Source organism: Astyanax mexicanus, chromosome 9 (assembly GCF_023375975.1).
Source record: "Astyanax mexicanus isolate ESR-SI-001 chromosome 9, AstMex3_surface, whole genome shotgun sequence".
Classification (NCBI taxonomy): domain Eukaryota; kingdom Metazoa; phylum Chordata; class Actinopteri; order Characiformes; family Acestrorhamphidae; genus Astyanax; species Astyanax mexicanus.
Genome location: NC_064416.1, coordinates 44,956,543 through 45,027,833, shown reverse-complemented (window position 1 = coordinate 45,027,833; position 71,291 = coordinate 44,956,543). Strand labels below are relative to the sequence as shown.

Below are 71,291 nucleotides of genomic sequence, written 5' to 3'. Positions count from 1 at the left end.
CATGAGCTATGCTTAATATGTGTCTTCTATAAGCAAGGGGGACGATAACCTGGTAGTATGTGTGGAGCTCGGGGTTTTTGTGCGCGCTCCATTTACGCATCAAAAGTCCGTTGTCAAGATAACACACAGTCCTGTCTGAATCACTATTATCCTCAACAGCCTTCTCAAAATATTTTCTTAAAGACGGATCGTCTTTCTGAGCCTTCATAAGTGACTCCCGACTAAGGCCACAATCCAGTAACTCACTTAGCTCAACTTTCTGTTTCGCAGGGAAACCCTCAGCTAAGAGTGCATCAGCGACCTCATCCTTTACATCACGAGCTAAAAAAGTATCAGACAGCTCAACATCTCCAAACTTGCGCGCCTGGGCGCGAGTAACCACACAAGCAGGGAAAACATTAGGTTCTTCTCTCTCGCACTCATCAGAACTACATAAAACGGGCGAATCTAAAATCTCTAAAATTGGAAACACTTTCCCACCAGCGAGATCATTGCCCAGAATTACGGTAATGCCATCCACGGGTAACGCATCACATACAGCAAACCTGAACAGTCCAGAAAGCAGAACAGAAGACAGACACACAGTGTGCAACGGCAGTTTCACATACTCATTGCCCACGCCTTTACAGACAGCATATGATCCACAAAAAGAATCCATTCCAAACAGCAAAGTTTTTGCTAAAATAAGGGACTGCGCAGCACCAGTATCTCTCAAGATGTTAACCGGGACCGCAGGTTCACCTGCCTTTAAGCTAACTTCACCACGTGAAATGAATGGGCTATAACACGAGTCCAGTAAAGAGTTAACATACTCACTCACCAGTACAGAGCTACGATCCACAAGCGCTACAGGCTTAGCTGGTCCATCAACACGCTTACTCCCCATCTTTTTCTTAAGGGCAAGGCAGTTACCAGCTATGTGACCTATTTTGTGGCAATAATAACATTCTCTGTCGACATGAGAGCGCGGCGGAGAACCAGCACCGCAAACAACTTTAGCTCCCCCACCAGAAACGTTTACAGCCTGCGGAGCGACAGGTTTAAAAGTCTGCTTATGGGTCAGAACAAACTCATCTGCAAAAACGGAAGCCTGAGATACAGTTGGCACCGTACGTTCATTTAAGTACACTACTACTCGTTCTGGTAGACAATTTTTAAACTCCTCTAGGAGGATTAACTCACGCAGAGAATTAAAACTGTCAACCTTACAAGCGCTGCACCACTTATCAAAAAGGACCGACTTTTCTCTGATAAACTCTACGTGCGTTTGAGATGCTTGTTTACGGAGGCTCCTAAAGTGCTGTCTATAAGCCTCGGGGACTAATTCATAAGCACGCATAATAGCAGCCTTAACTACATCATATTGAAGACTTTCTTCAAGAGAAAGAGCTGAACAAACCTCCTGAGCCTTCCCAGCTAACTTACACTGGAGTAAGAGAGTCCAAACCTCTTTTGGCCATCCCAACATAACAGCGAGCCTCTCAAAAACGCCAAAATAGGTGTCTACTTCTGATTCTCTGAAAGGAGGAACCAGGGCCACATATTTACTGATATCAAACAACGGAGAAGATGACACAGTGGGGGTGGAGCTTAAGCTAGACTGCACAGTGGGGGTGGAGCCTACGGTGGACGGGACTGGGTTAGACGGGGCAGCAACGCTCGCAGCGCTTACTTGAGCGAGCGCGAGTGGCTGACTGAGCTGGACTGAGGCGAGTTCCCTCGTCTTCAAATCCAGTTCGCGGAGCCGTATCTCACGCTCATTCTCCAACTCCAACTTACGAACGGCCAACCGAAACTCGTGGTCAAGCTGACGCGCCTCAGTTCTCTCCTTCACCTCCAACTGGAGACGAGCTAGGCGAAAGTCAAAAGGACCCTCCGCCTCGGAGGGCGGGGATTCAGGGTCATAGGGAGGAAGAACAGCCCTTACCTCACCTTCTGCCGCCGCTGACGGAGTTACCGGTTCATCTGGCCCGTCCGAGCTGTCCAGACCTCCCAAGTGCGGGAGGCCCTCGTCAACCACTGCGCTAACCTCCACAGAAGAGGACGCCTCACCAGTAGTGTCTGCCACGGGCTGTACAGAAACCAAACCCACATCAATTAAATATTGTGTCACTAAATTCCGAATGTCTTTCTTAAACATTGCTCTGGTAACAGTAAGTTTAAAGTGGCCAGCTATTTGAAGCAACTTGCAACCTTTTTGCAAGACTCTAAAACAGCTAAACTAGGGGACTCAAGGAAAGCCTGCACATCAAAGGAACCCATCTTACAAAAAAAAAGTACCAAAAATCAACAAATGTCCAAAAAAAACTACCTCTTACACAAAATCACCCTACTTCCAGCCACATTTAATACAGTATTCAATACAAGAGATGAAATATGTAAAAAAAAAAAATTAATCAATAAAGAATTAATTAATTAATAGCCAATCAATTAATTAATCCCGGACGAGCCCCCAATTGTTACGTTCCCAATTAAAAGTGTTGTGGTCTAGGGTGAATCAGGAAGTAAACAAAAATAAAAATTGATTGAATAAAGGGACTGGAAGCAGAGATTTAGTAGAAAAGAGAAAACCAGGGATTTTACTGGATGTTTTACACAATTACAAAAGTGTACAATTACACAAATAGCAAATGAAAGATACAAAAAAAACAAGCGTATAACAAAAAAGATATTAATAATAATAATAATCAATAAGCCGTTTCTTCAAACTAAAATGCCTAAGGTGGACTGTGGACGGTGCCAAAGGAAAGAAAATAATATAAGTGCTAAACTACCTAACCCAAAAACTAAACTAAACCAAAAATACAATAGTGGCACCCGCCCCTTACCTGGTGTGTCTAGACATTGTGTTACCTACGTGATGAATAATGTGAAGGGCCCAACTTATCTGTCCACCAAAGTGTAACAGAGTGGAGGGTGAGGGAGGGAGAACACTAAAACAAACACCTCACTCTCACAGAAACAAACTACCTACTCCACTTTCAGCCAAACATTCACTACTCACAACCATTCACAGGAAACACAGAAACAGACAGAAACAGCTTAAATAATCACAGCTCTCGCAAACACAGGTCTTTCCTCTCAGCTCTCATCTCCCGACTGACGCGACTGAGCTGCGTTATATTTGAAAAGGCCCGCCCCATCCGGTCAGAACATGCAGGTCATTGGCGGGTGAAGATCCATTGGGCGGCCAGACGACGCTCCTCCTACTGGGTCCTCCCACCAGACCTAATCAGCCAATCAGAGACAGGGAAAGAGCGAGAGACAGACAGAGAGAGAGAAACGGGGAGAAAGAGAAAAACACTTTCTACGTGCATATGCACGTAACAGTAAGGAAGTACACTATTAATACTCTTTAAGAATCACTGATATATCCTGTATGTTTTGTATAATCTTCCTTTTCTTAACCTGTTCTTTCTTTTGATCAGTTCAGTCCTGATCAGTTCAGTTCATTTCATCTCTCTTCAGCTGAACAATCTCTTCTGCCCCTCTAAATATCAAATTACACCATAATACCTGAGAACAAACTCTAACAAACCTGTTAGAGGTGCTTTCACACCTGCCTCGTTTGGTCCGGTCTTTCGGACTTTAGGGCGTTTTCACACCAGCAGTGTTTGGTCCGGTTAAAACGAACTCTGGTCCGTTTGTAATTTTAGTGCGGTTCGATTGAGCAGGTGTGAAAACAGTAATCGCACTCGGGTGCGGATCAAAAGAACCGGACCGAGAGCAGCTAGAGGAGGTGGTCTCGGTCCGGTACCAAACGAACTCTGGAGCGGTTCGCTTTGGTGAGAACGTGATCCGGTCTCGATCCGACCCAGCTATTAAACATAGTCCATTTATTTTTTCCTAAACGGCTGATAAGACGCAGTCTAAACTGATATATTAGCCAGATAACGCTAATTACCACAGCTAGTGTCCATGCGCGCACCGTCTGCGCTGCATTCACTGCTCACAGCCGTGTGACTCTGTTTACTATACATCTGTGCTGCACGTAGGAACACTGTGTTTAAAAGCGCAACGTTTCAGCGTTCAGTGTAAAAACACATATATGCGCTGGAACACAGAATCTTCTCGCTATATTTACTTTTTTTGTATATGTATATTTACTTCCACGTCATACCACGCTCTGACCAATCACAGGACACAGGCTGCTCGCGTGTTTATTGATTCGCATTTTGGTGCGTTTACATTTATGCCTGTGTGGAAACCAGACTAAACAGAGGGAGAAAACGCTCCAAGTAAACGAACTCATCAACTAATTCGGACCAGAGAAACGAACTACAGGTGTGAAAACGCCGTAGCAGGTGTGAAAGGGGCCAGTTTTTGGTCCTACCAAGAGAGGTGGTCTCGGTCAGGATCTTCTGAACCATGGTCCGGTTCTCCTGCAGTGTGAAAGCGCTTTTCTGGATGGTTCCAACTTTCGGACCAATTACAGGAAGCTGAGCAGACGTATAGAGACTGAGACTAGGTACAAGTTTTTCACCGTGATCTGAGTCTTCGCGACAACCACTACTTTTTTTGGAAATGTCGAATATGCTGGAGTTAAGTTATTTGGTTTGTGATCCATCTCGGATCGGGCGTTCAGCCCTGAGTGGAGCATTCGCAAAAGCATCTCGATCAATATCGTCCAGGGTGCCGATCCTCGTAGTGAAAGGAGGATCCGGAGCAGAAAAACGATTGACTTATATGAAGGCACTTCTTGCCTCAATTCTATTAGACACTCTGCCTGAAGAGACTCGAGCGGGACTGTTTCTCTCTGCCTTGTTCTCGGAAACTGGTGACTCTCAGCCACTCCTGGAGACCTTCACAAAAAACCATAACCTAGCCCATACGCAGATGCAAGCGAAAATTGAGCACGGCATTGCTGTCGGAACGTGTGCCACTTCCCAGAAGCTGATCGACCACTTGGACAAGGACATCGTCGTAGGCAATAACACAATCTTTGAAAATGGAGTTGAGCTTGGAGCGGCGGAAGGTTTGCCTTCCGAAGCTCTAAGGACCGTAATCTCACACATAATCATGATCGCATCTAAATGTATCACTTCTCCGGCGGTATGCATAGATAATGCGAGGAAACGCATGGAAGCTATGTGTATAGCCAATCCAGTCGAGGAGGAGTGGTTTGTTCAAGATGAAACTGCTGAGTTTATCTCGAAAACCATAAAGCAAAACATAATCATCAGACGTGTTATTGTCGAACTGGTGGAGGCAGCTATGGTTCAAGAACACAACACCAACGCATTGTTCGCTGCAGTGTCCCACGCAGGAAACCATCCACGCGGAGCCGGTCCGACGGGATCCGTCATGGTATGTAATTTCGTCGTTGCTGCGAAGGCCCCCATCCTCGTCAAGCCGGCCTACCGATCAGAGGTAGAAACGCTGCGCGGGCTCCTGAATGTGTATAGCAAATTAGGACCGGTAGCCCCTTACATAAAATTCCTTGGCCATCCCAAAGCAGGGCTCTTCTCGCCTGCCGCTTTCCCCGAGTTACATGCGTTCGCGCTCGGTTATGCGACAGCTGCCCATGCAACCATGGCAGGATACGCCCTGGATGAATCCATTATTGCTAGGCCTTCATACCACACAGGGAGGGCCTTCGCAAACAGAGGAGGAGGTGCACCTACCCAAGCATTACTGGAGGAATTTGGAATCGCTCCTGAGGAGGTCAGGTTTTATGACGAGACAGTGGCAAACCATCACCGAGAACGAGAGCAAGAGGCAGCTCGACCTATGGCTTGAATCTAGAAAAAAGGAGACAGAGATGTTAGAACAGTTCTTTCAGATCGAAGATTCATCAGCCTGGCCCTGCGATGGGAACCTCCCCCAGTATCACACCCGCAAAGATCCAAGGCCCACACCCACTACGAGCCACCGCATCGGCCACCTGCACTCCGCACGCCCATGCAAACACCAACCGGACAGGAAACCAACGACCCGGACACCAGCCCCACGGACGGACGCAACATCCACGGACGACAACGAACCAGATGACTTGCATGCTCCACATTACAAAAAACCTAAGATCAATGGAAATGGACGTTCCACTCGAACTTACCTGTATAGACTGTGGAGAAGCTGGAGATATGGCTGCAGAATTGTCTGTTATACTGTGTGAGTACGACAACGCAAATTCACCGCACTCCACCCCCTCCAAATCACCCCAAAAGCCGATTAACACAAAACCGAAGAAAAAGCCCAGCACCCCCAGTATTTCGGCTTCTTTTGATCACCAAATTACGTCTCAAGAGAGTCTCGATTACGATTGTTACACTCCTGGAATTACCCTTGCAACGTCGGGCATCAGGGCACCCTATTCCCACCCCGAATCCCAGACTCCTCAGCGATCTTCCTTCGCTTTCCCCATTACTGCGTTGTCCCCCGGGTCAATCCGGCAGGACGTGGCGATCGGCGAGACTGCGCAAACTGACTCAACCGATGAGAATGAGCACGACAGTCTCAATCCCCCACCCTCTTACTCCACAATCGGAAAAGGAAAAAAGAAAAAACACTCCAAATCCCCTAATCCCGCAGTTGCCCCTTCCACTCCCGCTCCACAGCGCCCAGGCCCTCCTCCTCCAGCGAGCGAGTCCTCAGACACTCAACCGCCTCAGCACCGAGAAGAGATCGGTGAATCATGGAGAGCGTCAACAGCTAGATTGACAGAATTCTTTACGACTGATCCCGAATGGTTAGAACTACTTGAACAACACACCGTCACATTGGTAAGAACTCTGGACTCTGAAAAATTAGGTAACTTCTTTGACGTTGGGCGGGTTGATAGGAGCCAATTTTTAACAACTAGTGCTCCCGTATTGGCCGCTGCCTCCTTGATCTGCCAAATGTCTACTACTCAACATCGTCAGCGTGAGGCGGAAATCAAGGAGCTCAAGACGAAAGTCGTGAATATGCAGCGGGACCTCAAAGGGCTAGCTGTTGTCGTGACCAACCTCTCCGCTAATTTAACCACACTCTCTAGTACCATTGCCAGCTATCACTCTGAGATAAAGGCTCAGGCTGTGATGGGCACCCGACCACGGAGGGCAGAAACCACGACTCATTTCATCAAACCGAGTGTAAAGCCACAAGTCTCTGGCGTTCACGGGGCAAAAGTAGAGGAGGAAGCTGAACTTCTTGAGCGGGCCAAACCTTCCAGCTACGGCCTCAACCCCCGAGGACTTGGGAGCCTGAAGCTCAGGATCAAAAAGGCGATAGTACAGCTTAACATTGAGCCTCAGGAGAAAGACCACCTCCTCTCTCTGATGCGCGGTGCCACTGACGAAAAACAGCTCCTTGATCTGGAACGCCATGTTGTGTCAATCGAATCACAAGGATGAGAAAATAATTTTTATGTTATTCCAGTTCTTTTATTCGTTTTAATTAATACCCCGTTGTTTAAATAGGGAAGATATTATTGTTAAATGTTCGTTGAACGAATTTTTCGTTTTGTTCCTTGCTTCAGCTAACGGTTGAAAATAAGATCTTTTTTGGTTTTTCTAGTAACTAGACGACATTGCCTTCCTCCCAAAACCATTCCTATCTGGCAAAACAGCTAGACCCACCACAATCCAGCATCTAACTGTAAACATACAGCTCCCAAACCCTCCACCACGCCCAAACCAACCCGACATCCCCAGGCAATACCCACCAACCAGCCGTTACACGGAGTCAGAACCTTTTTCCCAGGGATTCCCACTCAGGAACCCAGAGAATTGACCCGCCTCATTTTTTTATACAAATTGATTGATCTGAGAGTACTGTAAGAGCAACTCCTCTTTTTTCTCCAGTCTCTACTTCATTCGGAAGAGCATAGTTATTGTGAGTTAACAAAAAAAAAAAAAAAAAAAAAAGGTCCAACCGTAAAAAAAACAGAAGGGATACTCAAGATTTAAGGCTCAGGTACGAAGTTCCTTTGGGCTGAGGCTCGCCATCGCGTCTTCTACTCAACTGGGCTCTCGTGACCAGGCGGCAGATTCTTATCAGCAGTGTATCCCAATCAAAACTGGCCTGTTCATATAAAACAGGGCTTTTAGTACTTAATCTTTTACATTTTCTTAACTATTTACATTACCCTAAGGTTCACATTACTATAATTACAAATATAACATTCACAGATTCTGGATAAATACAATCTCATATTACACCAGTACAACGTTACATCACAGTGGTAAACTCTCATCTAAACAGCAATTTAATACACTCAAAATAATCAGAACTAACTTAACCCACTGTTATCTTATTAGCTAAGCAATTATACCTTTAGTTACTAATATAATTTTAGTTAATACACCAGTTTTTAAAACAAAACTCACCAAATCCGATCCGGAATCGTTTAGTTTCAGACTATCTGGCAACCAGCGGCGAAAACTCGGTTCCGCGCATGAGATGACTCCAAAAGTCCAATCCACTCGGCAGATTGGCAAGGCTAAACTAGCGTATTAGTTTCCCAGCTTTAACAAAAGCGGCTAATAGCTCCTGATCTGCGATATTCACTTGTTAGATCCAAAATTCTAAACGGCTCGCTCCGTCTCCTGGCTCAACCGCTGCGCCGCGATCCGGCTGGCTCAGCTTCCAACTCGTAAGTGCGAGCGATCTTTGTCACGTAGCTCTGGACTAATCTGCTTACTAACTTGTGATTGGTTGTATTTTTCCGCAGTGGGTGGCTCTGGACTAACTTATTTGATAACTTTTTAATTGGTCATATTTTTCCGCAGTGGGTGGTTAACTTGCTTTTTACTGGTGAGTTTGTGGCGTAGTGGGCGGTTCTTTGTACCGTCGCTGCCTTTCTAATAATACCATTATTTTATATTATATATATATTTTCTTTTTACGTTTCCTTATTTTTATTAGGTTATTTTCAGAGATAAGTACTTTTTTCTTTTTTTTTGAAATATCTAATTTTATTATTTCTATAATAATTCATTATCTTATGTTTAACTTATTAAATTCTTATAATCAGTGGTAATTATTAGGAATACTTTAACCTGGGTTACACGTTCCTTAACAACGGCAGCTGAAGAAGAAAAATAACCAACTTCTACTGACTGCAGCCTGCGGGAAGGTGGAGTGGGACGTCCAGCGCGTCCAGTCATACCCACTTTGTCCACGCCATGCCTCGTCAGTCTCACAAGCTTGTAGTGTAACACAGTATTTAAGCCGGACGACGAGGCACATTATATTTAAAGTCCGCTAACTGCCCTGTACATTGTTTACTTCCGTTCTGAGGCGGAGCTAAGACATGATGCTGACAAAGTGGGCGGGACTGGACGGCATGACGCTAACAAAGTGGGCGGAACCGGACTGCATGACGCTGACAAAGTGGGCGGGGCTTGACGCACTGGACGTCCAACTCCGCCTTCCTACAGGCTGCAGTCAGTACCCGAGAAGGGTAATGCTGCAGGCCGTACCCCCCAGTGGTCGTGGCTAAAGGGCGGAGCATGTGTCAATCATTTTCAACTGCAGCCAATCAGATACTACACTTTCGTTGTCAATCACTTTTTATAAAGCCAATCGTCAGACAGACCAAGCTGTCCATCATTTTTACTGCAGCCAATCACCTTAACAGATCTGTCAAAAGAAGGAGGAAACTGCGGTGCTACCGGTTAAACATAGCGCGATTTAAACTTCTGAACAGCGGTGAAGCTGAATGTGTATGTATTTTATAAAATACTATATTAACAGTTTAAACACATTTTTGTGCTATTGTAGTTAGTCCTGCCTATATGCTGCTCTTAAACAGAAGTAACTGAATGAAAACGTTAGAAAAGCCCTGACTTTAGATAGTTTTAATTCAAAGATTAAAATACTCGTTTTTCTGGAATGGCACTTTCATGTTTTTTTCCCCTTTATTGCAGTAATTGCATTAAATCGTGTATATGTATGTATATAAAAAAACACGAAAGTGCTATTCCAGAAAAAACTCGTATTTTAATCTTTGATTTAAAAATATCTAAAGTCAGGGCTTTTCTAACGTTTTCATTCAGTTACTTCTGTTTAAGAGCAGCATATAGGCAGGACTAACTACAGTAGCACATAAATGTGTTTAAACTGTTAATATAGTATTTTGTAATATACTTATACATTCAGCTTCACCGCTGTTCAGAAGTTTAAATCGCGCTACGTTTAACCGGTAGCAATGCAGTTTCCGCCTTCTTTTGACAGATCTGTTAAGGTGATTGGCTGCAGTAAAAAATGATTGACACATGCTCCGCCCTTTAGCTCCGGCCTGCAGCATTACCCTTCTCGTTAGTACTCTCTCAAAATAACTGGAAAAGCAGTAAAATGAGCCGTGGATACAGTTGCTTCAGGACGAGCCGTTCGTTTGGCTAATTTGAATTAACATAGAGTACTGTGCCTGAAGCTGCTGCTGGTATTAAAACTACAATAACAGCAGCACTACTATGGAGAAGAAATGAATCTGTTCATTCATTTTATCCTTATCCTGGAAAGGCTTCCCGCCGAATGAACCACCCGCTGAATTGTCACATGTCAATATCAGACGCATGTCCTTCTAAAACCAATCATCGTCAAGTTAAGGAAAACGCATTGATACGTAAGTGATGATGAAAGGATGTAGGAGTATCACACAAAGGTCTTTGGTGCGCAGTGTGAAAACTAAAATAAGCGGACCAAATATATACAATGTAGCAAACACATGAACCTTGGCTCGGACCACGGTCCGGACTTTCAGGTGTGAAAGCATCCAAACATAACTTAATTTTGCAACATTCAAAACTCATCTATTAAAATTAACCACTTTCGCAACATTCTCTTTCTACTTTTCTCAAACTTGTTTAAACATTGTCACCCTAAGTTGCTGTATAGTTGCTCAAAAATTCCCTCTATTTACTCAGGACATGCGGTCTTACTGTGAACTACAAATGAACAGAAGTCACATTAGATCGTGTTTCTCAACCCTGTTCCTGCATATTCTACTGAATATTAACACTGTTCTGTATATTCTACTGCATATTCCCACTGTTCTGTATATTCTACAGTTTTCTCTGCTTTAAAGTCACCTTAATAAAGTAAGTGGTGGTATGATGTGTCTAATATACTGCTGATATATATATATATAACTCTAGCTCCAGTAAATATAGATAACCAATATTTCTAATGAAGTATTTGTACTTAATTACTTTACACCTCTAATAACATTGAAGAACCACCACAGAGCTAGTTTACTACCAAGTAACTAAATAATTCATAGTAGTTACTAAATATTTTACATTACATACTAAATAATTTATAGCTGATTCTAAATAATGATAATGAATATTAGATAATTTATAGTACATTAAGGCATGTACTGAATATTTTATAGTAGTTACAGAGCCATTGCTGAATAATTCATAGTTTGTCTTTGTTAAAAGAAAATGCAGCAATTCAAAAGAAATACAAACATCAGAAAATACAAAATGAATTTATTGGTATTTTTAAAGAACATGGGATTATCAGAGATGCATGCGTAACATAATAACATCAATAATACATACAGACCAATAAAAATAACAGGTTTGGTCAAACTATTATGTGATATAATGCACTTAAAGAGACATTTTACAAGTTTTAAAGACAGAAAGAGAGGAATCATTACTGTAACAGTTATTCAGCTGCCAGATACTGACACAAACACACAGTCAGATCACCTGATAACCACCCTGAGTGCAGTAAAAGCTTAAATCTGAGTATCTTAAGTCTAACTATATGATATAAAAGGAGGAAAGGTTCAGGTTCTGTACTAAAAGCACAGAAAACCATGAAGTGACAAAATAAGAAGCAAAATTGACTTTGGGTAAAATCCCACATACAGAACTTTCTTTATATATATATATATATATATATATATATATATATATATATATATATATATATATATATATATATATATATATATATATATATTGCTAATGTCACACAAACACCTTAAAATCTCCAATAAAAGGCATCTTTAAATGAGAGAACCCTTCTTAACTGGTGAATTTAAGAGTTTAATTCTAAAATTCTTTTGCATCATTTGTATTGGTCAATTAGTCGAGAAATACATCATATATAAATGTACTATATATACAGTACATGGATAGAAGCAAATTTAATACATTTAAGCATCAGATACAAATCAGAATGTCTTTTGAAAATTATACACTGACATACCAAAAGTCACGAGATGTCCCATGATTTTTGCCACATTTCATGGAAGCCACAGCGGATTCTATTCTAGTTGGTCATGATCATTATCACTGCACTGCACTGTCCACTGTGGGTGGTAATGTGACACCATGGATTGAGGAATGTTAAATACCCACAAAACTATGGAAATGGAATATCCCATCCATCGAGCACCCACTATCAGACCTAACTTCAAGACGATATTGAACTAAGTGATAAATGATTTGACCGATATTTCAAACAGATATTTGCTAATGTAATGTATTTATTGTATGCCAAAAAAGGACCAATTGACACTGGTCATGCTAATACAGAGGCTCAATGCTGGCCAAGCTTCTTTAAAATCCACTGTAGGTTAAAAAAATGGGGTATATAAACACAGACAAGGAACACCTGGGAAGGATAATGAGGGGGCGGGGTTACAAATGAGACACAGGTGGAAACATGGATGACATGAAACTAATCAGAGCCATGTGCTTAAAGAGAACATAGCTAGCAATATAAGCAGACAAGGGAAGACTAGCAAGAGCAGAGGACAAGAATAGAAAAAAAACACAAAAAGAAGGAGAAACATGACAAACATGGGCTAAGGTTAGGGCTGGGCGATATATCGAGATTTTTTAAAAATATCAATATATTTTCATATGCGATATAAGATGAGCCCTGCCTCCCTTCCTCACTAAACACACTACCCCTCCCCCACCGCAGTCAGCAGCAGTCAGGCAGCGAGAGCAGGGAGAGAGAGAGAGAGCAGGCGACAGAGAAACCTAATGTTTCTCCTAATATTTAATATATCGAGATTTTCCAGGTTTGGATTCAGCGAGTCAGATGAGCAGCAGAATAAGGTATTTTGTAGAGCGGGGGTCAGTAATAGGCGGAGCTGGTCCACTATTGAGAACTAGTTCATTTCTACAGGGTTTATTTTTAACTTAACTAGCCGTTGACGGAGGTTTTGCAGTGCAGGAAACTCAAAGACCAATCGCCTGCCTTCTAAATAAAGTGGCGCACAGAGGAGAGACATGAAGCTCATTCAGACGCCGTTCTCTATAAAAACACACACAGTGATGGCGGAACCCAACTTTTCAGTAAAACAGCAGCACGTCTCGTGTTCTGAAGCATCACCACTGAACTAAACACTGATCTTTAGAGCAGACACACCCACTCTAACCTGAACTGACCAATCGGCTCCTTCACATGGGTATGAGAATAGACCTGAATCGGTTTCAGCCCAGATTTACAGAAAACTCAAACTGCACTTTTTATTTACTTTTTCTTCAGATGCGCTTTTTCCAAAAGCACAATGTAATTTTTCATATATCCCTTGTTTTTAAGCTACTTTTAGTGGAAAAAAAGATTTCATTTGAGGAATTGTTTAATATCTATACATTTATAATTAGTATAAGTTGAAATGACTTTCAGTTGTTGATTATATAAAATGCTGCTAGAACTGCTAGGCTACTCTAATATACAGGATACGGCACTAAAATATTAAAGTACCAATATAAAATTTGTAACATGTAGCTTTGTCTCAAAAGTATCTTTTTGATATTACCTTATGGAATGAAAAAAATATCGAGATATATATTGTATATTGCAATTCAGAAAAGAAATATTGAGATATAGTTTTTGATCCATATCGCCCAGCCCTAGCTAAGGTTGTAACAATTTTAAGCTAATATTTATTTATTTTCTTAGTTTTAATAGATCTATTGTTTTATTTAACTTGTTCAGTTAAAAAGAGGATTTGAAGCTCTGACCAGTCTGTGAAAGAACCAATTAGCTAAACAAATTTTAATAAAAGAAAATGTCATAAATGTCATATTTGTTTTTAAAGTTATACCAGGTTGTCTAGTCTCACTTTAAGGCTCTTAATATAAATATGTATATCTATATCAGCATATAGCATGTCAGTGTAAACAGCATTCAGTCAGATGGGTCTAAATTAGGGCTGGGCGATATATCGAGAATATATCGAGATATAAGAAAATGCACTATTATTTATATTGATATAGACTATGTTGCGTTTCCAATTGGCTCCTATAGTCTGCCTCTTATTTCATATATATCCCTGCACAGCTTCACCTCGCCCAGACTCGTTCCCTCACTCGCTCCTTAAGACTTTTTCAGCTCAGATTTATAGAAAATAAAAAAGTAAAACACAAACTGCCCTTTTTATTTTTAAAACCCCAGGCCTGGATTTTTGTCAATTTTCGACCTGACATTACACCACTAAATCTTGAGGATTTCTACTTAAGCATTACATAAAAAGCTTTCAGGTTTCATAAGGAATGTTACTAAAAATCATAATTGTAATTGTAATAGAAATATGTAGAAAAATAGTCAAGTAAAATCTGAAATGTCAAAATATAAAGAATAGAATCATAAATTTGACTTTTTCCTGAACTTAATTTTGAAATCAATACAAATCCTGCATACAAATCAAACAGTTTATGTCCTCCAACCCTTTAGTTTCTTTATGTTTGGCTATTTTTTACGTCTGTTTTTTAAACATGCAGTATTTGGGTTGATTCCTGTTACTGATCTGGGTTAGAGTTATTAAGTGGAGTAGAGAGAAAACAGGCAGCTTCTCCAAGTGTCCTGTAGGAGATTTCAAACCCTCAGAAGGTAAAATAATTTATTTTACTGCAGAAAAAAGGGTTTTGTATCACCTACACCAGTAGCCCATATACAAGACAAGGCATGTTACTAGCTTAATAAGCTGAATAATAAAATATCCTGTATAAAATGTGGAATACATAGTTTTTTCTCAGAAGTGTCTTTTTGTTATAACCTTAAAAATATTGAGATATATATCGTATATATTAAGATATTATTTTTTATCCATATCGCCCAGCCCTAGCCTAAATACTCAGCTGGATCTGAAGCTAAAAAACAAATGATCTGATATACCTGGAGCAGTAACTCACCTGTCAGATTGAACACACAGTACCATTGGGTTCATTTCCTGTTGAGGCTACAGTACATTTTAGATCAGTCAGATGTTCTGAAGGTTTAAGACGTATATAAATTGTGTGTTCTCTTTAATCTGAGAGCTAAAGATGATTTAGAGTCTGATGCTGCCTGTAACGATACTGTCATAGATGGTTTTAGTCAGAGGAACGTAGTTTTGTTCAGATTCACTCAGGAAGAAAAGAGGCTCTGAGATTCCAGCCGGGTCAAATCCCTCCTTCACCAGCTTCATCTTCACCTGCTTAAACGTACCAGTCAACTCCACTGCACTCTGTACAGATCACAAACACACACACATTACTGATGTTCAATAACTGATAACACAACTCGGTTAAATTTCAATTTCTCTATCAAAAAAGTGACTTGAGTAGAAGTTGAAGTGTTCTTTAAGCTCCACATCTAAGTAAAAGTACATTTTTTGTACGTATTGTACTTAAGTATTGCTACTTTTACTTAAAAAAAGTAAAAGTAGTAAGATCTCTTTATATCTCTTGATTCACTCAGTGATGAGCAGCTTAATCAAACCCAAGGACAGTGCAGATCATCTCCTATTCTGGTTTTAGTGATAATGTAGGTTTAGTGTGATTCCTAACATTTTTATAACTGTAACGAATAACGATGCAGCACATAAACAATGTATCAGAGTAAAATGATTAGATCCATCCAAAATATGTACTGAAGTAAAATGTAGAAGAAAAAATTATTCAGTAAATACGTACAGATGATCACCATGACTTTTTAAACTGCCACAAAAAAAAAGTAATTGGAAGGTTGAACACGCTTGGAGGAGAACACTAACTCCCAGTTGTGTTAACTCACTTGCTCACTCTGGCTAGCACTGTGGTAAGCGATTACAGAAGCAAATTACAGAACAGTTGATCTCAAAGCAGGTAAACTCAAGAAGAAAGGAGAAACCAGAAAAGCATTTATTTTTTATTTTTTTTATTATGGTTAATTATAGTATAAAAAATCTAACAAGCCAGATGTTTCATGCTTGGGCTGCCTATTGCCGACCCCTGCTCTAGAGTGTCTAGAGCAATATTCATGTCTCTCCACAGAAGCTCAACCGGATTTAGGTCAGGACTTTGACTGGATCATTCTAACACATGAATATTCTCTGATTTAAATCACTCCACTGTAGCTCTGGCTGTATGTTTAGGGTCATTGTCTTGCTGGAAGGTCTCAAGTCTTTTGCAGCCTTCAACAGGCTTTCTTCCAGAATTGAACTGCATTTATGTCCATAAATCTTCCCATGAACTCTGACCAGGTTCCCTGATGTCCTTGCTGAAGAAAAGCATCAGCAAGGCATGATGCTCCCACCACCATGTTTCACAGTGGGGATGTGGTGTGTTCAGGGTGAGGAGCAGTGTTACTTTTCTGCCACACATAGCTAAAGGCTTTGCATTTAGGCCAAAAGTTTTATTTGAACACAGTATTTCAGGTTAAATGTTGGTCATGAACTCAGATGACAAACATTTTACGTCAGGATAACGTCTAATACTGTTACCTGTGCCTGAAGAGTGTGGACAGACACTCACACCTGAGCTGTGGATTTCTTGATCACTGTAATTTTAGCTGTATGTATTTTACCTGTATACAGAGTGTGTTTACCTGTAATCGTAGAAAGCGTGGCTGAGCGTAGCTTGGAAGGTGTTTTCTGACATGGTTAAACATCTTTGTGCAATCAAACTCTGCCTCTTTCACCGCCACCGCTGCCATTCCAATTCTTCCCTCATGACCTACATACACACACACACACACACACACAGTCATATACATGTACACATGTCTGTATAAACACACAGTGTGTGAGGTGGTTTCTTTCGTACCTGGAACTTGAACTCCGTAAACATTTCCCTCTTTAATGAAATCCACCTGGGTGATGATGTCAGAGACTTCAGTCGTGGCAACGTTCTCTCCTTTCCACCTGAGCACAAACCACAACACCTAAACACCTGCAGTCTTGTGTAAAATATGATAAAGAGTATGCACTTTTGTTAAATATCCCACCTCCATTTACCCAAGGCATTCCTAAATTTAGAGCTTTTAGTTGATTCTCCCAATTGGCTTACAGTGCAGTTACAATTCTGAGGATCCTGCCATTCAAAACGAGGCATAGAGTACTTTAAAAGAGTTTATTAAATACACTTGCTCCATTCCTGCTTTATTTTTTTTAAAGTTAAATTTAATGTTTTTTAAGACCTTTTTAAGACCTCAATAAATATCCTTTAAGATCCAAAATGTAGTGATAACTGCTTAATCAGAAAATAATTTATTGTATTGAAAATTAAAACTTAACTTTTCCCATTTGTTATCAATTTTCTTTATCAATTTTGTTCCATTGTGATGCAGAACATGTTAGCAGGTTAGCTAGCTAGTTTTATCACCGCTAATATAGCTAACTTTCCGCTAACATTAGTATGTTAGCTAGCTCTCCGCTAATGTTAACTCCGCTAACCTTAGTTCTCTCCCCAGTAACGGTAGCTAGCTGTACGCTAATGTTAGCTAGCTGTACGCTAATGTTAGCTAGCTGCCTGTTAACCTTAGTTCTCTCCCCAGTAACGTTAGCTAGCTGTACGCTAATGTTAGCTAGCTGCCTGTTAACCTTAGTTCTCTCCCCAGTAACGTTAGCTAGCTGTACGCTAATGTTAGCTAGCTGCCTGTTAACCTTAGTTCTCTCCCCAGTAACGTTAGCTAGCTGTACGCTAATGTTAGCTAGCTGCCTGTTAACCTTAGTTCTCTCCCCAGTAACGTTAGCTAGCTGTACACTAATGTTAGCTAGCTCTCCGCTAACCTTAGTTCTCTCCCCAGGAATAATTCATACCATAGGTTTAAGCAGCTTCTTGCTTTAAGCTATTTAAATTTGACCAGATAGTGGACAATACAGCTATGGAAGGAATATTTGATAAAATATGTAAAATTCTGTGTTTAACAGTTTTATGTTTATATATCTGCTGAAAAAAGAGGTTTAAAATAACACACCTGTCTCCTGTACATAACAGTCTGGAAACTCTCCTTAAATTAATTTACAGTCATTTACAGGTTTTTTTTTTGTTGTTGTTTGCAGTCCAACCTCTGATCCTAAGCCCTTAGTTTTATGCTGCACGGACATTAATATTATGAAGTTTAGCAGATGTTTTTTAGTCCCTATACCTCAAAACTATATGTTTTCTTTGTCAATATTATGTTGGCAAAGGATGTTTGGAAGATGCTAGATTTTAATTACAACTGCAAACCATCAAAACATTAGAGACATTTGTCCTTACATCAGTAAGGACTTCACTTCAGCATGAACATAGCAGACGTATGTAGTCTAGTATGAAGATGATCCGTGCAGAGACTCAAGAGAACTCCAGATAAACTCCAGTCCAACTAAACTTCTTTAAAATATTTACTATATTCTACTAAAATACATTCATTTACAATCAGCATATATGCAGCTCAAACAGGGAACAGCCTAGTGCAAAATCCCAGATTATATTATCAACATTAACATTTTAATAATTTAACATTAGAGTTATTATGACTTTTAGAAAAATGTGCACTATAGGAATCTGTGGTGTGGCCTAAGCTTTTGTTCTTAATGCCATTTTACATTACTTTTACTTTCAAAGTATTTTAAACACTAGTATATATACTTCTACTTACAGAGTAATGAATGCATATACTTTTTTACACCTTTGACTAGAACTAAAAAAACGTTTTGAGAATTAAATCAAGACAAATTCATTTTTTGACAGCTAAAGAAACACACAGTAGAGAAAAAATATTTCTATATACAGATATTCCAGCTCAAAACGAATGCATTCATTGAACAGTGAGACATTTGGCTATTATTCGCTAATGTTAGCTGTTTTCAAAAAATAATCTATTCTGTCTGATCTAAAAATACACTGAAATAATGCTACATTTCTATCATTACAAACCAGTATAATAATAAACTGTGGTTACATCTGTACTATCTTGAAGAATTTGAACAAGACTGTTACTGAGTGTGAGCAGTAGGGGGAAGCAACCACACGGGACAAAAATCATAAAAGGGAAATGTTTTGAAGATGAGTCTCATTCTGACACACCTGCATCTACAATACACACAAAACCCTGTCTGTACTAAACAATACCACCAAAAACACACCCTGTTTTAAAAATATATATAATTATAAAAATGATAAATTAATAAATATTTTAAATGTGTTAACAGTTAAACTCCATTCTTGTTTAAATATCCCACGCTTTAAGCATTCCAAGCGGTACTGTTCAATCCATAATTCAAATATAGATTCTGCAAAACTACCAATACATGGCCGTCTACCCAAACTAACAGACAGCAGCAGCCAAGAGGCCCATGGTCACTCTGGAGGAGATGCAGAAATCCACAACTCATGTGGGAGAATCTGTCAACAGGACAACTGTAACATACCTCAAAAGACGTACAGCTGTCATTGCAGTGAAATGTGGCTTTACTAAGTATTGATATACAGGGGTTGGACAATGAAACTGAAACACCTGTCATTTTAGTGTGGGAGGTTTCATGGCTAAATTGGAGCAGCCTGAAGTCAATCTTCATTAATTGCACATTGCACCAGTAAGAGCAGAGTGTGAAGGTTCAATTAGCAGGGTAAGAGCACTGTTCTGCTCTAAATATTGCAATGCACACTATAACATTATGAGTGACATACCAGAGTTCAAAAGAGGACAAATTGTTGGAGCACGTCTTGCTGAAGCATCTGTGACCAAGGTAGCAAGTCTTTGTGATGCATCAAGAGCCACGGTATCCAGGGTATTGTCAGCATACCACCAAGAAGAACCAATCACATCCAACAGGATTAACTGTGGACGCTGTAAGAGGAAGCTGTCTGAAAGGGATGTTCGGGTGCTAACCCGGATTGTATCCAAAAAAAACATAAAACCACAGCTGATCAAATCACGCAGAATTCAATGTGCACCTCAACTCTCCTGTTTCCACCAGAACTGTCCGTCACCACAATCAATTATTGTGATCTAAAACCAGGTGTTTCAGTTTCATTATCCAACCGCTGTAGACACTTTTGCACATTGAATTCCATGGATCGTTTTTGTTCCACTTCACAATTATGAGCTACTCATAATTTGTCTGTCACAAAAAATCTCAATAAAATACATTTAGGTTTGTGGTTGTGAGGTGACAAAATGTGAAAAAGTTGAAGGCAGAAACAGGTTTAGATGTAAAGGATCAAACAGCAGAAGTGGGGACACCATGGGAAGGAGTGAAAGGGGTTTATGTGACAGAGACGCACCTGAAAGTGTCTCCAATTCGATCCTGGAAGTAGATGAAGTCATCTTGGTCCATTCTCATCAGGTCTCCACTGTTAAAATAAACATCTCCCTTCTCAAAAACGTCCCTCAGCCTCTTCTTCTCCGTCTGCTCCGGATTCCCAGCATAGCCTCTGAATGGAGCCAGCTTCGTTATCTTCACCACCAGGAGACCAGTTTCACCTACACACACACACACACACACACACACACACACACACACACAGACAGAGGTCATGATATAAATGTACTACTACTACTAATTGTTCTGGCTCATTTTAAGCGACAAAAGTAAGGAACAGGGTTGTCACACAGTAAGCTTGCATTTATTTACAGTAAGCTTCCACTAAGGCAGGGTGCAGCAGCATTAGCATGATCATTATCATTAGCAGCTAACAGCTAGCCGTGGTTAGCGGCTAATGCCACCCGACAGCGCTACACTGAGGAACCCTGAGTGTTCAGGTAAGCCAGGGTGATATGAGCTAGCAGTTCGTCCCACGTAGCTTGTTATAACACGGTAAACGTTCAAGCTACAGTCTAGTTCCAATTCACTCACCTCAAAACGGTGATGACGGCTAATGCTAATACTGCTACAGCCTCAATGCTGGAGAACTAAACTAAAACTCCTGTATAACTCTGTACTTTAGCGATGTGGCTTTACTGCTCCTTAATACCTGACTGGTAGAATTGATATTTAAGGGGCATCGGATTATAAAGTACACTGAGGATTTTTTAGGAAAATTAAAGGGTTTTAAGTGCGCCTTAAAGTGCACCGTAATTAATTAATCTAAATTAATCACCTTAATCACTTTTTGCAAAGAAAGTATTTTAAACTGTTTTTTTTTAAAACAATTTTAGAAGAGGAGCAAATGAATAAACAACAAAGAAATAATCTACCAAACATAAATTCCCTTACTTTCTGTGCTTTGTTGGATAAATCCTGTTTTTTTCTGTCTTTATGCACAGTACCAGTCAAAAGTTTGGACACAATGTGTTTTACTATTTTTTTATGTTTTTTTTTTTATTGTAGATTTAATATTAAAGACTATACTAAAGCTATACAGAAACACACGCATAATTATTCTATAAAACAAAAAAATGTGTTAGACCAGAAAAAAGTTTTACACTTTAGATTCTTCTATGTAGCACATTTAGCTTGAGGACAGATCTGAATATTGTTTGATATTGTTGCCAAATACTGAGATAATGAGACACTGTTAGCTCTTAAAACCACTACTTTACAACTGATCAACTGGAGTAATTGAAGATTACAAACAGCTTAAAAAATAAAAAAAGGGGCGCCGAGTGGTCCAGCGGTCTAAGGCGCTGCCACTATGAGCGGGAGGTCGCAGGTTCGAACCCCAGCTCATGCAGCTTTGCCATGAGATAGCGCTAGATGGCGCTCTCTCCCCACATCACTCCTATGGTGATGTCTGCAGCACAGGGCGTCTGTGAGCTGATGTACCGGAGCCGAACCGCTGTGCTTTCCTCCAAGCGCGCTGGCTACTCGGCAATGCTGCATCAGCAGCAGCTCGAAAAGAAGCGGTGGCTGACTTCACATGTATCAGAGGAAGCATGTGTTAGTCTTCACCCTCCTGGTGTGTTGGGGCATTACTAGTGATAGGGGGAGTCCTAATGAGTGGGTTGGGTAATTGGCCGTGTAAATTGGGGAGAAAATGGGAAAAAATTAAAAAAAAAGGAAAAAATAAAATTAAATAAAATAAAAAAATAAAAAAGAAGACGAAATGTTTTTGCACAACAGTAAAGGTTTGCTTGTAAAGGTTTGAGAAGATGTGACTCACCTGTCCGGACTCTGATGCACCTGCCGCTGGCGTCTCGGACGGGTTCGTCTCTCTGCGTGTCGTATTTAATCAAAGCGAACGGAAACAGCTTCTGCAAATCAACATTACACTCTCAGTCACACTCTCTTACACACACACACACACCAATCACCTACTACTTACTTTACAGTGATCTGTAGTGTGTGTACTATTACCAAATACTGTTACTTCACAATAATACTTACTCGAGTAGAAGTAAGAGTGATCATTTTAATTATTACTTGAGTAAAAGTAGGAAAGTTTTCAGTAAAACAGCACTCTAGTACTGAGTTCTGCATCCTCAATCCCATTTAATCATCATTATCATTATTTATGCGTATAAATAAAGCAAAATAAATGTGAGTTAAAATAAAAATTGCTTACAAATGCAACGGGAGGAACGGAGATAAATATAACATAGTAAAAGTATATTTTTTAACATATATCCATAACATAAAACATATTTTAACAATATACATATATATATATATATATATATATATATATATATATATGTGTGTGTGTGTGTGTGTGTGTGTGTGTGTTTCTTTGTTTTCTGTTGTGCTTTTTGTTTGACTCCATTGTGTTAGACCCTGTTTGGAGTGGAGTTAAATGCCTCCTCTGATACATGTGAAGTCAGACGCCGCTTCTTTTCGAGCTGCTGCTGATGTAGCATTACAGAGTAGCATCACAGCGCACTCGGAGGAAAGCACAGCAACTCGGTTCTGATACATCAGCTCACAGACGCCCTGTACTGTGGACATCATCCTTTAGTGATGTGGGGAGATAGCGCCATCTACCCACCTGGAGGGAGCAAGGCCAATTGTGCTCCCTCTGAGCGCCGGCAGCTTGATGGTAAAGCTGCATGAGCGGGGGTTCAAACCTGCGACCTCCCGCTCATAGTGGCAGCACTCAAGACCGCTGTTGTTTGCTTCTTTTACTTCTTTGTTTGTTAGTCTTTAATAGTCCTTTATTTGTTTGTTTTATTGTCTTTGTTTTTTTGTTTCAGTGTTTGTTCTTTTTTTGTCTTGAAAAATTAAAATCGACTTGCATTTTTTTTGCATCCTGGCTCAGAATCGTTACATAAGTAAATGCAACAGAGTAAATGTAGCACATTACTATCCATCTCTGAGTGTTTGTGAGTGGGTGTGTGTGTGTCTGTGTGTGTGCTTCATCCAGAGAACAGAAAGAGAATTCTAAACTAGAATGAGAGATACCTATATATCTAAACTACAGCAAAACTGATATATACTGTACAATTGCTTGCACATTTTGCCACCTTACAACCACAAACTTAAATGTATTTTACTGTATTTTTATTAAGTGTCAAACTGTGAACTTAGAAATAAAGATGCTGACAGTTTTGATCATTATAGTAAAGTGTCTCACCCTTAACAGGAAGTTCGCTCGTCCAATAGCTCCGATCTTTCCAGTGTAATTAATGAAGCCCATGTTTCCCTCAGTGGAGGCGTAAAACTCCCTCACATCAATCTTCCCAAACCTGGAGAGGAATTCTTTCCACACGTCCGCTCTCAGTCCGTTCCCAATGGCCATACGCACTTTGTGCTCTTTATCATCCTCTGCCTGCAGATAAACAAACAAGCAAACTAAAGAAAAACAGCTTCCCGATGCTTATTGCATCTTACACCCCGCCAACAGTCTATTTTACTGCCTTCTGCCTGCATCGTTTAAATAGCACCGGCGCTTGTGAATATATTTACATTGATGGGCGTGGTGGTCAGGAAGTGAGGTGTGTTCCGGTATATTTCTGGCATATTACTACCTTGGCAACAGAAAACACAGGTGCACCACTGACTGATTACAACCCTGACAACAGTCAACGGCCAGACGTTCATTTCTGTCTTGGCAATGCAGGCGCGCCACGCCTACACCACCGCTCGTTACAATCAAATGGACACTCAGCACCACAAACCCAACTTTTACACCAACAATATACAGAATACTAATAAAATACCATTAATGTTCCTGTAAATTATCTGCTCACACACTTTCACAGCATGAAAGAGCAGGTCAGTTTCCACTGCTGAGAAGCACAGAAGAGTTGCACCATTAAAATATCAATCCGCCAAAGTCAGAACACACTTGACTTTTAAAAGAAAGAGCAAGTGACACACTGATTGGTTTATTTATTTATATGGTTATACCCAAAAAACACCCATGATTAATTAAGAGAATTAGTTTAGTTTAGTTTGTGCATTTGGAGGCAGGGAAGGCATACTTTTCCCGTCATTACAATAGCAAAGATACACTGACATGCCCAAAATCAAGCTGTACAGTGCTCCTTGACTGCTCCTTTATAAATCGTTAAAATAGGGCAATTATTGCCAAATGTTTTTTGTATTTTTTTTCTCCCCAATTTACACAGCCAATTACACAACCCACTTATTAGGAGTCCCCCTATCACTAGTGATGCCCCACCCCCACCAGGAGGGTGAACACTAGCACTTGTGGTGGTGGCTCTTTTTAAACTGTTGCTGATGAAGCATTGCTGAGTAGCATCACAGGGCTAACGCTTTGAGGAAAGCGCAGCGACTTGGTTCTGATACATCAGCTCACAGATGCAGCCTTGTGCTGATCGACATCACCCTTTAGAGTGATGTGGGAAGAGAGCGCCATCTACCCACCCAGAGAGAGCAAGGCCAATTGTGCTCTTTCAGGGCTCTGGTAGCAGATGGCAAGCTACATGAACAGGATTCAAACCAGCAATCTCCTGATCATAGTGGCAGTACTTCTAGAGCAAATAAGCAATACCTTTTTGGAACAATACTTTTGGTATGAGTTGGGGGCGAGGTACAGTGGTGACCTCACTATCACTCATTTCACAAATTCTCAGAGCAATGCAGTTAAGTATTTTCTGGACAGTAGAGACAGTTATTCCAACAAAAGCAGGATAAACTCTTTGATTCACACCTTATTTGAGAAGTAGTAGTATTTGAGCAGGTGTCCCAATAATTTTCTTTATATTTTGTATATACTGTTATACATAAATATAGATTTTTAGAAAATCCAGACAAATGGAGCAAAACTTTATGGTTGTGTTAACTTCTTTATTTATTTTTGGTTGTAATGATGCCTGACATACTATTATTTAAAACATGTACTTTTATTGTGTTTTCTTTTTGTCATATTTTAGAGAAATTGCAAAACTAAAAGAAAGCACTATATACAGGCTAATATCTTAATCTTATACAGTGGTGTGAAAAAGTATTTGCCCCTTAAAGATTTCTTTAGTTTTTCCCATTTTTCATACTTTTTTTCATTATTTTTTTATATTATCAAACAAACTTAAATATTAGAAAAAGATAACCTGAGTAAAATTAATTACAAAAAAGTAATTGCACCCCCATAAATTAACTAAGATTAATCACACTTTTGAGAAAGCTGAGTTTAATTTCACTACTAACCACAACCAGACCTGATCACTGCCAGACCTGTAGAATCAAGAAATCAAGAAATGCCTCAATCTAAAAAAAATCACCAAAAAATAAAACAGTCATTGATCATCTATCAGTCTGGATAAAAGGTTACAAAGCCATTTCGAAAGCTTTGAGACTCAAGAAAACCACAGTAAGAGCTATTATTCACTAATGGAGAAAACATGAAACACTGGTGAACCTTCCCAGGAGTGACCGGCCGACTGAAAATACTCCAAAAGGGCATGAACAACTCAAAACAACAAAAAAAAACAACTGGCCTCACATTGGCCAATAATGATGATCTTCAGGACTTTGGGTAAATATTCTTTAGAGTGATGAGACAAAAGTGGAACTATTTGGAAGGTTTCCCTAAAGTCAAACATGGTGGTGGTATTGTGATGATCTGGGGCTGCTTTGCTTCTTTAGGACCTCAAAAACATGATGTAATTGATGGAACCATGAATTTTAGTTTGGCTAGATTTCTTTTTCTGTTCATTCAAAAATGGCTTTTTATATTTACTCAGGTTATCTTTGTCTGATATTAAAATGTGTTTCTTAAAGAAATCTGTAGGGGGGCCATTACCATAAAATCATTATATTGCTCAATCAATACTCTACTTTAGATAATATATCAGGATTTAATTAACATATGTGGTGAGACCCTATACTGTAGATTATATCTTTTGATTTATTATTCAATATAAAAACAAGCAGTATTATTATTAGTACAGAATAGGAAGGTCAAATATCTGTGTATCCACATTTACACAAGTACACACATGCATGCACACGCACACACACACACACACACACACACACACAACCAGGGTGGGATATTTTACAGTACAACTTCAGTCCAAAACCTCGAAGGAAACACGAACTAGCCCTGCAGAACGGACTGAGGCGATTGGGTTTCATGCCGTGTGTGTGTGTGGAGTTTCTAAGTAAAGGCCGACTCTATTCCCAGATCGCGGCTCATGCGCTCCTTCACTTCTGCCCAACGCTGTGATCACATGAGTCCTTAAGGCCAGAGACCACATGCTACCCCGAGATTCAGTTTCAGCCCCAAAAGACAGCCAGCCGCACCCAGTAACCAACCGTCCCGCATTCCACAACCCATCCTATACACCCCTCACCGACAAAACCCCCCAACATGACCCCTCTGCCTTCTACAGGAGATAAATAACCACCCCTTTCATACAGACACCAAGTTAGCAGAGCAGTGGAAGCACAGCTTCATTAATCTCATTTAGGAAATTCTCTTAAATCCAGCTCTTTAGAGTATTTCGATGTTGTGTCACTGGATCTGAAATTAAATTTTAAGCTACTAGGCTATTGATTACATATACATATACAACCAAAACTATACAAACATTACCAAATCCTATATACTTTGGGAGTAGAGGAGGGTGGGACAGAGGAAAACGTACAGTATTTTTTTTAGCATTTTAACGTCTGTCACCAGCCAGCTGCATGCTGGGGTCAAACTTTCACTGAAAGAGAAACAGCTGCTCACATTCCACTGTGAACTGCAATGCTACACCCACATATTCACACACACACAAGCAGAGACACACACATATACATTCACAGACACACACACACACACACACACACAGAGGCACTCATTCACAGACATGTTTGCCCTTAAAGAGTGAACAAAGCCTGTTTAAAGCACAGAAACCTCACTGTGCAACTGCTATTCAGTAGTCTGTAGTCTATGATTGAAAACGCATCACATATAAAGTATAAAGTGTGGTCAGTTTAGCTTAGACTAAAGAGCCACTAAACCCTAAACTATATATTTGTTTCTAATAGCAATGGAATAAAATGTGTAAATCCAAAGTTATAAAACATACCAGTCCTGTTTAAAATCTTTAGAAACATTTTCTAACCTTTGAAAATGAATTTTATTGTGGTAGTTTCTGCCTGAGACACTGCTCAGCCCAATCAGCTCTCCCTCCTGCCCCGTCTCTAAACCCATACATCACCCAGTGCCCCTTCCAAACTACTCCTCCGATTTTTTTCATTCATTTTTTTTAGCATTTTTCAGATTTGAGCTGAGGGTGAAGTCAGCTAAAATCCAGGAGGTAGGACCAGTATGATCAAGGTTGAACAAACTGATTTCCAACATTACTAATATGACCAGCTTCACCATGCATTACTTAAATCAAATATAACATACACTATTGCTGGGCAAAGAGCTAGTTAACTATCTAGCTTACCAGCATGGTTTTGCTTTTATATGTAGCTATTGATTTACATTGAAGCATTTAAAGCTTAAAACTGAGATTTAGTTTGTTAACCTGGCTTTTATTATTTAGATTTTCATTATATACTCTATAATATATTATATTATAACCACAGTTAGTTGCGAATGTGATTGGCTGAGAGGCGTTCTATGAGCGCCGTTATCAGCCGGTAACGCACTGTAACCGAAGCTTTCTATGTATTACTCCACCACATACAGGTATCCTAGCAACGATACAGCGTTTACAAACCAAACAGCGCAGCTACAAACAGAGCAGTAACTATTTTGACGCGTGTGTTTATAACCAAACAGATCGTATTTTTTTGTCCTCTTAACTCAAAATCTTTAAATAACCAGTAATAACGGACCTGTGGTATAATCTCAATAATACACTTGAGGTTTGTGTTATAATGTGTAATATTGAAACTGCAGTGCCAGTATTACATGTTATAGCATAAACCTCTCATGTAATATTGCTTAATTCGTCAGGATTGGCTGTGATACACTGCAGAATAGGTTTACTAGATAAACAAAAGATAATAAAAATGAAAATATGGTTAACTTACTGTTTTTGATTAACTAGTTTTAGTAAGCTGTCTAGTTTTGATTAGCAGTTTATTAGTAAATTAGTTTTAGCTTTGGGTAGTTTATTTTTGGTAAAACGTTGAAGTTAGCCTAATTGATTTTTAGTGGGTGAGTTTCAGTTGCACATGTTTGTTTCAGCTGTATATGTGTGTTAAGTCTATTAGTAGAATAAACAGAATGCCTCAGCAGTAATCCTCCTTCTTTTCGGACTGTTTTCAGGAATCTGAGACAGAGCCAGAATTTCTGAAAAGCCTCTTTAAGATCAGCCTCTCAAGCGAATGAGACAAACACCTCCTTTAACTTGAGCCCTCCAGTGAACTCAGTTCACACTGCTGCACTGAAGAGATCAGAGGACTGTACATGTTGGGGTGACGTGCTTAGCCCAGTGATATTTCGGGACCCCGGGTGTGTATCTGATCGCCCACATGTGCTAGGCTGAGTGTGTGTGTGTGTCTTACCTTGGGTGTGTTACAGAGGTAGCGCATGACTTCTCCGATGTACTGGATCACTGTCACGTTGTGCTTCCTGCAGTCCTTCCAGAACTGAGACACTGAGAACTTCCTCTTCAGAATTATTGTGGAACCTTAAAATATTATTAGAGAATAATTTATTATTAAACAGAAGAAGAGAGTGATATAAATGTGTAGGAGCGTCATTCTACACAGTGTAGTGTGTGTGCTAGTGTAAGATAGTACTGGCAGTATATATATATATAAAAGTAGTGATGTGTGTTGTAGGCTAGTATTGTGTAGTGTAGATTAGGATATTAGAATCTGCAGGTCAGTGTGTATAACTGACATCAGTTATCCTCACTTTATGCACATCAACTGGTGTTCACTGTCTATTGTGTTCAACTGCACTACCTCCATTCTCAATTACACACACACACTAAAGACTGTACTTATACACTGTACATTCTATGTTTTATTTTATTGTATTTATATGTATCGTTATATTTTATCCTTTTGTAACTTTGTGTCCTTTACATACCTGCTGCTGGATGTCTAGAACTTCCCTTCTGGGATCAATAAAGTATCTATCTATCTTTATCTATCTATATCTATCTATCTACATATCTATCTATATATCTATCTATCTATCTTATAGTGTATAATAGTGTAGTGCACGACTGTGTAGCGCTGGGTTGTGTAGGGTACCACAGTGTAGGGTAGAATACAGTTGTGTATTGCAATGTAGTGCAGTGTAGTGTAGTAATGAATGTAGTATTGTGAAGCGTAGTGCATGGAAGTGTAGTGTAAAATAGTGTATTGTGTAGTACAGGGAGGGAAGTGTTGTGTAGTGTATTATAATATAGTTAAGCACTGTGAATTGTAGTAAAAGTGCAGGATAGTTGTCTCTTTAGGAAGCTGTACATCTCCCTGACACACACGTCTATGAACTTTAACCTAGCTGGAAAGTAACAGTTTAAGAGATTACACTTCTATAGGCTTACACATACACACACTCACACACACACACATATATATATACACACGCTGCTTCATTTTCCTCCAAACTGTTGAAGCAGCATCACTGTGCTAAAGTCTCTCTGGCGCTCACTTTCTGTCAATAAAAACATAAACACACACACACAGCTGATGGCACGTTTCCTCAGGTAGGTTAGAATATACAGCTATATTATATTTAGTTTATTTCATCCAATAAAGCTCCCCAGTTAAACTTAGTAACTCAGCACATTACAATATTCTTATTTAAAAAGCATCAAAACTACCCTGAAATAAAAAAATAATAATACTTATTATATTATTATACGCAGATCAACACAAATCCTAGATCATTTGATTAATTGAAATAACATATTGTCAAGAGTCTATTAAATAGTGGGATCCATTATGGATCATTACAGACACTTTAATTAAAATGTACCTGGGGTTGATCTCCCAAAAGCATTTTAGCACAAAGATGACATCATCACACTCAGTGTGATGATGGTCTTAATGCTAAGATGCTTTTGTAAAACTGAGTCCTATTAAAACTGGGTGTTTTAACACACACAAACAAACAAACAAACACACACACACAGACGAACACCTGTGTCAAAACAGCTGATGAAGCTGATAAGGAAGCCGGCGGTGTGGTACAGCGGTAGGCACGCGTAGATGACATCATCACCCGTCACACCAATGGACGGCAGCACAGCCAGGGAAGCCAACAGGCGCATCTGACTGATCACTGCTGCTTTAGGTAGACCTTAAAACACATCGACAAACACACGAGTATTTTATGTCCTGCTTTGTTTAATACATGCTTAACATTTAATAACAACATACTGCAGAAAAAAATAGATATGTGAACATTTGAGGCAAATTAAGGGCCCTATTTTAGGCAAACTATAGGCAAATTAGGTGTGTGTACTGCAGAATGATTTAGGGGTAAGTCAGTGTGTCTTTGCTATCGCAATGACGGGAAAAGTATGCCTTGCATAGCTTAAAATGCACAAAAGGCGTGGAATTAACCTATCAGCATGTCACTCGCCATTTCCTTTAAGAATCAGGTGCACTTTGACTTTGGTGGATTCGCAGCAGAGGAACTTTTTATTGAGTATTCTGTTTATTGTTGATACAAAAGGTGGGTTTTGCTCTGCTGCATGTCCATGTGTGTGTAAAGAGCAATGGTGTAGGCAGTGGGGAGTGCATCTGAGTTGCCAAAATAGCAATGAACGTCTGACGGTTGACTGTTGTCAGGGTTCTAATCAGTCAGTGGTGCACCTGTGTTTTCCATTGCCAAGATATATAGCAATATGCCAACTAAGCTTTTCTATATATTTACATTGTACTAAAATACATGAATTTACAATGAGCATATTTGCAGCTTAACATTTTAATATAACATTATAGTTATTATGGCTTTTAGAAATATGTGTGTGGGGGGGGGGTTGTTGCACTGTTCTCCAGCCTCTGTTTCATATTTATAAATGTGTGTGCCTGTGTGTACCAGTAGTTCCAGATGTGTAAATGTAAACTCCAGGGTCGCTGAGTGTGACGTTAGCTCGTAGTGAGCGAGGGATGGGCGAGTCGGACGCGTTCTCCATTTTGTCAGTAAGACTCTGCATGTGTGGGGACACACACTCCGGGGCCATGACGAACACACACACTCCATCCTCACGCAAGGGCTCGAGGATCTCCTGGACCACTCCCTGCAGCTCTAAACAAACAAACAAACATGAACAACAAGCATAAACACAAAACACTACAGCATGTCTCTGAATGTATATGATCACCCTGATAAAGAAGGTCCATGCTACAAACTAGGCCTGTCACAATAAATTCTCGCAATAAATTTATTGCGCTAAACAATTTTATAAAACATATATCTCTTAAACTTTACACACTGTAAACACAGACCCGCCATCCCCTCCGCAGACCCGCCCATCCCTTCGCAGACCCGCCAACCCCTCCGCAGACCCGTCCGTCCCCTCCGCAGACCCGCCGTCCCCTCCGCAGACCCGCCGCCCCCTTCGCAGACCCGCCGCCCCCTCCGCAGACACATCAAACCCCTCCGCAAACCGCCAGGCCCTCCGCAGACCCGCCAACCCCTCCAAAAAGCCGCCAACCCCTCCAAAAAGCTGCCAACCCCTCCACAGACCAGCCAACCTCTCCTCTGACCCACCAACCCCTCCGCAGACCCAGCAACCCCCTACACACCCAGCTCATTTGGGTTGCCAGGCTGGGAACACTGAACCTACACAAACAGGTGCAAGACAAGTTCAATAATGCTAGAATTAAAGTTACTACCTTACAGATATCAGTAACATACTGCTGGAATTAAAATTCCTGTCCCTAATAAGATAACAAAGCAGTTGAAGAAAAGTAGCAGCTCAGTGTCTGTGTTGTGTTCAAAACTCTGATGTTTAAGTAAAATTCTCCTGTTTTTAATTAGTTTGACTCCCTTTAACCAACTGACCTTTATTATCACTGCGGTTATAATCTGTATTATTGTCTTCTAATCGTTGCCACAGAATAAGTTGAGTACACTTGCTTGGGTGTAAGTGACTGTTTATCCTGCTAAGCATTTCTCACATAACGCCACAATGCTAGAGGCGCTGCGGAGCGCTATGCAGAACAGCACAGCCAAAGAAGCATACTAGCAGAGCTAGCTAGCTAATGCTATTCAGTTAGCATAACAGCAGCTCAGCTCTGTGGAATCAAACACTCCGTCCTGGAGAGAAATAAGAACAGTACTTCATCAGAGGAGCTCCTGCTACTGCACATTGCAATATAATTAACTGTAGCCTTGTTTAAACATATTATTATTGTAGCTTGAAGGATCATTTTAATGCACACCGAATTGAATGTATTTGTTAACTAAAGAAAGAAAGGAATCATGTCTGATTAAACTTGTGTCTTACTTGTGCAATAGAGCTTTTGAGAAATCTCTTTTGAATACTTACATTTTGAGAATTTTAGGTTTGGTTATGGTGTTTATGGAACTATTTAAAATATTTAGTTGTGTAAAGGAAGCTGTTAAAGTTAAAGATAGACTCTTGTTAAAGTTGTTGGCAAATCTCTTTTTAAAGTCTAATGTTGACCTGATTACACACTGGGGCTTTTGTGGACAAGCAGGTCAAAGTATGTTGGAGTGTGTAACAGGCTAAGCCAACACTACACTCTGTTCAGAGCTAACAGAAGATACAAGTGTTTGTTGTGTATTGGTTCTGCCATGTGCTGCTGTGTTTATTTACTGTGCAATGACACTATGTTCATCCAAACTACATGGCTAGTCAGCATTAGCAAGGCTAGCACAGATGCTACTACTAGCTGCCTGGCTCTGTGTGTTTCGTGGTGATGCATTGGTACTGCATTGTGGTACTATTTTTTTATGTTGATTATTATGGCTTACAGCTAATAAAAACCCAAAAGTCAGTATCTCTATGAAAAATTTTAATATTGTAGAATCATAGGGCGTTTTCTTACAGCCTGCGCAAGGCGTGTTTAGTTGCTCATTGCTAGCTTACACCCCACAAACAGTCTTTTTCCCATGTTGCACCTGCGTCATTCATAGAGACAGAGTTTACAAAAATATCTAGAAGTAAACTGAATATCTGGAAGCTGGGAGTTGTGTTCAGGTAAACTTCTGACATACTGCTATCTTGGCACCAGGAAACACAGGTGTGCCGCTGACTGATTAAAACAAAGACAACAGTCAACAGTCAGTTGTCCACTACTATCCTAGCAACGCAAGTGCATCACACGCACCACCCCCATGCATTAGACACACAATGACACACCACAGTGTGCAAACCCAACTTTTACACCAACAATAATCAAAATACGAAATACAAAATAAAATAACATTGCTGTTCCCGTAAATTACCTGATCACGCACCTTCACAGCGTGAATAAGCAGGTTAGTTCATTTTCTCTGATGAGAAACGCAAAAGCGATACACTGTTAAAAAAATAGCAATCCACCAAAGTCAGAGCGCACCTGGCTCTTAAAGGAATGGCCAATGATACACTGATTGGTATCATCATATTTCACGTTACACCCAAAACACACCCATGATTGTGTGTTTTGAACTGCGAAAGGGTACTTTTCCTGCCGTTACGATAGCGTGGTGCACAGATGATGGCTCCTCTATAGATATCTAAAATTGGCCTCATGGTGACACACCTAATCAGCTAATCAATACAACACACCTGCAAAGGTTTCCTAAGCCTTTAAATGGTCCCTCAGTTCAGCAGGCTGCACAATCTGCTGACTTGACAATTGTCCAAAAAACAGAAGGCACCCAAGAATGCAGACGAGCTAAAAATGCTAGAAATTGTTTGTCTTATTTAATATCAAAATCGTCTAAAACACTGACACTCGGGTTTTCACTAGCTGTAAGCCACAATCAACATTAAAAGAAATAAACAATTATAACAGATCTTAAATAGATCACTCTGTGTTACGAATCTACATAATATATGAAGTTTTTAACTGAATTACTGAAATTTAAAAACTCAAATAAATAAATAAATAAATAAATATTATACTGCTATATGTTATCAAAGCTATGAAGAAAAACATGGTAAAAAAAAAAGAATGTTTTATATTTTAGATTATTTAAAGTAGCACCTGTTGTTTAGATGACAGTTTTGCACATCTTGGCTGAATTTTCTCAGTCAGTTTTATGAGGTAGAGTCACCTGGAATTCAGGCTTTCAGTTAACAGCTGTGCTGAACTCATCAAGAGTTAATTACTTGAATGTCTTGTCACTTAATGTGTTTGAGAGCATCAGTTGTAAAGTAGTGAAGAGGTAGAGTTACAGGTATACAGTGAATAGCTCTATTTTAGTAATGTTCTAATCCATATTATGGCAAGAACTACTCAATTGAATAATACAAAATATATCAAAAATATATCGGGTCAGTGAACCCGAAACATTTAAAAAAAGAACTTAGTTCTCAAGAGCAGTCAACGTAAAGACCATCATAAACGTTATGATGAAACTGGCTCTCATCAGGACCATTATAGGAAAGGAAAAGCAAGAGTTTCCTCTGTTGCAAAGGATACTGCAAGTTAACAGCTTCCCAGGTAAGAGCACCTAAATGTTTGTTTTACATGTTTAAGTTACAACATGATTCCTTATGTGTTCCTTCATAGTCTGGATCACTTCAGTATTCATTTACAATGTAGAAAAAAATATAAAAACATTAAATAAGAAGGTGTGTCCAAATGTAACTAACCATGAGAATAAATCACAGTTAAACTGGAAATGGTCTGGTGTGTTTATATCAGTTAAAACCAGGAGTACTCCGCAGAATTGGAAAGATTATTTTGGATTTGAAATGTAATTTCATACAGAGAACATCCTGCTAATGTTTGTCATAGGACATTGAGCAGAAGACCAAAAAAAGAGAACCTCAGCAAATATAAAGGCGATGTTACTCGTTAGCTCTTTGGTTGTTTGATTTGTGTTGCTAAAACACTTCCCTGCATATATGACCCTATATTGACTCATATGTTGGTTAATGTCAACTAACCAACTTGCCATTAGTGCAACAGTGTGTCATGACCAGATCATGATTGGCTATTTCTGTCAGTGACTGTCCTCAGAACGTCTCCACTGAACTGACATTTCAGAGCACAGAGGACGTCCTCCTAATATTTTGCCCGTAACATCACACACAGGACCAAATTACATACCAAAATGTCAGGAGGCCATTCTGGCCCATTTGACCCTTTCGGATGTAGTGTAGCATGGTGTGTTGAAAACCTGCTGAAGCTTTACCTGATCTATGGAAGTGAGTTCAGTATAATTACTGCATGACTTATAATAAATGTGTCAGTCGATTAAAAACGATCAACGATCTCTGCCTTTTACAATAAATAGTGCCATGATCTCCCCCTTAACTAGGCCTGTCGCGATAACTATGTTATCAACTTATCGTGCAATAATTTTTTTTATCGCGATACTTTTGCGGACATCGATAATTATGCAGCAGTGAGAGTGAGCAATGACGGTGCCGCTAGACACTCACACAACAAACAACGCCACAATCTCCACAACCAACAACAAAAAGCACCATGATCTCCACCCCAACAACAAACAACGCCACAATCTCCTGCCCAACAACAAATAGTGCCACGATCTCCACCCCAACAACAAACAACGCCACAATCTCCTGCCCAACAACAAACAACGCCACAATCTCCACAACTAACAACAAAAAGCACCATGATCTCCACCCCAACAACAAACAACGCCACAATCTCCTGCCCAACAACAAATAGTGCCACGATCTCCACCCCAACAACAAACAGCGCCACAATCTCCACCCTCAACAACAAGAAGCACCATGATCTCCACCCAAACAAATAGTGCTACAATCTCCACCCCAACAAAAAATAGTGCCACAATCTCCGCCCTCAACAACAAAAAGCACCATGATCTCCACCCAAACAAATAGTGCTACAATCTCCACCCCAACAACAAATAGTGCCACGGTCTCCACCCTCAATAACAAACAGTGCCACAATCTCTGCTCCAACAACAAATATTGCCACAATCTCTGCCCTCAATAACAAATAGCGCCATGATTTCCCACTGAACAATAAATAGTGCCACAATCTCCACCCTCAACAACAAAAAGCACCATGATCTCCACCCAAACAAATAGTGCTACAATCTCCACCCCAACAACAAATAGTGCCACAATCTCCACCCTCAACAACAAACAGTGCCACGGTCTCCACCCTCAATAACAAACAGTGCCACAATCTCCGCTCCAACAACAAATATTGCCACAATCTCTGCCCTCAATAACAAATAGCGCCATGATTTCCCACTGAACAATAAATAGTGCCACAATCTCCACCCTCAACAACAAAAAGCACCATGATCTCCACCCAAACAAATAGTGCTACAATCTCCACCCCAACAACAAATAGTGCCACAATCTCCACCCTCAACAACAAACAGTGCCACGGTCTCCACCCTCAATAACAAACAGTGCCACAATCTCCGCTCCAACAACAAATATTGCCACAATCTCCGCCCTCAATAACAAATAGCGCCATGATTTCCCACTGAACAATAAATAGTAGTGATGGGTCTGACGACTCTGAAACCTCGACACATGCGCCGAGCTGTCAAGGCGAAACCCCGTGTCGGTGCGCGTATCAAGTTAAGGAAAACCACGTGACCGATACACTTCCTGTATCGTTTGGTAGCGATGGGTCTGACGACACTGAAACTTCAGCGCATGCACCGAGCAAACAAGGCGAGCCCCTGTGTCGGACCGCGTATCATTTTAAGGAAAACCACGTGACCGATGCATTTCCTCGCGCAGTTGCTTGCAATGACTTTCTTAGTCCAGCAGATGTCGCCATTAAGTGATACAGCAACACAGTTTCAACACAGTGTCGATACAGTTTGGGAAATGTGCCATACACCCAATGAGGCTTCATCTGCCCATCACTAATAAATAGTGCCACAATCTCCCCCTTTAACAGCGAAGAGTGCACACTCCCATAAAAGAGCATCAGCAGGGTGGGAGATCTGTAAACTTAAAGGCCCTGAAACGGCCCTGGTCACCGTGCGTGCGCCGGTTTCTCACCTGCACTTGTGATCAGCACCTTGGCGCTGCTGCACCGGAAGCAGTGCAGGAGGGACCCGGACCGGATGTTGTCATTGAGCAGCGCCACCGTGCACCCCAGCTTGGCGAGCGCGAGCCACGCGCAGATGAAGTCCGGCTCGTTGCGCAGGAACAGCGCCGCCGTGTGGCCCGCGCGCAGGCTGGAGTGCGCCAGCAGCGCGTGCGCTATGCGGTTGCTGCGCCGGTGGGCGGCGCTGTAGCTGACGGTCTCGCGCTCGAACACGAGGAAGGTTTTGGCGGGCTGGCGCGCGGCCTGCTCCTCGAACCGATCCACGGCCAGGAACGGGGGGCGGAGCCTCGCGCGCCACGAGAGGCGCAGGAGCACCAGCACGATGTTCTTCAGGCACAGCGCGTCCGCCCACCAGCAGGGGAAGACCCCCCGGAACACCAGCGCGAGCACCCCCAGCGCGAGGAGCCCCAGCGCGGCCAGGGCGCAGCAAGGCGCGAGCATCTCCGCGCGAGCTCGGGACAAAAACAGAGCTCGCGACAAAAACAGAGCTCGCGGACCTGAACAGAACTGTGTGTTTTTCTCCTCTCTCCACACACACACACACACACACACACACACTGTGTGGAAGGCGGAGCGAGTTGAGAGTTCTGAGCTGTTTTCCCCAAAATCCTGCTGCCCTAAACTCCCCCAGTCCAGAACTGCCCAAGTCACGAGACCTGCTGTGTTTTTGCTCACTGTTTAACAAAGCTGATAAAAGTATTGAGATTTATTATTCTGTAGGTAGAAGTATAAATACTAAAGTTTAACATACTTCTATAGAAGTTGAAGTTTCTAAAACTACTTAAAGTATAACTAATGTAAGGGAGAAAATGTTATTAAGGACAAAAGCTAAGTCCACACCACATATAGTGTCATATAGTGCACTAGCCCCCCCTAATAACATCTCAGTGTTTAGATTATCTTGCCTATAGAGAGAGTAGGCTAAGCTATTCAGTTTTAGAAGATGCTTTCAGAATACACAGCCCTGACCATCAAAATCCTTCATAAGTGTAAAATGTTTATTGGTTGCTGCTGTAACTCTCCATGATTAGTTACTGTAGCTGTTTATCTGTCAGTTTGCTTGTTTGTCTGTGTGAATGTGATTGGGTAGTGGAGTGATGGTTTTGACATGGGTTAAATGTAATAATTCAGCTGAGTAAATGTGATTGCTGATTGGAATGAATGTGATTGGTGAGTGGAGTGAATGTTGTTGGAGAGTTGAGTGAATGTGACTGATGGATGGATGAAGTGAATGTGATGGGTGAGTGGAGTGAATGTGATTGATGAAGGAGTGAATGTGATTGGTGAGTGGAGTAAATGTGATTGGTGAGTGGAGTGAATGTAACCTCTGGATAGAATGAATGTAACTGGCAAGTGGAGTGAATGTGAATGCTGAAGCAGTGAGTATGACTGGTGAGTGGAGTGAATGTGACTGGTGAGTGGAGTGAATGTGACTGGTGAGTACAATGAATGTTGTTGGAGAGTGGAGTGAATGTGATTGTTGAGTGGAGTAAATGTGACTGGTGGATGGAGCGAAAGTGACTGGTGGATAGAATAGGACTCCCTAGTAGAATGAATGTGACTGGTGAGTGGAGTGAATGTGACTGTTAGTAAAGTGAATGTGACTGTTAGTAAAGTGAATGTGACTGTTAGTAAAGTGACTGGTGGATGAAGTAAATGTGACTGGTGAGTAGACAGTATGTGAATGGTGAGTGAAATGAACGTGAGTGGAGTGAATGGGATCACTGAAGCAGGGGACATGACTGTGAGTGGAGTGAATGTGATTGGTGAAGCAGTGAGTATGACTGGTGAGTGGAGTGAATGTGACTGGTGAGTACAATGAATGTTGTTGGAGAGTGGAGTGAATGTGACTGGTGGATGGAGCGAAAGTGACTGGTGGATAGAATAGGACTCCCTAGTAGAATGAATGTGACTGTTAGTAAAGTGAATGTGACTATTAGTAAAGTGACTGGTGGATGAAGTAAATGTGACTGGTGAGTAGACTGTATGTGAATGGTGAGTGAAATGAACGTGAGTGGAGTGAATGGGATCACTGAAGCAGGGGACATGACTGTGAGTGGAGTGAATGTGATTGGTGAGTGAAATGAACGTGACTGTTGGTGCTGTGAATGTTATTGGAGAGTGGAGTGAATGTGATGGGTGAGTGGAGTGAATGTGATTGGTGAGTTGAGTGAATGTGATTGGTGAGTTGAGTGAATGTGATGGATGAGTGGAGGGAATGTGATAGGTGAGTATAGTGAGTGTGATGGGTGAGTGGAGTGAATGTGATGGGAGAGTGGAGTGAATGTGATTGGTGAGTTGAGTGAATGTGATGGATGAGTGGAGGGAATGTGATAGGTGAGTGGAGTGAATGTGATAGGTGAGTGGAGTGAATGTGATTGGTGAGTATAGTGAATGTGACGGGAGAGTGGAGCGAATGTGATTTGTGAGTGGAGTGAACGTGATTGGTGAGTGGAGTGAGTGTGATGGGTGAGTGGAGTGAGTGTGATGGGTGAGTGGAGTGAGTGTGATGGGTGAGTGAAGTGAACGTGATTGGTAAGTGGAGTGAGTGTGATGGGTGAGTGGAGTGAACGTGATTGACGAGTGAAGAGAATGTGACTGGTGAGTGTAGTGACTACAGTCTGAATGAGTAATGTAGGAATGCGTTCTGTCTTTCTCAGAAGTCTTGAGCAGTGCTGGGTTACTCCTGCTGCTGGTGCCAGATTGAGTTGCAGGACGGAGGGTTGGGGGTTGGGGGGTTGCTGGTATTTTGGGGTTCAGAATCGGTTTCAGTCGTAAAGGTTCAGTCATAAAAAACAACCTCATCCAACCACAACACTTTAGGAACAAAATACTAAGTGATATCTCTGACCCTTACACCTCGAATCTTGAGTCTTCATAGTCCTCTCCATGATTTTGATGTGCGTAAGGTGTATGTCAGTGTATGTTTGATTTGTTTGCCTGTGGACTCGACAGTTCTAAGTACAGTTTGTACTCAAACTGTGAAGTTTAAAGACATTGACATGGTTAAAGAGCAGATTCTCAGACGTAACAAGTGCTGCAGCTATCGTCTGCTTGTGTTTGTTTCAGATAGACAGAGACAGACCTTATTGATCTGAAGGAAGTTGCAGAAACTGGGACTCATCAGAAACTGGTGAGCATATGAAATCCATGTGCATCAGGTGCATTTTAAAAACGCTTGCTGTTGGAAGTATGTTTAAGCCCACTGTCTTGCTGTATGATAAAATACTACTTAGTGAGTTTGAAAGGATTTCTAGTACTCGAGTCGATATAAAATTACGTTCAATATGAAATCTTAACACCATAGTTTTTTCATGCCCCCAGCAGAGTCAGTACCTGTAGCAGCAATACAGGCAGGGGCAACAACACTCCCACCACCATGTTTAATAGATCCCAAACAAAATGCAGCAAGAACAATCCTTGCAGCACACGCCAGAAACGATGCCCAATACCTGGTCGTTCGCTTTAAATCTTCACTGCCCAAAACTAAACATGACTAATTTAATGTATTTTAATTTTAATGTATGTACTTTATTTAATGTCCCAAACAGCTATACCTGTAATTCGTACATGCAAACTCTACAATGTATACAAATAACACTGAAAATGTGAGAATCATTTTGGGACAAACTGTGTATTTTACCATTAGATTGTAGAAATGTTGTCTTGCCATGAGCACATTTTCCAGAGTTTATCCTTTCAACTTGTACAGGCATGGGAGTTCCTAGGCCATCCCTTGAGGTAACACTTGATGATCAATTTAAATACTGCTATCTAATGATTTTCAGGATTATAAGTTATAAGTGAGGTTAAACACTGTCCAGTGTGGTCATGGCAAGGCCAGATAGTAGGCGCCAGATGGATGGAACATTCCATTTCTGAAGTTGTATAGGCATTTAGCACTCCTCAGTGGTAACTATAATGACGGCAAAAAGACAAGACTAGGCCTGTAGGTTCTGAACACTGAAGCTGATATTCCAGCTGCTCCCATAAATGCTCATTTGGTGACAAAATCATTTGGCAAAATGTTGGAATTTGCCAAAAAAACACTGGCGAACACTGTGTGGGCGAGGATTGTCCTGCTGAAAAATGTGATTTGAGAGCCCTGATATGTATATATCACTGAGCTGTTAATGTTCTACTTATCTTTACTAGGGGTAAAGAACTGTCACATGTGATTGCCCACCAGATCATCACGCCAGCAGTTTGGGCAGCATTAAAGCGCTCAACACAAAGCATTCATAATCGAACTGACCGTCGTTAGAACAAGACCTGAACAAATGCGCTTTCCTCCGAGAAAAGTTCAGACTTCACATGTGTCAAAGGAGGCATGTGTCTTTACCACCCCCTTTTGTTGGCGCAAATTAGAAAACAATACAGTTCCAGTGGTTGGCTGATTGACAGACTAGAAATTCTGCTTCTCTGAGTCCAATGTTTTGATTCTTGACACAAGAAGTAGATACACAGCGTTGTCTCTGTGTCTGTGTGAGTGACAGGCTGCTGCTGCCTGAGAAGCGCGATGGGGAGGGGGAGCACGAGAGTGTGGGCAGGAGTAAACACGAGGTAACCGCATGGCCTTCATCCACATGGTTGGGCACATGCTTGTAAACGTGAGCGTGTGTGGAAAGCCGTGCACCTCAGTACAGCACAGTTTAGCAGTGCAGATATTTCCAGTTACAGCTGAATTCACGCTTTTAATTACAGAAAACGTGACGTCATGGGCCCTGCATTGTTTAACACGGCGATATATATCGCCGGAAAAAAAAAAGATTTTCAAAGTACAATTTTTATGCAATATTATGAAGCCCTACTTCCAGTGCATCATAAAGCCATGTCTAGACACTACCAAAAGTAGCCTCTGGGGGGCAGGGAGAAGCATTTTTTATGCCTTTTTGCCTACGTTCACATTAAAAGCTACATTGCTCAACATGATTTTTTTGCTCAGATCACATTTCGCACATATGAAAGTGACTCAAATCTGATTTGAAAAAATTGGATTTGGCACGTTCACACAGCCATTAAAATATCAGATCTGAGCCACACTGAGCAAAAATGTAGTCAATGTATCCGGTTACCTATTAATGTGCCTTGACCCGTATATGGGCTACTGGTGTAGATGATACAAAACCCTTATTTTCTGCAGTAAAATAACTTATTTACACTCTAAAAACTTTGAAGGCTTTTTGGACACTTGGAGAAGCTGCCTGTTTTCTCTCTACTCAACATAATAATTCCAGATTAGTAACAGGAATCAACCAAAATTCTGCATGTTTAAAAACAGACGTAAAATCTAGACAAACATAACAAAACTTAAGTTTTGGAGGACATGAACTGTTGGATTTTTATTCAAAATGTTTAATGATTTCAAAATTATGTTAAGGAAAAAGCCCATTTTATTATTTTGTTCAATATATTTTGACAGTTGCAGATTTACTTATAGACTATTGTTCTATATTTTCTATTAAAATTACAGTTATGCTTTTTCAGTAATGTTTCTTATTAAACATGATAGCTTTTTATGTAATGCTTGAATAGAAATCCTCAAGATTTAGGGGTGTAATGTCAGACAGACTACTGACAAAAATCCAGGCCTGTTTGTGAACGTAGCCTTTGTGTCAGAGTGTGTCAGACCACAACTGTAATCTGCATGAGATACAACTGCAGGATTTGCAGCAATCCAGGGTGCAGTATTTTTGTCAGTGAGTTGGATATTGGATTTTAGGATCTGCCTGGATACGTTTGGATGTATTGAGTAGGTAAACAAATATATTGCAATAACCGGTCCCTCTGCAGACATGTAAGAGTTGGGTTGTGTGTGTGTGTGTGTGTGTTTGTGTGTGTAGTGGAGGGCTGTGTTTGTTGTGTATACGTAGCTCTTGTCTGACACACTTTTCTCTCTCTGGCTTTTGACCTGTGTGGTAGTTTTGACGCTGCACTGCTGTTACATCAGGCTGTGCACTGAGTCGAGTCATGCCAGCTTATCAGCATTTTTTTAATGGGTCAGTCCAGCTGGGCCTGTTCCTGATAACACTCTGATAAAGCACTCAAACCCACTGACCCCTGAGGGCCACAGTGCTGAATGTGCACGGTGTGCACTCTGCTCTCAGCACATATTAAAGATGCAGTTAAAAAACACACAAAGCCTAAAAAAACGTTTTAAACATTTCATATCATTAATCATTGACAGTAGTCAAACATTTGGACACACATTCTCATTAATATTTGCTCTTTATTTGTATTATTCACTGTATTGTAGATTAATATTAAAGACCTAAAAACTTATGCAATTATGTAGTAAACAAAAAAGTGTTTGGCCTTCGCTTGCAATCGCTTTCCATAAAAACCCAACCTTGGTGTTAATTGGGTGTTAAGTTGGAGCACAAATGGAAGAACAGCAGTTAACAAGAGCTCAACGCCTCTAGAACTTCTTTAAAACAGCTAGAGAACCCCTCCAGGTTCTACCTCATAAAGCCTAAGGGTGTACTCACACTAGGCAATCCGAACCGTGCCCGGGCACGGTTACCTCCCAAAGCACGGTTCGTTTGGGTAGTGTGATCGCTCCGAACCGTGCCCGGGCCCGCTTGGAGAGGTGGGCCCGAGCACGGTTCACTTGGACCCGGGCACGGTACAGATGCAGTGTGAGCGCAAACCGTGCCCGGGCACGGATCAAGATGACGTCAGTGACACATTTTATTATTACTTGAGTTTTATGTTTCGCTCCTTTGGTCACTATTTATGTATATAGCAAGTACGTCTACCTTACTGATGAACGTGAATTGTAGCCCGCGAGTAAAGCTGCAAATTTCTCCCTGGACGTCTGCTGCTTGTGTAAAAACCTTCTTACACGTGCAGCACGATTAGCAGTAAATCGTTGTGTTGCACAATCAATGAATCTCTGGTTCAGTTGCGTATTTGCACGCCCAAAACGACTCCAGAGAAACAAAAACAACAGTACAATCCTGAACTCCATTGTTTTGCGCGCGCATACTGTTCTTCAAAACAAAAGCCACCTGTTGACGAAAGCGTGCTCGGGCACGGATCGTTTAGCGCAGTGTGAGTGCAGGCCTGCGGGGGAGTGGGGAGGGGGCCGAACCGTGCTCCGGCACGATTCAACCAAACCGGGCCTAGTGTGAGTACACCCTAAGACTGAGAGAATCAGCCAAGCGAAGAGTGAGCAAAGTTGGCATCAAAGCAAAAGGAGATATTTTTAAGAATCTAAAGTATAAAACAAAGTCTGGCTTCTTAAACATTTTCTTGAATGTGTTCCTTTATAATTTTGATGTTTTTTAATGTTAATCTATAAGGTAAGAAAATTGTAAATATACAGAAAAAAACATTAAAAGGGTCTAAACTTAAAAAATATTAGATTCACCCCTAGATTAAAGAGAAAAACAGAAGCACTGCAGTCAGCTTCCTGTTTCCAGTTGCTCCACCCACTTTTCCTCAGCAGTCCACGTGTATATGTAACATATGTTTGAGCCTATGTGTGTGTGATTATTTAAGCATCCTGATAATCTGCCTCTATGGCCTTGTGCTGGTCAGCGGGTTCAGGCAGTAATAATGCTTAATTTGACGTATCTGATTGAGCTGAGCAAGGCCTGTTACACTTCACACAAGTATGCAAACACTCTGCACTCTGCCCTGAGCAAACAAGATTTCCTGCATCTCTCTAAGCAGAAAAGAGGCATTTTGTTTAAAACAACTTTAAAACACTTATAGTAAATGTGCAAATACAGTATACAGTGTTCTCTGGAACCTTCTGCAAAAAATGAGAATGTTCTGATGTAAACATTAACACTACCTAAGGCCCGGTCACTATATTCTTGTTTGAAGGCACCAGAATGATAGAAAAGCACCAAGGTGGAAAAATAAGAGGCCTGTATCAGTTTTACATAGGAATTCACTTAGTAGTTTTTGTACTGTAGTGTTGATCTTTATTAAACCTTAACTCTGCCTTGACTTCTCTCTGAAAAAGAAACTTGCACATATCTGTAAGCTTACACAGCAAAAACACACCCATTACGCATATAATGAGTTTAATTGGGTGGAGTTTAATTAAATCTCTGTGGAGTTGGGCAGTATTTATTAGGGGTGTCACGATTTCGATATTTCATCGAAATCGATCGAAATTATGTCATGGTCTCGAGCCTCGAAGTCAAAAAGAGGATCGACTATCCCTCCCTCTAAGCTACGCAAACACGCGCGCTATGCAAATGGCGCAGCACACTGTAGCCGATGCCGTCGACATTGCGACTGCTGAAAGAGCAGCACTTTCTCCAGAGAATGTGGACAACTTGAAAATATAAAAATAAACAGTTGTTTTTTCTAGTCTCAAATATGTTAATAGTTTTGGTACCTTAAGGAGCATCTTTCTCTCAGATAAAGTTAATAATATATCTTTGTTAAAGAAAAAAACTTGCAATTCTCAGGGACTGAGTCTTATTTTTCATGTTTAACTGTTATAGTAGGATAGAGTTCAGTTTGTTAAGGCTCTAATTGTTCTATTATTTTGTACATGACTGTTCCTGTATATTTTATTATTTATTTTATGTCGCACATTGCTGTTTTAATAGTGCACACTGCTGCTACCAAAAAAAGCCACTAGATGGCATTACCTATATATCTTAATTAAATTATTTAAATTTGACCATTAGTGCCTAATGTGGTGTATTACAGATCACTTGTATCACTTTGCATCACTTATATCAAGCCCACTTTTGAAATAAGATATTATAAATTTGATGAATCAAACCAATGACTGATCATAGACTAATCTAAAACTGGCATAGGCCTCTCTACTGTAAAAAAAAAAAAAAAAAAAATAGAGAATCGAATCGTGACCCTAAAATCGGAAATAAAATCGAATTGGGGATTTAGAGAATCGTGATACCCCTAATATTTATTGGGTTTATTTGGGTTAAAACTGAAATACTCAAATAACTCCAACTTCAACTTTAAACACCTTTTAAATCTGATTACATTTGTAGAGTGAAAATCAACTCTCAGCTGTTTAACTCCAGAATTTTTAACTCTCCTGTTTTTGCATATGAAAGAACTGAGGCCTGTAGGAGAACTGTAGGAAAACTATTGTGGAGGAAACTTTACTTTGTGGAGAAATGCTTCAGTGAGCTTCCTGAACGCTGTGGACCCTGTTTATCACTCTGCTCTATGGTTTATTGCTGACGATCTATACAGTACTCATCACCGCAGGTTATATGACCCTCTATATCTGTAAGAAATGGAACTCTCTGATTAGTGTTTATCTACAACTAATCTTGTGGTTCAGATTTCAGAATAAAAGCCTCAGTGCTCACTGTGACGGCTACACTTTACCAAACTTGGATCTTGGCTTCTTGTTGCTTCTCTCCGGCTCTTTTAACGGCTGTGTCATTTAAATAAACTTCTATATTTTCTGGTAGCACTGTTACAGGAATTTACTGTCGATTGCTTCACTGCTCCTCTATAGTTGATAAGAACTCAGTGTTTACACGAAGCAACATGGGAATGACTATTAGTTACTAGTACATCTCAAAAAATTATAATTGTAATATCGTTGAAAAGTTACTTTATTTCAGTAATTCAGTTCAAAATGGGAAACTCATATATTATATAGATGTATTACACACAAAGTGATCTATTTTAAACGTTTATTTATTTTATTGTTGATGGTTAATTATGGCTTATAGCCAATGAAAACTCAAAAATCAGTGTCTCAGAAAATTAGAATATTATATAAGACCAATTGGTACTTTTGGCAGTGTGGGCAGTGTGCCAAGTCCTGCTGGAAAATGAAATCCGCATCTACATAAAAGTTGTTTTTAGCAGAGGGAAGCATGAAGTGCTGTTAGATTTTCTGGGAAAACAAAACTGCACTGACTTTAGACTTGATGATAAAACACAGTGGATCAACACCAGCAGATGACATGCAAACATCTCGCCTTTGATTGGCTGACAGCACTATGGCTCTCCCCTCTACGGCTCTGCAGAGGGTGGTTGCAACCTAAAGTGGGTGTGGCTATGAATCCTAATTCACTGTCTGTTTTTTGTGAGTAGACATCTTTAAAATCACATTTTTACACCTGTAGTTGGTTTCTCGGGTATGAATCTGAGCGTTTTCCCCCTTGGTTTGATTTGTTTTCACACAGGCAAAAACCTAAATGCAACAAAGTACACTTGCAGGCTGTCTCTTCTGATTGGTCAGATCTGTCTAGTGCTGGAGGAAGAAAGTAAATATAGCGAGAAGGTTCTTAGTTTCAGACTAGTACGTGTAGTTGTGCTTATAGTGTGAAGCTGCTTTAACACTGAACCACACAGTTGGGTCAGTAAACGGAGTCTTACGTATGTGATCGGCGAAACAGAGAGACAGCATCTGTTCATAGCTATGATGGTTAATTACCTGACAGATGAATCAGGTTAAACTGTGTCTGAACAGCAGTTAAGCTCAAATATATAGAGAATGTATTTGATAGTTGGGTTGTATCGAGACCAGATCATGTTCTCACCACAAACGCACCAATCTGGAGTTTGTTTGGAACCGGTCCAAGAGCTCCTCCTCTCTTGGCTCTCTGTACAGTTGTTTCGATTTGCTACCGTGTGCGATTACAGGTTTAACACCTTTCCAAAAGAACCGAACCAAGAGTACAAACCAACTGGAGTCTGTTTTAACCAGGTCAAGTAGTACAAAATAATAAATACAAAATAGAATAGCTGACTCTGCTTCCGTTCAGCATGGAAAAATCTGTTTTTCTGATTGTTTCTGGAGGTTCAGGTCCCACCCTGCAGGTGTGATCCGAGCAATAGGCGCTTTTCACACACTTTGTTAAGCCTCTCAAGGTTACAGTGATAACAGATAACAGTGGGCTGTGGCTAGCACAAAGGTTATTGGAGGCACTCACATACACATACACACCTGATGATACCCTCAGTCACACCTCAGTGAACTTTTGCTTTAGGCTAGGGAGCTAACACCAAATTAATAAGCGTTTCTATATTACATTGTATTACTTCATATTTTTGTCAAGAATTCACAAAATATGTAATAATTAGTGGTGTAATAATAAAAAAAATTAATCAGATAAATCACAACGATATTCTGTAATTAACTGGGATTTATCACACTTGTTTTTCTTAAGACACAAGCTTTAAGAAAATCATAGCCGTGATGTTATTCTCGCTAACACACGACTATGCGATAAGAAAATAAATTAAATGGCACAAAATACAAAATGGCATATGGTTTATACCAGAGGTCACTAATAGGCGGACCGCGGTCCGGGTCGGGACCAAAGCGGACGCAAACTGATAAACTGCTAAGAAGGATTTAATTGTCAGGGTCGCGGTCCCGCTGCTCCGGCTGTTGAATTGGGACGCGGCCATGAAAAAACGCCCTTATAAGGAGATAGGGAGCCTGAGAACGGGCGGAAACTAAAGTCATGGCAAGCACGACAGAGACAGGGAAAGAATGCACAAAAAATCTGGCCATAGAGGCATTTTTATTATTATTATATATATATTTTTTCATCATAATTCAAACTACTTTACGGGATACAGCACTGAATCAGAACACAAGTTAAAAATCGGTCCAAACCTTGGCCTGTCGAATTTTTCTCTAACTGGACCATACTGAGTTCTAATTAAATACCCCTGGTTTATGCAGACTAACAACATGAACGTTAACTTAAAATCAAAACTAGGAATAAGCAAAGAGCAGTGAAAGTTAACAGGGTTGGTAAGTGTTAGGAACGTGAAATAACGTTAAAACTCTCCTCTCCTGCTCCGTGGAGTGGTCTTCCTGCCTGTTTGCTGGGTGGTGTTGGTTAGCTAGCCGGCTGGACTGTGTTTAGCTTTGCATTAGCTTAGCCTGGCTGGTTACCGTTCTGGCTATCAGACTGCGGCCGAGGTGACTGATGGATTTTCTTTCTCTTTTTTTCCACAAAAGACGAGCCAGCGCCGCAGGTGAGCTTGCCATGGCTGGGCGCTAGCCAGTGCTAAGCTAATGCTGCTGCCGCTGCTGGAGGTGATAATACAAAAAGGTCTTGTGTGTATACAGTGATACAGATTTAGTGTGAGAATGCCGTGCTGTTATCACAAATATCAGCACGTTTAAAACTCTTCTCAACCAATCAGATTGTGAGGTCAGAACTAACTGTTGTATAAAAAAAGAATGAATGTAAGATATGTTAAATGCAATTATATTTATATTATTGGTGGTCAATTAAAATACTAGTATATAATTATACATCTCAGCTTGGTTGTAAGGATTTCTGAATTAGAACTTATTTTGCTGAGTATAAAAGTGTGTTTTTACACCTGTAGTTGGTTTCTATGGTCCGGACCAGTTTATTTGGAGTGTTTCTCCCTCTGTTGGTTTGGTTTCACACAGGCATAAACCTTAACACACCAAAATGTGCACCAATAAATTGTCTTCTCTGATTGGTCAGAGCTGTCTGGTGCAGAGGCTAGAAAGTAAATTATGTGTTTCAGTGTGTATATCTGTACAGTGTAAAGCTGCTTTAACACAAAACATTGAAAATTCTTTGATTGTGTTTTTAATGGGAGGTGCAGCGCAGATGTGAGCAGTAAACGCTGCACACACCGTGCTCTTAGTGTGTAAACAGCATGGAGCAGCAGAGACAGCATTTGTTCATAGCAGTATATAATCTGGTTAATATATAAGAGTAAACTGCGCCTTATCAGCAGTTTAACACAATTAAAAAGCAGTATATTTGATAGCTGGGTCAGATCGAGACCAGATCACGTTCTTACCACAAGCAAACTGCTCCAGAAAACAATCTGCATGTTGGGCGGGGCAGAAGCTGGGGTCAAAACTTGATAGCGTAATTAATTGCATAAAAAAAGAATAATAATGCATTTCTGATTCCAAATTAATCGCATATGTTAATGCTTTTATGTTGACGGCCTTAGTAATAATATCATACAAACTGTAAGCTATTTTTTACTGCTGTTCTGACACATTTTTATGCAATAATCTCTCATACATATTTAGCATAATAGTACTTGTGTAACATTCTCTGAATGCAGAATTGTACAATATCTCAAGAATGGATCTTTTTTTGAAGGAAATAACATTAAGTATTAAGATTTTGCTTAACTTTATTAAGGAGTAGATTAGATTACTTGAAACATTTTGTTTATATGTAAATTTATTAAATAAAAAAAGGTAAAAATGAAACATTATAATTGATCAGTAGTTAACAGGGCTGAGCCCCGCATCATTACATACCAAGCCATATCCCCTAGTCTTTAAGGGAAAAAAAAAGTTAAATAACTCTTTTTTCATATATATATATATATATATATTCTAGTTTCTTCAAAATAGCCACCCTTTGCTCTGATTACTGCTTTTGCACACTCTTGGCATCATTCTCTCAATGAGCTTCAAGAGGTGGCCACCTGAAATGGTTTTCCAACAGTCTTGAAGGAAGGAGTTCCCAGAGGTGTTTATTAGCACTTGTTGGCTCTTTGCCTTCTTCACTCTGTGCTCCAGCTCACCCCAAACCACCTGGATTGGGTTCAGGTCCGGTGACTGTGGAGGACAGCTCATTCAATCTACAATGTAAATAGTCATGAAAATAAAGAAAACGCATTGAATGAGAAGGTGTGTCCAAACTTTTGGCTTAAGTTAGTAGGGCTTCATGTTGCCTCATGAGAACAACTACAATCAATCAGTCAAAAGCTCCTTGAGTTTCACACACACTGTACACAGCGTGCTCTACAGTAACAGTATATTAACAGTGTGTGGTGTATAGAGTGTGCTATTTTCTATTACAGTTATTATAAGCCATGTGTATTGCAAATTGCAGTCAATCAAATTACAGGAATAAACAGAAGCAGTGAGTGCAGTGCAGTAAATCAGACCTGAGATAAAGTGTGTGTGTGTAAAGGAGCATGCCCGTGCGTCACGTCCTCTAGCCCAGCAAGGCAGATAGCAAGGTGGGGTTGGGGTTTGGGGGGGGGGGGCGGGTGATAAAAATGTGCTGCTGTAAGGGTTCAGCTTTCACAGCTTTGCACACGTCACTATCCTATATAAACTCCCTCAGGGAGCCGCGCGCCTCACTACTGTCCTAAAGCTGGAGAAAATGCTGCGCGTCCGCTGTCTGAGAGGAGGAAGCCGGGGGGCCGAGGCCGCTCACCTCATTGGGAGCCTGGTCAGTATCTTGGTCATTGTGGTCATCATGATCATATTCACAAATTCTTATCCTGCACAGCTTTAAAGAAATGGAATAAAAGAAATGCACCAAGGTGGAAAAAAACGAGGCCTGTTTCAGTCTTTCATAGGGATACTCTTGGGTACTTTTTTGTAGTGTAGTGTTGATTTTTGCTTTTTGTACTGATGTTACTTAAGTTGGTTTTATATACTTTACTGGAGTTATTATTTTTGATTACTTTTTACTTCTACTTCTTACATTTTCACACAATTATCTGAACTTTCTACTCCTTACATTAAAAAAAATAGCCTCGTTACTCCTATTTAGTTTCAGCTCGGCTTCTCATCCTTTAATAAAACCCCTATCCAGATAAATCTCTCCATCCAGATAGAGTGAATCTGATTGTGATTGGATGTAGAGAAGTATAAACATATACCATTCCGACTCCCTATTGGTTTATACTGTGATCCATCACACCTGCAAACGCCCCCTTACCCCCCAACACTCCAGTAAGAACATAGCAGACGTATGTCAATAGTTTTCACACCTTTGTACCTACTGTGTGGGCCTTACCCAGTTTGCAAATTGCAAATTATTGATTATTGCCTCTTGCAGTATGCCTCCTAAGACATGTTAGAAAAGCTTGAGACAGAGGGAAATAACAGGAGTGTGGAAAAATGTAGTGAACTACAGAGTCTACATGGCAACCCCTTTAAACACAAGGCTGATTGTTTTGCTATTATTACTGATACAGAAACTAATATTGTGAATCGTTGTGTAATATTGTGAATTGTGGAGTTCCACAGGGTTCAATCGTGGGGCCTATGAAACTGTAGTGTAATTAGAACATAAACACAAACAAACTTGATGTTGTAATAATTTGAGGTAAAAACTCTTAGATTTTTATCATTAATATTTTTGTGCATGCATTACATTTATTAAGGTTATCTTGTTCACTACCAAGGCACTTAAAATGCTTTGGTAACCACAAGTGGTACTCATGCCACAGTTTAAGAGCCAGAGCCACTGGCTTAAACCAACTGCAGGCCACATGCTTGGGAAAAAAAGATCCTTCAACTGTGCACCACGTGTCACTGGAGCAGCAGGCAGGGAGCTGGGGAAGTTTTTAGAAGAGTTCTGCTGCTGCTCAGAGCTGAAAACCTGAGCAGCGTTCTGTAAATCTGCAGCTGCTGTCATCTTATTCCTTCCAGCTGGAGACCATCATCTGTCTTCCTCTCACATTAACCTGAACCCTGTAGTCTTTGACCTTTGACTTTAGGGCTGTGCAGTGCTTCTGTGGGGTTGTGCAATGGAGGGGAGGGGCTTTAGACTGGAGCGTGGGATCGAACAGGATTCACACATTCATTTATGATTAATGCATGCATTACTTAATCAATCAAATCAAATAATTGAAAGTGATTTATTTAATTATTGATTCAATAATTCACTGATTGGGCATTAATGCATGCATTTCTTTGCAAATTCGTGTATGTACAGTACCAGTCAAAAGTTAGGACACAAGTTATTTCTTTACTTATTTGTTTTCTATATTGTAGATTAATATTAAAGGCAGGAATATAATTAAGGAATACATATGGAATTATCTAGTAAACAGTAAAAAAGTGTTTTTTATCCTCCACATTAATCCCCTGATCTAAAGCTGATGAACTGAGATGGTGATTTGAGGTGATTTAATTGGGATGAGCTGGAGCTTCACAGAGTGAAGGAAAAGCAGCAACTATTGTTCAGCACCTCCAGAAACTCCTTCTTTCAAGATGCTGAGAAAACTATTCCAGATGACTCTCCCTCATGAAGATACTGATATTAAAATCCAAAACCAAGAGTGTGCAGATCTGTCCTCAAAGATACTAAAATGTGCTTCCTTAGAAGAATCTAAAGTATAAAATATATATTGTGATTTATTAACACTTTTTCTGTACATGTATAGTTTTAATATAGACTTCAATATTAAATTTACAATGTAAAAAAACATAAAAAGAAAGAGAACACACTGAATGAGAAGAGGTTTGTTCAAACTTTACTCATGTATTTGTTTATGAGCTCATGCATGCATTTATTCTTAAATTCATATATGTATAAATGATATGCCTTAATTAATACAGTCACATAAATAATGTACTCAACCTTCATTTATTCTGAAATTAAAGTCCCTCCCTTTCTCTCTCTCTCTCTCTCTCTCTCTCTGTCTGTTCTCATTGCAGGTCGGGCGCTCGGTGAGCCGTCTGGTTCAGAACGTGTTTCGGAGCTCCAGCTCTGCAGCAGCAGTGCAGCCCCACCCCCAGGAGGAGGTGGAGGAGTGCCCTGTGTGTGCCTATAACGAGTGGGACCCGCTGGAGGAGGTGATCGTGGGACGGGCTGAAAACGCTCGCGTCCCACCGTTTACTGTCGAGGTCAAGGTGGGGTCACTTGATCACTGTGAATTTATGACTAATGCATATCTGAGTTATTATCAGTCAGATAAGCTTGCAAATGTGCAAATGTGACCAGCTGGATCCAGCTAGCATTTGGAAACGCCCTGTTACTGAGTAAAAATTAAATGCTGGGGGGGAAAAAAACTAATTGTTTGAATGAAAAAAAAAATTGAGTTTTGTTCTCCATGGCAGCGCAGCTGAACTTTTCCATGCAGTGTTTATTACGGTTAGCAGGAGAGAAACTGTGTGAATCAGCTGTGCAGGCGAGTTATGCTACCTATCGATATGTGCTTCTTTACGGCACTGCACATGCACCGACCAACATTTTTTGCGTATGTTTTCATGTTTTTAATAATAATTCCTTAAGTTTTTATTAGGAACATGTGCTTAAATGTTAAAAAACATGTAAACAGCAGTTAAAGCACAGTACTGGCAAGTTAAAATATAATAATAAACTATAAAACTATAAAAATACGGTTTATAGTCACATATATGACCAAACTTTTTAACTTTTTAACAGTAAAGAAAAATATGGATCATAGAAACCTATGCCACATGTTCTTGAAAATGTTTTATTGGGTGGTCTGAACAAATACTGCCTGAAAGGTCCAAATTATTTAATGTATTAATTATTTAATTTATGATTTGTACTTTTTACATCAAATAATTAAAAGTAACTATGTAACTTTTACTCAAAGTAAAATTTAAATTGAGTACTTTTTGACTTTTACTCGAGTAGATTTTTAGATGGGTACTTTTACTTTTACTTAAGTAGAATTTTAGCAAAGTAAAGGTACTTTTACTTAATTACAATGTTTCAGTACTTTTTCCACCTCTGTAAATAACACATGCAGCATATAAATCCCAAAAGAAGGCAGCAGCAGCCTGTGGGGAATGACTACACACTGACGGTGAATGAGAGATGAGAGGACACGCGCCATAATATGCAAATACCATGACCAACATCAGGTTAAAACCCCTGCAGATTTGCTCAGTAGACCCTGTTCAACCACACAGAGTCAAACTGAGCATGTGCAGTAGTGGAAAGAAGTTGGCTTGGCCTCAACTAGGGTTCAACTACAAATTGTACATTTTGTCAAAACAGATTATTTAGTTAGACCAACTTTTAACAAGACTTAATAAAGTTAGTTAAGGCAATTTGTTTGGTATAGTTTACTGTGCAGAAGGCAAGACATAGGCAGGAATATAGGTAGCTAGCCTATGCTAGCCTCGGTAGTTTAGTCTCTTAAATGAAACTGTTGAGTAAATCTAGAGTGTAGATGAGTCTAGATTAATGAACATTGTGATCAGTGTTACATTGTAATGTAGTTAGAGGGTAAACCCTATTTAAAACTGGCTGGTGTGTGTGTCCACAGGCCAACACGTACGAGAAATATTGGCCGTTTTATCAGAAATATGGTGGCCAGACATTCCCTGAGGAGCACCTGAAGAAAGCCATCGCTGAGATTGAGGAGATGTGCAATATCCTGCGCCATGAGGGCGTCACCGTTCAGAGACCAGAACCAATCGACTGGTCAGTCGAGTACAAAACACCTGACTTCACTTCTACAGGTGGGTGGGAATCTAAAAATGAAGTAAAACTGCTGCTGAGCACTGCAGCACTCATAACTGAACTTAACCCTTGTGTGGTGTTCGGGTCTGTGGGACCCGTTTTCATTTTTCATCAAATGATACAAAAAAAAAAAAAAAAAATTCTAACTCAAACTCATTGGCATTGGCTCATTTTTTGTGAAAAACATATATCAAAACACATTTTCAATAAACACACACTGTACACCCCCTGCCCCCCCCCCATACACATTTATATTACATACAGTATGTTTGTCCAAGGGCTAATAAACATTGCTTCATTTGTAAATTTGAAACTAAACAAATTTTCTACTCATATCTTGAGTTTAATTCATTTTCTTTTACGTTTTATTAAAAAACTAATAAAAAAAGAGTAGCACTTTTTAAAAGAAATGTAACATAAGAAAGGTAAAGGGCAAATATTAACCATGTAAGCTGTTTATATTGCTTGCAATTTAGGTGAAGCAAGCATGTGTAAAGCATTTTAATGTAAAATTTTGCTGAATTAAATACAAGTAACAAAGTAAACGAGTAACAAAAATATGAACACCACACAAGGGTTAAAACACTTATAAAATACACAGAAATAGAGATAACTTTATTTATACACTATAAAGTGTATCACAAAAGTGAGTACACCCCTCATATTTCTGCAAATATTTAAGTATATCTTTTGATGGAAAACACTAACAAAAAGACACTTTAACACAGCTTACAGTATATAACAGTGTAAATTTATTCTCCCCTCAAAATAACTCAATATACAGCCATTCGTTTCTAAACAACCGACAACAAAAGTGAGCACACCCGTAAGAGTCTACACCCATAAATGTTCAAACTGAGCACTGCTTCTTATTTTCCTCCAAAATGTCATGTGACTCGTTAGTGACACTAGGTCTCAGGTGTGCAATTTTGTGGAACAGCTCACACATTCTCTCATACTGGTCACTCAAAGTTCCAACATGGCACCTCATGGCAAAGAACTCTCTGAGGAGCTTAAAATACAAATTGTTGCGGTACATACATTGGAGAATGGCCAAGGCTACAAGAAGATTGAAGAGATGGGGGTCTGCCTGTCAGTGCTCAGACCATACGCTGCACACTACCCCAGAAGGCGGCCTCTTTTGAAGTCTGTACTCAAGAAAGCCTGCAAACAGTTTGCTGAAAACATGTTTACAAAGGACATGTATTACTGGACCCATGTCCTGTGGTCTTATGAGACCATGAATAATTAGTTTGGTTCAGATGGTCTCAAGCATGTGTGGCAGCAATCAGATGAAGAGTACAAAGATAAGTGTGTCACGCCCACAGTTAAGCATGGTGGTGGGAGTGTCATGGTCTGGGGCTGCATGAGTGCAGCAGGTGTTGGGGAGTTACGTTTTATTGAGGCACACATGAACTCCAATATGTACTGTGTGAAATACTGAAACAGAGCATCAGTATCCCCTTCTCAGAAAACTGGGTCACAGGGCAGTGTTCCAGCATGATAATGACCCTAAACACATCTCTTAGACGAGCACTGCTTTATTGAAGAGGCTGAGGGTTTGTTGCCGGTGGTTTAGACATTAAGTGTATATTAAGTTATTTTGAGGGAATATTACATTTAACACTGTTATATAAGCTGCACACAGACTACTTTTCATTGTGTCAACTTCAATATTAACTTTCTTTATGTTTAAAGCAGGATAATGTGCACAGATTGTGTATTAGCTGAATTTGGACCATTTCTGTTCTTCATGAAACTGTTAATGCTAGTGTGACAGGTTATATATTAAGGTATGTGCGTGTGTAGGCATGTACGCTGCGATGCCGAGGGACATTCTGATGGTGGTGGGGAATGAGATCATCGAGGCTCCGATGGCGTGGAGAGCTCGCTTCTTTGAGTACCGTGCCTACAGACCCCTCATCAAGGAGTACTTCAGGAGAGGAGCTAAATGGACCACTGCACCCAAACCCACCATGGCTGACGAGCTGTACGATCAGGTGGGCTTAATGGGATTATATAAATGTTGTAATTTATGGCATATACTGAATATTACATAGTAGATTTTAAACTCTTACAATCTTACACTTTATGCAAGGTGTGTTGCAATGCTCAATGCTATCTTACACCCCACCAACACTCCATTTTTATACCTTCGGCCTGCATCCTTTCTGAAGTGTGAAAATGAAGTGTGTTCAGGTAAATTTCTGGAGTATTGCTATTTTGGCAAGAGAAAACACATGTGCTCCACTGACTGAATACAACCTAGAGTAGGCAAATGTCAACAAGTCAGGCGTTCATTGCTACCTTGGCAACGCAAGCGGACTTGTTACACACACAAGAATGGGCAGCAGTGCACAAACCCAACTTTTACATTAACAATAAACAGAGTACAGAATAAAATAACATTGCAGTTTCTGTAAATGAGCTGCTCCAACATCTTCACACAAACAAACAGTTAACAAGCAGGTCAATTTCCTGCACTGAGAAGCGCAGAAGCAATGCACCGTCAAAATACCAATCCGCCAAAATACCCGTATAAGCGCATTGGTTTACTTAAGATAATTAGTAATACATGTTTTTTGTGCTTTTCGAGACACGCAGGGTATACTTTTCCTGATGTTACGATAGCAAAGACACACTGACACATACATATGTACATAGTTCAAGTGGTCCTGCTATCTATTTACCTCTTAACAGACCTTGGCCCATTTATAGGCTACAAGTGTAGGTGATACAAAGCCCCTTTTTTTCTGCAGTAAAATTTGTTTTTGACATTCTGAAAACTCTCTACTCTACTTAATAATAATTTCATATCACTAACAAGAATCAACCCTAGACATAAAACTAAAATATTAATTTTAAAATAAATATTAGAAAAGCAACAATTTTATATTTTTATTCATCATAATGTGACAGTTTCAGAGTTACTAGAATTGCTTCAGAAATGTTTTTTTTATTAAACTTGAAACCTTTTAAAGCAATGCTTGAATGAAAGTTCTCAAAATATAGGCACGTAAAATCAGGCAAAAAATCAGGTAAATCAGGTAAAATTGACAAAAATGCTGATTTGTAAATTACTCATAGTAGATACTCAATAAATTATAGCAGACATTGAATAATTCTATCTATGAGATATTGAATAACTCACTGATACTGAATACTGAAGAATGCAGTATAAACAAAAGCCACACCCATACACACCTGAAAGAAGCTGTTTCACTAATGGTGATACGATTTTCACACACATTTTTGATATTTCATTATAAATTATTCACAGCATCTGTAATGAATGATGTTTATTACAGGGAGCCTTACATGATTACATGAAAAATATCAGACATGTGGAAATATATAAGTACAGACATGCATTGTCAACATTCTGCACAGTTTTTGTTTGTTATGTGACTGTATTGTTTATATTTGTAGGTATCACAGTTTAATATATCTTATTGACAGAAATTAAGAAAAAAAATTGCCTCATCATCCAGCCCTAGTTACAGACTTTCTAAAGCGCCAATAAAGTGATGCCAATAAAAAGCCAGGCAAACTGCAGGTCAGAATTAAATGTAGTATAATTTATAGGTCAGACTGATGTAGCATTTAATCTTATCTTATTGCTCATTAGATAATAAACATTAAATAAAAGAGGTGACCTACTTTTGCACAGTTCTCCCTCTAGTGGCAGATTGAAGGTACAGCTTGTGGAATTTATTGGCTCTGGACTTTCATACTTATACTAATTAACTTAAACTAATATTGTGGTGTGTGTGTGTGTGTGTGTGTGTGTGTGTGTGTGTTTGTGTGTGAGCAGGAATACCCTATCCGTACAGTGGAGGACAGGCATAAACTGGCTGCAGAGGGAAAGTTTGTGACCACTGAGCACGAGCCCTGTTTCGATGCCGCGGATTTCATCCGAGCCGGAACTGACCTGTTCGTACAGAGGAGTCAGGTAACACACACACATACACACACACAGACACACACACACAAATCGATTTCTGTTTTTACACATTTGTTATATTTACTGGTAGTTCTAGGGGTGGGACCACAGGTGCAATGGCCCCAGCTGAAACCTGATTGGTCCCCTGAAGTGCCCCTGTCGTGTTACTCACCTGTCCTTTGCCTAATAATGATAATCAGATTATAGGTGGATGCAAATCATATCCAAACACTAGTGGCAATCACAATTGCAGATTATATAATATTTACTGTTACAGATTGACCAGATTATTGTTACAGAAGAATTTCCCCTCGGGGATCAATAAAGTATCTATCTATCTATCTATCTATCTATCTATCTATCTATCTATCTATCTATCTATCTATCTATCTATCTATCTATCTATCTATCTATCTATCTATGTATCTATCTATCTATCTATCTATCTATCTATCTAAATTACAGTTAAAAACTAATCAGTATACAAAAACATTCATACAAAAATACAAAAGTACCTGCAAACTGACTGACTGTCATAGAGTGACTAAAACATTGTTACAGAATGATTAAATTGATGTTACAAAACAAAAAAATTAATGTTACAGAATGATGAAATTCATGTTAAACAATAATTAAATTAATGTTACAGAATGATGAAATTCATGTTAAAAAATAATTAAATTAATGTTACAGAATGATGAAATTACTGTTACAAAATAATTAAATTAAAGTTACAGAATGATAAAATTACTGTTACAAAATAATTAATTAACTGTTATAGAATAATTCAATTAATGACAGAATGATCAAACAGTGAATGCAAATCATATCCAAACACTAGTGGCAGTCACAATTGTAGATTATATACATATTGAAACAAACAAAAGAGCTGAATCAAATGAGAGATTCCTATCAGCTAAATCAACAAAAAACATCCATAAAAAGCATAAAATTGAAAGTAAAGACTGGCGAAATATATACGCAAATAATTGTCATATAACTGCAAAAAATGATAAAATAACCAAGTATATTTAAAAGCCTGTATTAAATTATAGATTTGTTTAGGTTTTGAAATTGCATCATACACTTTTTTTTATTTTGATTCTTAATATTTTGATTGCATATTTACATTTTTTTGTGCAAAACCTTTGGCACAAAATAACGCCACAGATTTTACTTTGCCAGCTTTTGTAAATAATATTGAAGTGTTTGAACATGGTGTGACTGGTGAAATAATACTTGACCCCTCTATGAATAATGTGGCCCCTAGATCCACCACTGGATTTATTGCAAAAATGATTACTGGAAAAGGGTGAGAGGTTTAGAATGAGTGTGTGTGTGTGTGTGTGTGTGTTTGTATTAGTGGATAATTGAGGATGTTTCGGTGTTGGCAGGTCACTAACTTCTTGGGAATTGAGTGGATGCGCCGTCACCTCGCTCCTCACTATAAAGTTCACATCATCTCCTTTAAAGACCCGAACCCCATGCACATCGACGCCACCTTCAACATCATCGGACCAGGCCTGGTGCTGTCCAACCCGGACCGCCCATGCCGACAGGTAAGCTCAGCTGCAGCTGTGCACTGTACAGTGCAAACCCACAGCTTTAATACTACTAATACTATTAATAATAACAAGAACAAGAGAAAGAACTAAATGACGATAATTATCATGTGACTGTGATGGGACTACAGCTACACACTGAATATAAAACAAATTACTGTTACAGAATGATTAAATTACTGTTACAGAATGATGAAATTACTGTTACAGAATGATTAAATTCATGTTACAGAATGATTACTGTTATACAATGATGAAATTACTGTTACAGAATGATCAGATTGCTGTTACACAATGATGAACTTACTGTTACAGAATGATAAATAAAATAATGTTACAGAATGATCAGATTGTTGTTACAAACTTATCAAATTACTTTTACAGAATTATTAAATTAATGTAACAGGATGCTTAAATTAACGTTTAAGGATGATTTAATTAAGAGTTACTACTTTTAATAGGAAAGTCGGTTGTTTTCATTGAAACTGATTCAGTTTCTGTATTTAGAACATGTGAAATTTTCTCTTACAGATTGAGATGTTTAAGAAAGCTGGCTGGACTGTGGTGAAACCACCAACACCCTTAATTCCAGATGGTGGGTTTGAGTTTTAATGAGTTAATTACAGGCGTAACACAGATAATTAATGTGTGAATATATAACTGGATGCTGCTGTTTGTGTGTTAGACCATCCTCTCTGGATGTCCTCCAAGTGGCTGTCCATGAACGTGTTGATGCTGGATGAGAAACGTGTAATGGTGGACGCCAACGAGTCTACCATTCAGAAAATGTTTGAAAATCTTGGTGAGTGGCCTGTCTGTTCTATTGTGATCTGTATATTTCTTATTTGTTAAACGTTTGAAAAGCACTTTACGTGCTATACACTGCTCAAAAAAATAAAGGGAACACTGCCAATGGCGAATCTGCCAATCTTGGTGTTCTCTGGCAAATGCCAAACGTCCTGCTTGGTGTTGGGCTGTGAGCACACGCCCCACTTGTGGACGTCGGGCCCTCATACCACCAACATGGAGTCCGTTTCTGACAGTTTGAGCAGAAACATCGATATTAGTGGACTGCTGGAGGCTCTTGCACTGCTCCATGCTCTGGACTCTGTGCTGCTGACAGACACAGCAAACCTTCCTGACACAGCTCGCGTTAATGTGCCATCCTGGATGAGCTGCACTACCTGAGCAGCTTCTGTGGGTTGTAGACTCCGCCTTATGCTGGGTCTATGATGAGAGAAAACTGACAAAATGCAAAAATGACCAAAACATCAGTCAAAAAGGAGGAAAAGGTCTGTGGTCTCCACCTGCAGAACCACACCTTTATAGAGGTTGTCTTGCTAACTGCCTCTCATTTCTACCTGGTGTCTGTCCCATTTGCACAACAGCAGGTGAAACTGATTCACAATCAGTGTTGCTTTCTAACTAGACAGTGTGGTTGACTTGGAGTTACATTATGTTGTTTTCAGCAGTGTATTTATGTCTATATACAGGGGTTGGACAATGAAACTGAAACACCTTTAACATTTTAGTGTGGGAGGTTTCATGGCTAAATTGGAGCAGCCTGGTGTTCAATCTTCATTAATTGCACATTGCACCAGTAAGAGCAGAGTGTGAAGGTTCAATTAGCAGGGTAAGAGCACAGTTCTGCTCTAAATATTGCAATGCACACAACATTATGGGAGACATACCAGAGTTCAAAAGAGGACAAATTGTTGGTGCACGTCTTGCTGGAGCATCTGTGAGCAAGACAGCAAGTCTTAGTGATGTATCAAGAGCCACGGTATCCAGGGTAATGTCAGCATACCACCAAGAAGGATGAACCACATCCAACAGGATTAACTGTGGACGCTGTAAGAGGAAGCTGTCTGAAAGGGATGTTCGGGTGCTAACCCGGATTGTATCTAAAAACATAAAACCACGGCTGATCAAATGACGACAGAGTTGTGCACCTCAACTCTCCTGTTTCCACCAGAACTGTCCGTCACTACAATAAATGATTGTGCTCTAAAACCAGGGTTTCATTGTACATTTATTGTTCACTGTATTTTATTGTTATAATTATTAGTACTGAAGTGTTTTCCTGTTCATTGTTCTGACAGGTATTAAGACGATTAAAGTGAGCATTCGTCATGCCAACTCCCTGGGAGGGGGGTTCCACTGCTGGACCACCGACGTCCGCCGCCGCGGGACCCTGCAGTCGTACTTTCACTAGCCTGCCAGAAACGAGCAGTTATTATTGAGCTTCCTTTCACGTCATACAGTTCTCAATAATCCATACCGCTGCATGTTCTGTGATTTTACCGTGCTGTGCATGTAAAAGCTTCTGCAGATGTTAAAGAAGAAACAGAAACACAGCTGAAACTCAGTCATCTCAATAACAACTGCGCTTCTGGCTGGCTACTGAGTCCCCTCTATTGTAGGAATGACGGCTGTGCCATCCCATAATTCCCAGGGAAGTAGGCAGGGTTCTGCTCTCAACGTCACCAAGAAAACAAGCACGACCAGAAATAGAACAGACAAAAGAGTTGCTACCTCCTTTTTACAACTGACAGCTATTTACAATTCTATTATTTAATATCGATTGATTGATTCTGCCATGAATTTTGTACCTTTTTCTAAAAGATCAACTGTTGTAGGTCATCACAAACCTGATTTCGTAGTTATGATATTTTTTAAATATGAACCAGAATGTAAATATATATATATATGTGGTAAATAACTTTTTCATACATTTTATTGGCATTTATTTGTCATAGTTTCCCGCTGAGGAAGCTGTTTCTGTATTTGTGTAAAGGAGTGTATTGGGTGAGGTTTGAGTATCCGTACCTTCGCCTCCGTAGTCATCCTCAATAGCAGATTCTGGCTCTCTGCTGCCGTCCCTGCACTGCTTCGCCGCTTCTGTGTTTGCATTGTGACGAAATTCGCGATTCTGGGAACATTTCAGCTGCTTTGAGCCTCCTGTCGGTGTCGCCGCCCTGCTGGCGGTTCGAACTGACCCTCTGAAGCCAGAGAAATGTGATTATAATGTGTGCCAGGTCAAAGAATTAAAGAATTTTTACAGGAAAAAGTACAAGTCGCCATAAAATGTATCTTTGCATGATGTGAAAATATTAAAAGTCATTTGTGAACGTGATGTGTGTGTGTTCTTTGAATTTTACTTACTTTGTACACACTTTCTTATTCAGTGTTTTATATTGTTTCTTACTACATTGTAAATAAATACAGAAGTGATCCAGACTATAAAGAAACACATAAAAAATCATGTAGTAACTTAAAAGTGTTAAACAAACAAAAACAGGTGCCCTGTGTAGGTGCATCTAAAAAGCTGTTAACTTTCAGTTTCTGAAGCTGGTAACTCTGATGAACATATCCTGTACAACAAAGGAAACTCTTGGTCTTCCTTTCCTTTGACAGTCCTGAGAAGTGCCAGTTTCATCATAACGTTTTTGATGCTCTTTGCAACTACACTTTAAAGATCTTAGATTAACCGACCTTTAATACCTCCAGTGTTTTTTTTTCATTCTTTACTTAGTTGAGTAGTTCTTGTTTCTCATAATCTGGATTAGAACACTATTCAAATATTCACTATTCACTGTATACCTGTAACTCTACCTCTTTCAACTTTACAACTGATGCTCTCAAACACATTAGGGGTCCTATCTCACACCCTGCGCAAGGCGTTGCCTTTAGTTTGTTTTTTGAGACCAAAGGAACATAAATACAGTCAATTCCAATCATGAATAAAGGAAATAAACCTTTTATGGATACAGGATGACTGTCTGTGTGTTATATAAACCATATACCATACACCAGATAACTGATATTAGCCATATAGACAGCGCAAGTACACAGTTATATAATAATAATTTAGCAGTGCAAATTGTAAAGATATAAACAGTGGACAATAAGTGAAGTAGTAGTGCAGAATAGGGTAACACAAGACTCTGAAGCATGATATGCCTGTCAAAGTTTTCACATCTTTACAATGTAGAACTGTGGACTTTATTCTCGTAATATTATGACTTAATTCTCGAAATTCCATTACGAGTTTATTCTCGAAATTCCATTACGAGTTTATTCTCGAAAATCCATTACGAGTTTATTCTCGAAATTCCATTACGAGTTTATTCTCGAAAATCCATTACGAGTTTATTCTCGAAATTCCATTACGAGTTTATTCTCGAAAATCCATTACGAGTTTATTCTCGAAATTCCATTACGAGTTTATTCTCGAAAATCCATTACGAGTTTATTCTCGAAATTCCATTACGAGTTTATTCTCGAAAATCCATTACGAGTTTATTCTCGAAATTCCATTACGAGTTTATTCTCGAAAATCCATTACGAGTTTATTCTCGAAATTCCATTACGAGTTTATTCTCGAAATTCCATTACCAGTTTATTCTCGAAATTCCATTACCAGTTTATTCTCGAAATTCCATTACCAGTTTATTCTCGAAATTCCATTACGAGTTTATTCTCGAAATTCCATTACGAGTTTATTCTCGAAATTCCATTACGAGTTTATTCTCGAAATTCCATTACGAGTTTATTCTCGAAAATCCATTACGAGTTTATTCTCGAAATTCCATTACGAGTTTATTCTCGAAATTCCATTACGAGTTTATTCTCGAAATTCCATTACCAGTTTATTCTCGAAATTCCATTACGAGTTTATTCTCGAAATTCCATTACGAGTTTATTCTCGAAATTCCATTACGAGTTTATTCTCGAAATTCCATTACCAGTTTATTCTCGAAATTCCATTACGAGTTTATTCTCGAAATTCCATTACGAGTTTATTCTCGAAGTCATCTGTCCACAGGTTTTATGCCTCTATGGAAGAGTGGCAGAAAAAAAAACTGAGCTGTTGAAAGAAAGACATAAGAAGTGACTAAATCCCATTGAACTTCTGTAGCAAAACATTAAAAAATTTATGTTCATAGACGCTCTCCATCCAACCTGGCTGAGCTTCAGCTGTTTTACAAAGAAGAATGAGAAAAAATCTCAGTCCCTAGATGCGCAAAGCTGGTAGAGACAAAAACCCAAAGCACTTACAGCTGTAATTGCAGCGAATGGTGGTTCTACTAAGTATTGATATATGGGGCTGTCACACATTTCAAAATTGTACTTGAAGATTTAAAAAAAATTGCATTTTCATTTCACTTCATAATAATGTAATACTTTGTAGGAATATCACTTAAAATATCAATTAAATATATTAAAGGCTGTGTTTGTAGGGTGACAAAATGTAAAAAAAGTGAGTATAAATACTTTTGCAAGCCACTGCAATGACTTAAAATAAGAATAGCAATTTACTTAATTAGGAAAAAAAATGTGTTGTTTTTTAAGGTGGGGGGAATGGGCTTCCACACAGAAAATCCTTCAGTCTCAAGGCTGGGAATCACTGGCTGCGTCCAGAAACCCCAAAAGTGTCTCATTTTCCTACCGATCCTCCTCCTCTCCTCCGTGACCCGGAAACTGATTTTGTGACGTCATCTTGCAGCCTGTCCGAATACCGTAGGAGACGAAAGAAGCTGCTTAAATCCTCCTCAAAGAGACTTCCAACAGAGGATACATCAGAGCATCCTATTCTGGAAGACTTTTAAGTATTTTTGAATTAAATTACTGCGTCCACGTCCACAGAGCACTCGAAAATGGAGAAGGCATAAACGTATTAATTAACTAGATTCCTTATCTAATTAAACAGCCAATGAAGCAACAATATAATTTTAGTTTAGATAAGCTGTATGTTCAGTTAAACTATATTAATGACCCTATTTGTAACATGTTGTTGTACATATACATACATATAATATACATATTATTTTTAGTTATTATTATTTTATTTTTTTTTTTACTTGCCTGGGAGTAATCATGATTGTATTGGAATATCTGAATATTTAGCTGTGTGTGATAAACTAATATTGTTTTTACTTAAACATGTATGCAAAAAAATAATAATTATTTTATTTATTATTTATTAATATTTGTTATTTGTTTTATTGCATTCAATGAAATCATATTTCACTATTAAAATAATTTAATATTACAATATGCAACCTTCATCAATAGCAAATCAGGCTGTACTTTGAAGTTTGATATGCTTGTTAAAGTTATGATCTCTAGAATATGTAATTGTGTTTATTGATGATTTCTCTATCCAGAAGCTGTGCTTGGCTGCGCAGTATCCGGCATGTGCTGAAAGTGAGCGTTGTGATTGGCTCAGTTCAACGGTAGTCAACATCCTATCTAAAAGGGATCAGCTGTCCCATTTCCCCAATTACAGCTCCTTCCCTCCATTCCTCCTCCTCCTCTCCTCTCCTCTCCTCGATTCCTCCACCTTCTTCCAGGGTAGGAGAGGAGGAGTAGAAGAGGAGGAGTAGGAGAGGAGGAGTAGAAGAGGAGGAGTAGGAGAGGAGGACTAGCAAAAGTTTCTGGACGCAGCCACTGTTTTAGATATGTTGTTCCAACACTTACAGCAGACACTCCCACATAGTGGTGTAATGTGGAACTACAGCAGTATTACTGAATCTAAACACACTCCAGCTCCACGCTGAACTTGCTAATGTACAAAAACATCCTAGATAAACATAAATGATTAAACAGAGATACAATTAATTCAGAAGTTCTCGTGTTGCATTTTAAGTCGAAGCCTTGTGCTACAATCAATAAAACAAATTTCACTCATCATTCTACACTCAAATTCCTATAAAAACAAAGTGAAAACTGAATCTTAAAATCTGGGATACTGTAAACTTGTGGTTTCTGAAGGTGGTAACTCTAATTAACTTGTCTTGGACCAATCAATTTTTTTTTTTTTATCCTTATCCCTATTCGGATGGGATTCGTTTCTCAGGGTGAAGTCTGTGAAAAAGATTGAGCACTTTTACTCAGTGATAAAACTCTTGGGTCTGGACTTTAATTAAAAAAACAGGAGAATCAGTGAGTTTTTAGTTTTTCTCGGTCACAAGACATCTTGTTCAGTAGCTCCTCCATTTCCACTGGCTGTTGTTTTTACATGGATTTCCGTAGAAACGCGAGCCCAAAGTGTAACTACGGTGCGCGGCAGTGGACAAATAGCTATTTTATTAAACGCGAGGAGATGAAACTCAGAGATGTGCGTCCGGACGAGACTAAAATTACCGGATGAACACAGAGTTTAGAGAAAAACAGTAGATCATTTACAGATAGCCTGTGATTTTCTCAGAGGACATCTGAGAAAAACATGTACATGTTCATTCCAGCGGGAATAAAATCACAGAGGACCCCCATAAAAAAGAAAATTACTCCAGGACCCCCTGAGAAACTAATCCCATCCATATAGGGCTCTAGTCTCTGACCACCTCCATTTCCATACAGCCTGCCACTGTTTTTGGTCTAATTTATTTTTTTTTTCCTTTCTTGTATCATTCTTTTTCTTTTTTCTTTCAGTGATGTTAGTTATTGCTTATTTATATTTTACTTTATGTTTAAAGTTAACCTTTAATTTTTTTTAACAATAATTGTATGATTCATACTCCTGAACTCTTTAAATTAGTTACATTACATTATATTTTATTATTATTATTATAGTATTTTATAATATCTTCTATGTATATATTATTTAAATACTGCCTCTTTTTTCTTTGACAATCCCTACTCTGTGTATTGGCTCAGCTGCATTGTAAATGAGGGTCAACCTCAGAGCACTCTGAGTTTAAATAAAGGTTGCTTGATTGATTTAAGGACATTCACAGAACTTTTACCCAGTCTGAATCCGGAGAGCTCTGGATCAGGTTTTCATTAAGAGTATTTCTTTACTTTGTTCCATTCGGGTTTCCATCAACCCCACTGGCACCTGCCCCTGCCCTTGAGCTTTCATGCCATAAAGTGCCCTCTAGTGTAGCAAAAAGGGCAAAGTGCCCAGTACTGTCTACTCTTGTGCCTGCTAAGGTTCCCCTTTTTGCAATAAATGATGACGATGTGCCTCTAGATCAGGAATAATTTGATATGACATGTCTTAATGACAAATGCCCACCTATGGGTTTTCTTTATTATAAATTGTCAAAAATGCTACCTTTATAAGACAGTGTCCCAAATGGTGCCCTTTCAAATAGAAAAAAAACATATGGAGCTCATGTTGAAGAAAACATGATAAAGTGACTGAGTAGGTGCCACTCTAATGGATAAATGCCCTTCCAGTTGATTAAATGTGATGTGATGCACCCTATAGATGCCCTCCCTATAGAAAAAAAAAATAATTTAATGTTACAAGACAGAGTAAATTGTTTTAAAAAAATAAATGTTTAAAGCACTCATTTCCTTTGTTAAAATTGCGTCTATTTACACCTCATATCTTGAAGTAGATGCTCCGTCCCAGCTGCTGAAAAACATCCCCACAGCATAATGCTGCCACCACCATGCTTTACAGTAGGGTATTGTGTATAGGGCAAGTGATGAGCAGTGCCTGTTTTTCTCCCAACAAGACTTTGACAAGAATTGAGGCCTAAAAGTTCAGCTTTAGCTTCATTAGACTAAAGGATCTGGTTTCTCACACTCTGAGAGTCTGTAAGAATTTTTTTTGCAAATTTCAGGCAGATGATTAAGAGAAATGAGATCCCCCATCCCCCTTGCTTTGTTTATTGGGTGATGATACTATTATGTACCCCACATCGAATGCATTTCCCTATACTCACTGCCTTTGCTATACAACCCAAAAAAACATCCACAAGCACTTGAAAACCAGGCACTCTATAAATATCTTGCACTGGCAAAATCTCATAGCATTGGAAAGATCAAACACTATAGAGATAAAAAAAAAGACTGTATACAGTATTGCATGTGAACCGTCAAAAAAATGTCTGATTAAAATATATATATACAGGGGTTGGAGAATGAAACTGAAACACTTGTCATTTTAGTGTGGGAGGTTTCATGGCTAAATTGGAGCAGCCTAGTGGCCAATCTTCATTAATTGCACATTGCTTCAGAAAGAGCAGAGTGTGAAGGTTCAATTAGCAGGGTAAGAGCACAGTTCTGCTCAAAATATTGCAATGCACACAACATTATGGGTGACATACCAGAGTTCAAAAGCCACAGTATCCAGGGTAATGTCAGCATACCACCAAGAAGGGCCAACCACATCCAACAGGATTAACTGTGGATGCTGTAAGAGGAAGCTGTCTGAAAGGGATGTTCGGGTGCTAACCCGGATTGTATCCAAAAAACATAAAACCACGGCTGATCAAATCACGGCAGAATTCAATGTGAGCCTCAACTCTCCTGTTTCCACCAGAACTGTCTGTCACCACAGTAAATTATTGTGCTTCATGTGTTTCATTGTCCAACCCCTGTATCTATATGTATTCTCAATATGGGGTACTGAGGGCAGAGTGAAAGAGTGACACAATTGACATAACAAAGTGTGAAAAATGACAAAAAGTTAAGGCAAAAGTCTGAGGACTTTCTGAATTCAATGTATGTATATCTAAGGACGATGACACCGGAATTACATTGGAATTGGTCAATAATTGCTTTTTTTAATAACAATCAGCATCGTAAGTTATACATGTGTTCATTGGCATTGGAATCACCCCAGATTTCCCACATCAGTGCATCTTAGGTTTTACTCATTTATGTATTCAGTACAGTAAGAATGTTATTAAACTGGTATTTTCAATTCAGCTTAAATATATTTGTAAGAAAAGTAATTAAAAAAAGTTATTATTATAAACAGATGAATATTGGTTAACTACATATTCATTTACTGAGTAGAATGTAGATGTAACAGTTTAAAATCATTATTCCTGTTTGTTTTTAGTCTCTCACAATTATCTGAACTTTCTACTCCTTACATGTTAAAAATAGCCTTGTTACTCCCATTTCATTTCATCTCGTTTTCATTCCGGCTTCTGATCCTTCAATAAAACCCTATCCAGGTAAAAATCTCTCCATCCAGATAGAGTGAATCTGATTGTGATTGGATGTAGAGAAGT

At 39.5% G+C, this 71,291-nt stretch overlaps 2 protein-coding genes across 2 annotated transcripts; one reads left to right on the top strand and one right to left on the bottom strand.

The window, feature by feature from the left end:
• Positions 1–12,386: 12,386 nt before the first annotated feature.
• zgc:158482 (hsFATP2a_ACSVL_like domain-containing protein) lies at positions 12,387–38,187 on the bottom strand. The gene is made up of 10 exons (XM_022687024.2): positions 37,585–38,187; positions 31,476–31,685; positions 30,573–30,731; positions 28,979–29,103; positions 23,637–23,831; positions 22,230–22,320; positions 20,412–20,610; positions 16,965–17,062; positions 16,747–16,874; positions 12,387–15,406 (listed from the first exon to the last, which is right to left on the bottom strand). The coding sequence occupies exons 1-10, from the start codon at positions 38,072–38,074 to the stop codon at positions 15,230–15,232; spliced, it is 1,872 nt and encodes a 623-aa protein (XP_022542745.1). The 5' UTR covers positions 38,075–38,187; the 3' UTR covers positions 12,387–15,229.
• A 13,506-nt stretch (positions 38,188–51,693) lies between these two features.
• Positions 51,694–64,447, top strand: gatm (glycine amidinotransferase (L-arginine:glycine amidinotransferase)). Its single transcript, XM_022686997.2, has 9 exons — positions 51,694–51,801; positions 54,024–54,218; positions 55,610–55,805; positions 57,616–57,806; positions 59,621–59,758; positions 61,144–61,308; positions 61,843–61,906; positions 61,997–62,113; positions 63,414–64,447. Exons 1-9 carry the CDS (start codon positions 51,733–51,735, stop codon positions 63,524–63,526), a joined length of 1,248 nt encoding a protein of 415 aa, XP_022542718.1. The 5' UTR covers positions 51,694–51,732; the 3' UTR covers positions 63,527–64,447.
• The last annotated feature ends 6,844 nt before the right edge of the window (positions 64,448–71,291 follow it).

Excerpts from the sequence above, each read along its gene's own strand:
- zgc:158482 (XM_022687024.2), bottom strand. The coding sequence starts at position 38,074 with ATGCTCGCGCCTTGCTGCGCCCTGGCCGCGCTGGGGCTCCTCGCGCTG. Across the intron at positions 30,732-31,475 it reads TTACACATCTGGAACTACTG|GTCTACCTAAAGCAGCAGTG; the intron begins GTACACACAGGC and ends ATGTGTTTTAAG. Across the intron at positions 15,407-16,746 it reads CACGCTTTCTACGATTACAG|AGTGCAGTGGAGTTGACTGG; the intron begins GTAAACACACTC and ends TGATCTGTACAG.
- gatm (XM_022686997.2), top strand. The coding sequence starts at position 51,733 with ATGCTGCGCGTCCGCTGTCTGAGAGGAGGAAGCCGGGGGGCCGAGGCC. Across the intron at positions 51,802-54,023 it reads CTCACCTCATTGGGAGCCTG|GTCGGGCGCTCGGTGAGCCG; the intron begins GTCAGTATCTTG and ends TTCTCATTGCAG. Across the intron at positions 54,219-55,609 it reads CGTTTACTGTCGAGGTCAAG|GCCAACACGTACGAGAAATA; the intron begins GTGGGGTCACTT and ends GTGTGTCCACAG.